This window comes from Rana temporaria, chromosome 12, assembly GCF_905171775.1.
Source record: "Rana temporaria chromosome 12, aRanTem1.1, whole genome shotgun sequence".
NCBI lineage: Eukaryota > Metazoa > Chordata > Amphibia > Anura > Ranidae > Rana > Rana temporaria.
The window spans coordinates 42692895-42764983 of record NC_053500.1 but is presented as its reverse complement, the minus strand read 5'-3'; the positions used below and the strand labels follow the sequence as shown (position 1 = coordinate 42764983).

The 72089-nt window shown below is 42.9% G+C and overlaps 1 protein-coding gene across 1 annotated transcript; it reads right to left on the bottom strand.

The window, feature by feature from the left end:
- Positions 1–19693: 19693 nt before the first annotated feature.
- Positions 19694–53668, bottom strand: TNS4 (tensin 4). The gene is made up of 13 exons (XM_040331323.1): positions 53437–53668; positions 44841–45401; positions 39098–39485; positions 38052–38443; positions 37805–37891; positions 37282–37395; positions 33793–33885; positions 33613–33690; positions 30011–30076; positions 26538–26706; positions 26383–26451; positions 24078–24104; positions 19694–22273 (listed from the first exon to the last, which is right to left on the bottom strand). Exons 2-13 carry the CDS (start codon positions 45364–45366, stop codon positions 22132–22134), a joined length of 2151 nt encoding a protein of 716 aa, XP_040187257.1. The 5' UTR covers positions 45367–45401; positions 53437–53668; the 3' UTR covers positions 19694–22131.
- Between the last annotated feature and the right edge of the window lie 18421 nt (positions 53669–72089).

The following is a 72089-nucleotide window of genomic DNA, read 5'->3' as shown; positions in this document are numbered from 1 at the left end:
CAACGTATGGGTGCACAAACTATTAGTAGGAGACTGTGTTAAAGTTTGGCCTGGGACGCCAGGTCATATTGATTAGCTATAGCTATAGTACCTAAAGGTTATCTATTTAGTGTTGTATATTGATGATATTCATTTCATTGCTTGCTGGTCAAGTAATTAGTTCTGTCACCTAATACAGTATTGTTAGAGAGGCAGAGAGCTGGGTGAGACTTGGCAGGAGGGTGTTTCAATATGTATGTTTTATTGAGGGGTCCCTCTTGCTGTGTGCTTACACAGGTCTATATGACACTGTAGCCTAGTTCACATTTAAGCCTTATTATTATTATTATTTATACTGCAGGGATCTGCAGATAGAGTGTCACTGTTTTGCTTATGTTCTTTGTTCTTCTCTAAGTAAAGTATAATTTGGTTATCTTGAAGTCTGTGTGCAGCCTATTTTTCATACTGCAAGATCCCCTTCATTTAAGATAACCCCTTTTATTTGCATATTCTGTTGTAGTGTAACGGGATATTGTGCTTTCTCACAAGCTACTGGGGTCCACAACTCCCAAATTACCAGGTGTGTCAATGGAGGGTTTTGAGCCACTTTAACCACTTAAGGACCGGACCAATATGCTGCTAAATGACCCAAGGGGTTTTTACAATTCTGCACTGCGTCGCTTTAACAGACAATTGCGCGGTCGTGCGACGTGGCTCCCAAACAAAATTGGCGTCCTTTTTTCCCCACAAATAGAGCTTTCTTTTGGTGGTATTTGATCACCTCTGCGGTTTTTATTTTTTGCGCTATAAACAAAAATAGAGCGACAATTTTGAAAAAAATTCAATATTTTTTACTTTTTGCTATAATAAATATCCCCCAAAAACATATATACAAATATTTTTTTTTCCTCAGTTTAGGCCGATACGTATTCTTCTACCTATTTTTGGTAAAAAAAATCGCAATAAGTGTTTATCGATTGGTTTGCGCAAAATTTATAGCGTTTACAAAATAGGGGATAGTTTTTTTTTTTTTTTACTACTAATGGCGGTGATCAGCGTTTTTTTTTGTGACTGCGACATTATGGCGGACACTTCGGACAATTTTTACACATTTTTGGGACCATTGTCATTTTCACAGCAAAAAATGCATTTAAATTGCATTGTTTATTGTGAAAATGACAGTTGAAGTTTGGGAGTTAACCACAGGGGGTGCTGTAGGAGTTAGGGTTCACCTAGTGTGTGTTTACAACTGTAGGGGGGTGTGGCTGTAGGTCTGACGTCATCGATTGAGTCTCCCTATAAAAGGGATCACTCGATCGATGCAGCCGCCACAGTGAAGCACGGGAAGCCGTGTTTACATACGGCTCTCCCCGTTCTTCAGCTTCGGGGAGCGATCGCGACGGAGCGGCTATAAATGAATAGCCGCGCTGTTGTCCCGGATCGCTCCCCGCGGGAATCCGACCGGCGCATGTAGCGGGGGGGGGGTCCCGATCGGACCCCCGACCCACGTCTAGACAGGGACGTACAGGTACGCCAATGTGCCTGTACGTGCCATTCTGCCGACGTATATGTACATGCGGCGGTCGGGAAGTGGTTAAGGGGTTACTCACGGAGCGTAGACCCAAAACAAACCAGCAGCTCCTTCGGGGGTAGTGCTACACAGCTTTAAAAAGAAACTCCACAACAAAATCTATCAATAGGCTGGTAATACGCTCAGACCTCATTCACACCTTGAAGCTTTAAAGCGCTCAGGGAGAAAAAAAAAATATTCTCCATGGAGGTAGTTCCTATTTTCACTCCAAGTCACCTGAAGCCCAAGGCTTGAAGCTCAAAAAAGGTTTTGGAGCTTCTTTTGTACCTTGATTTGGGCAGATTGGTGCATTTTTTAAGTGTTTATTTCTCCAGAGAAATGCATTGAAACGTGCGATTTGCATGTTTTTGAGCCTTTTTCCACATTTTGTTGCACATTTTCCTGCTGGTTGTTAGGAGCGGGCACCCACCAGTATCCTAACAACCAGCGACTCATTCCTGCTGTCAGCCAAAGAAATCTCTTAGTGTTGAAAATTAATTTATATGAGGCTTTCTGTATGTGAGTGATCGCAAGAGGAGATGTGTTTGGGTGTGTTGAGGAATAGCCCTCCTGTACCATAAGCAGGGGTTGTCACATAACCACAATACTGAAAAATGGTGTAGGTAGACGGATGCATTACAGCAATGCCTGGACAGAAATCTAAAGCACTTAAACGGGTTGTAAAGGATTTTTTTTTTTTTTTTCCTAAATAGCTTTCTTAACCTTAGTGCAGTCCTCCTTCACTTACCTCATCCTTCGATTTTGCTTTTAAATGTCCTTATTTCTTCTGAGAAATGCTCACTTCCTGTTCTTCTGTCTGTAACTACACACTGTAATGCAAGGCTTTCTCCCTGGTGTGGAGAAAGCCTCTTGAGGGGGAAGGGGACAAGCAGGCAAGTCTCTACTTTGCAGATAGAGAAAGGAGCTGTGTGTTAGTGGGCGTCCTGACACTCCTACTCGCCCCCTCCCCCCTCAAGAGGCTTTCTCCACACCAGGGAGAAAGCCTCGCATTACGGTGTGTAGTTACAGACAGAAGAACAGGAAGTGAGGATTTCTCAGAAGAAATAAGGACATTTAAAAGCAAAATCGAAGGAGGACTGCAGGAGGTAAGTGAAGGAGGACTGCACTATGGTAAAGGAAACTAGGGAAAAAAATTCCTTTACAACTCCTTTAACCATGTTCCCTGTGTTCTTTTTAAATTTTACTTTTTTTACTGGAATGTACCCTTTTATTTGTCCACAGAACTCCATTATGTACAGTTTTTTAAATAGAAAAAAAGCCTTCATAATATTGCACAATTTCTCTTTTAGAACATCTAAAACCATCTCTTTATGATGTTTCTGCATACTACAGTAAATATAACTCATTGTGTATTGCCATCAGGTTCTACAGAAAATCTGAATATTGACATCACTAACTACAGAACACCCGTCTATTGACATTTAGTATTGCAGAATGCTGGTACAATAACATCAGTGCCAGAGAACACTGGTATATTGACATCAGGTACTGAAGAAGATTGGCCTATTGACATTAGACTACAGAACATATTGACATTCGGACTTTCTGACACATTGACATTTGGGGATCTAGAACCTTGTTTACTAACTAGAGTACTTGCACCCTATAGAGTACATCTGAGGTCCAAGGCTAGTACTTTAACCTGTCAATTTGTCTGTAAAAGTTATATTTCATCCAGGTCAAAATATATGTACACCGGGGATGGGATTATGTATCTAGAACAGGAGTTGAAGCTGTTATAGCTGCAAAGGGTGGGCCAATTCAATATTGAACCCTACTGACTAAGATTAGGATGCCATTAAAGTTCATGTGCATGTCAAGGCAGGTGTCCCAATACTTTTATATATAGATTCGACTAAAATGAGGGACAAATGAGGCGGGACAGTAGGGAGCTATGCTTGAACACATGTGAGTAGAGGGATGAGGGTGCACACAGGGACATTAGAGGACAGATTCTCAAGCAAAGTCCTTCAGTAGGAGCCTTAAGTAATTCTGGAGGTAAAGAGGACAGCCAACTATCCTGAGACTCTGTAAGATCAATCACGGTCCTTGTAGCAACCTCTGGCCTTTAACCCTCAAAGCAAAGACACACCTGAAGCTCTAGACCAGTGATCTCCAAACTGCAGCCCTCTGGCCAGATGCGGCCCTTTGCCTAATTCCTCTCACTGAATTGGTAGAATCCCTCCCAATGACTGCAGCAATGAGGCCCATTGACACCAATGATGGGGCACAATTCCTTCCAACGACATTAGCTATTGGGTGCTTTTCCTCCCATTGACACCAAAGATGGGGCATTGTTTATTCCCACTGACATCAGGACCTTTTCTATTCCCAATGGCCACAGTTCAGCTCCCATTAGGTCTAAAGGGGAGTAAACTTGCCCTTTGTTTAGAAAGTTTGGAGACCCCTGCTCTAGAGAAAAAGCTCCTATACAAAATGTCCAGAGACATCTCCTCAACCAGCTTCCCTGCAACCAGTGGCGGTGCAGGAGCGCCGCTCCCTCTCTTCTGCGTCCATCAATCAACAATACATAGATTCATGCATTGCATGAATCTATGTGTTGTTGCCGCTGCCGCCCACTATTCAGATGTCCGGCCCCCTGTTGAGAGCCGACCATCTGAATAACAGTGGTGGGCATGTTTTGGAAGTGCCTGATTAGAGCGAGATGCTCTAATAGGCTTCCCGATTAGAGCCTGCGGGTTCTAATCGGCTCCCAAATGCTTAACCAGAGGGAGCACATGCTGTACATTCCCTGGTTAAACAGTGCTGTGTTAGGGAATCGCTTCCCTAAGACTGACACGCCTCTCAGCCAATCAGGTGTGCCGGGTCTGGTTACCGGTCACCTGATTGGCTGAAGCGACATTGAGAGTGGGAGAAGACATTGAGGGAGCGTGGAGAGGATGGCGCTGACCCGAGGAAGGTAAGTGCTGGGCTGGGGGCAAACTGGCTGCATTTGGGGGCACAAACTGGCGGCAATTCAGGGACAAACTGGCGGCAATTGGGGGGACAAACTGGCCACAATTGGGGGCACAAACTGGCTGCAATTGGAGACACAAACTGGCGGCAATTGGGGGGACAAACTGGCTGCAATTGGGGGGACAAACTGGCTGCAATTGGGGGGACAAACTGGCTGCATTTGAGGGGAAAAACTGGCGGCAATTGGGGGCACAAAACTGGGCTGCAATTGGGGGGGAAAAACTGGCTGCAATTGGGGGGACAAACTGGCTGCATTTGAGGGGACAAACTGGCTGCATTTGAGGGGGCAAACTGACTGCATTTGGGGGCACAAACTGGCTGCAATTAGGGGGGACAAACTGGCTGCATTTGGGGGCACAAACTGGCTGCAATTGGGGGGACAAAATGGCTGCATTTGAGGGGACAAACTGGCTGCATTTAAGGGGACAAACTGGCTGCATTTAGGGGCACAAACTGGCTACAATTGGGGGGACAAACTGGCTGCATTTGAGGGGACAAAACTGGCTGCAATTGCGGGGACAAACTGGCTGCATTTGAGGGGACAAACTGGCTCCATTTAAGGAGGGAAAATGACTGCATTTGGGGGCACAAACTGGCTGCAATTGGGGGGACAAACTGGCTACAATTGAGGACAAAAACTGGCGGCAATTGGAGGCACAAAATGGCTGCAATTGGGGGGACAAACTGGCTGCAATTGGGGGGACAAACTGGCTACATTAGAGGGGACAAAGTGGCGGCAATTGGGGGCACAAAACTGGCTGCAATTAGGGGGAACAAACTGGCTGCAACTGGGGGGACAAACTGGCTGCATTTGAGGGGACAAACTGGCTGCATTTGAGGGGACAAACTGGCTGCATTTGAGGGGGCAAACTGACTGCATTTGGGGGCACAAACTGGCTGCAATCGGGGGGACAAACTGGCTGCATTTGAGGGGACAAACTGTCTGCATTAGGGGCACAAACTGGCTACAATTGGGGGGACAAACTGGCTGCATTTGAGGGGACAAACTGGCTGCATTTAAGGGGACAAACTGGCAGCATTTGATGGGCACATTGGCTGCGTTTAATGGGCACAGAGGCGGCAATTGATGTTGTTGTTTTTTTTTTCCAGTTTGTTTGCGCCCCCCAAAAGTGCCTACAACACTCTTCAGACAAAGGTCTCCTTCTCCAGCCCAGCTTTCTAAGGAAGTGTTCTTCAGCAAATTCTGCTCAATGCTTCAGGCCCTCAGACAAGCACATGCTGGTGCCTAACAGCAACAACTCTTCAGTAACAAAGGTTGCCATAAAGGGGCAAAGACCCGAGGAGACAGAAATCTGAACAGGCCCTCACAAACTTCTATCTTGGTCTACTTTCCAGGAATTGACTGAGGTCAGATAAATATTCATAACCCAGTGGCCGACCTTTCTACTTTATTTCTGAAAGCTTCTTCCAGAGACAGGAAGTAATTGACCACCATGTTTTGCGGGACCTAACCAGACCTAGAAGATAAATTGCTCCCCCTTAGATGTGCACAACAGAGCCAAAAACAAAATTTATTCAGGCTAAGGCAGATTTTAATGCTGGGGAATCTTCCTGACACTTACCAGAAGCGAAGAAATGGCTTGGCCAAGTTACAAAACATCTTCAACATTGCAAAACAAGGCCAGCTGAATGTTTCTAACTACTACTAGATTGATTCTGCCTGTCAAAGTAAATGGATTCTACCATTTTTTTACAGATAATTAATATGTCACAGATCACACTGAATATGTTTCGTTTTTTAGGACTATAATGGATTGTTCTAAAAATATTTAGGATCCTCGCACAATAGCAAAAAAGAAATGTCCTGTAGTCAGGGCCGTCTTAATAGCATCATGGGCCCCTGGGCAAAGTAATGCACTAGGGCCCCTACCAGCTTGCCCCAATTTACACACATAGGCCCAGATTCTTAAAGACTTATGACGGCGTATCCCCAGATACGCCGTCGTAAGTCCGAATGGCCGCCGTCGTATCTATGCGCCTGATTCATAGAATCAGTTACGCATATATTTGGCCAAGATACGAGCGGCGTAAGTCTCCTACGCCGTCGTATCTTGGGGTACATATTTATGCTGGCCGCTAGGTGGCGCTCCCGTTGATTTCCGCGTTGAATATGTAAATGTAAATGTAAATGAGCAAGATACGCCGATTCACGAACGTACGTACGCCCGTCGCAATTAGTTACGCCGTTTACGTAAGACATACGCCAGCGTAAAGTTAAAGCTGGTCTCTAGGTGGCGCAGCCCATGCAAGGTATGGACGTCGGAACAAGCGTATCTTTTTACGTTGTTTACGTAAGTCGTACGTGAATAGGGCTGTGCGTAAGTTACGTTCACGTCGTAGGCAGTGTTCGACGTATCTTAGGCATTTTTTACTGACGCATGCGCACTGGGATACGTCCACGGACGCCGTTCGTTCGAAGCGTCATTTACGTGGGGTCATGTTTAATTTACATAAAACACGCCCACCTCTTCATCATTTGAATTACGCGCGCTTACGCCGGCACATTTACGCTACACAGCCGTAACTTAGGACGCAAGTGCTTTGTGAATACAGCACTTGCCTCTCTAAGTTGCGGCTGCGTAGCGTAGATACGATACGCTACGCCCACTCAATGTAACGCCGCCCTACGTGAATCTGGGCCATACTTTTAAGAAATAAAGTATAAATAGTTGATAGAATTAAACATATATTCACTAGTTCTTTCAATCAAATAGATTTTACAAAAGGAAAACGTTCCATAAATCAAAGATTAGTCAACACAAAGGGCACAGTACAGGGGGGAATGCATAAGAGCACAGTACAGGGGTGGTCAGAGGGGCTCAACACTGTGAGAACAGGAGGGCACAGTATAGATTCTGGGACGCTTCCCGGGACACGACCCTGCCGGGACAGTTTAGTAAAAAGCATGACTGTTCCAGAAAATCCGGGACAGTTGGCCAGTATGATGTAATGCAAGATTATTGTGGGGCCCCCCCATGTAATGGGGGCCCTGGGCATTGCCCAGGAGTGCCCTTGCATTAAGATGGCCCTGCCTATAGTTTCCTATTGCAATTGCAGTAAAAAGGGACAACTTTTGCTGCATACAATGAGAAGACCCTGCTCTGCAGCGTACATAACCTTGCTGCAAACAATGGTTGGTAATTCCAATGGATTTTTCAAAGAATAAAAATACTAAGATATGGAAAAGATCATTTACGCAATTAAGAAACACTGCAGAGCAAATAAACATATCAAGACGTAGTAGGAATAAACTGATTGGCAGCAAGTAATCTGCAGTACACACAGTACAACGCTCACTAATCAATATGCATTATACTAGCTTGGTTTGTTATTTCTCATGATCATTTTCTAATAAAAATATTCAGTTCCAAGCCATAGGATTGGAATGTTTTTTTAATTTTTTTTTGCATTAATTGGATATTTAAATATTAGAAACGTTATTTATTGTCAAAATATCTACAAAAATCAATAAAACAATATTTGTGCAGTACATTCTGCTGATCTGTACATGTCTTTTGTGAATTAAATGATTTAGTTAATTAAAAAATCCCATTTCTGTCATAAAAAAAGCAGATAAAGCCTGATAATTACAATGCTGCATATGTCATGCCATTGTAAATGAAAGTGGCTGTAAACCCTTCAATATACCTAATGAAGTGAATGGCCTCAGGTCACATACAGAAATGAAACCAATCCTCCTACATACGTTGTACCTGTTTATCTGCAGTCTGTTCAAAGTGCAGAATTTATAAAGCTTGTCGGAGATGTAAAATTAAAGGGGGTGGAGAGCTGAAGTTACATAGGTAGTTTCACAAAGAGTTAGGCCGGCTTATCAGTAGATAAGCCGACCTAACTCAGAATCTACGCCGACTTATGTTTAAGCGTATGCTCAAACAGAGATACGCTTAAACATATCTAAGATACGACGGCTTGCGCCGTCCTATCTTAGATTGCAATATTTCGGATGGCCGCTAGGTGGCGCTTCCATTGCGGTCGGCGTAGAGTATGTAAATGAGTAGATACGCCGATTCACGAACGTACGCCCGGCCGACGCAGTACTTTTACGCCATTTACGTTAGAGATAGGCCGCCTAAAGTTAGAGCTTAGCCCTACATGGAATAGTAATGTTAAGTATGGCCGATGTTCCCGCGTCGAAATTCGAAATTTTTACGTCGTTTGCGTAAGTCGTCCGTGACTCGGGATTTACGTCGTTTACGTCCACGTCGAAATCAATAGGCCCGTGCGGCGTACTTAGCCGCAATGCACACTGGGAAATGTAAGCGCCCGGCGCATGCGCAGTTCGAAAAAAACGTAAAAAAATGGAAGGTCAAGCACTATTAACATAAAACACGCCCCCCTCAAACACATTTGAATTAGGCGCCCTTACGCCCGCCGCTTTAGGCTACGCCGCCGTAACTTAGCAGGCAAGTACATTGTGAATCATGTACTTGCCTCGCTAACTTACGGCAGCGTAGCTTAAATTCCTTAAGCTACGCCGCCGCAAAGTTGCGGCATTCTACCTGAATCTACCTAACACTCTGCAGAGCTCAGTGAAGAGAGATCTTAGTGCTGATTAGAGGGAAGGGGACCCCCCCCCTTTCAACCAGCACACAGGAACAGAGCTGAGGCTGTCAATCAGCTGGTGCTCCCTCTCAGGTCCCACTTGGTGTCAGGAAAACCTGTCAGAAGCAACTCATGCAGATAGCAGAGGAAGGAGACAGCAGACAGAAATTACATTTAAGCCTTATACACATGCGCTAAATGTTGGGCGACATCAGCCGGTTCAATAAAAAACACCCAACATTCGGCCGGTGTGTATGGCAGCTGGTCTGGCTTCTGTAGGACGAGCATGCTGGAAAACCAGCAGCCAACCGGCTCCTGATAAGCACTCTCAACCAATGGCTGAGAGTGCTGATCAGAGTATTCTGGCGGAGGAGCGCCCCCCCCCCTGTCAGAACACAACAGCTCAGCAGGGATGATCGCTGTACTAACGTCAGATCGTTAGTACAGTGGCTCCTGTACCAGGCTTTAGTGCTCATGATAGAGACAAGAACTGTACTCACTATAGAGGGATATGCTTTGTTCATATGTTATGTCTGAGGTTTACAATTACTTTAAGCCTATACATATTAGAAAAGGGGTACATATTAGCATGCATGCATATACTCGAATGCCCCGTACACACAATCTGAATATCGTACGACGGATCGTATGACTTTTTTCGCTTAATAGTCGCAAGTAAAATGAAATAGGTTATTAAAGCGGTGGTTCTGCGGGAATACGATTTTTTTTTTTTAATAATATTCTTCCGCTGTTAATATAACTAATGTTGTACTCACCAGTCCTATATATGCAGCCGCGATCATTCCGATTTCCCGAAAAAGGATACTTTATAAAACCGATCGACGTTTCCATCTTGTTTGTGGGCACTCCTGAAGCCCACCACTGTTTATTTTCCGGGATGCGGTGAATGCTGGGGCTCTATCCCGCGCATGTGCAATGTGCAGTGTACAGTGAAATGGAGATTTCGTTGCTACCCAGCTTGCCGAGTCACATGACCGGCGAGATATTGCGGGATTAAAGCACAGCACGTCTCCTGGGATTGTCATGAGACACAGCGCTGGTCCGGGAAAAGGAACAGCACAGTAACGGCAGCATTAAAAAGGTAAGGATCGAGATGAAAAAAAAAAAACACAATGGATTATTTACTGTCTATGGCTAGCAGTTTGATTGAGCAAAAGTGAAAATTTAGGGTGAACCTCCACTTTAAAGTCATGAAAATTCTCGTACGACAGAAAAAAAAAATCAGAAGTGATGTCATGTGTTGTAATGTATTTGTATTGTATTTTCGGACGACAACTGTACTGACTAAATGAAAATCGTACGATCTGGTATCGTACGAGGAAAATTTTCATGCATGTCCGATAAAATAATATCAGATGAGCTGTCATGATCGGCTCTCGAAAGCTTTGTACTAATGATCCGATTTTCGTACGATTCTTCCTCGGACGACATTTTTCGTACGATATTCGGATTGTGTGTACGGGCCATTACAAAACAATGACATTGACATTTAAAATGTATCAAAAGTACAAAGATGTATTTTTTTTGCAGTTTACCAGTCCTGATATGGTTGCTGCATTAGTTTACCTTTTTACATTTTTGTAATCTTTATTTTCACTTGGTGATCCTGCAGATAACACACTTTCTATCCTAGGCTGACAACCAGGGGTCAAGTCCTGGGGAAAAAAGTGTGGGAACTCCCACCCAAGATCCACTCCCCCACTTACTAAACCGAATGTTTTTTTTTTTTTTTCCGATCCACTGTACCTTAGTAATCCTTTATGTTACTGGCCACTTCCTGTATATGGATTCATCGGATAGCGTAAGTTCGGTAGAAGCAAGTTCTTTCTAAATCCCGCTATAACTCGCGACAGACCTCCGCAATGTCTCCTGGGAACAATGACAAAAGCTCCCAGGAGACATTGCGGCATCGAGGAAGTGACGGAACTACCTGATGAATCCATATATAGGAAGCAGCCAGTAACATAAAGGATTACTAAGGTTCGCCTGTCCCTGACAGTGACTCGAACTGGGCATCGCCGCTTAGTGAAGGATTGGCTCGGGCGGCTCGGCTGCTCTCGGCTGCTCTAGTCCTGCAAAGGGAACTGAGTTCCTGCTGTGAAAAAAGTGCAGGAACTCCATTTCCACGCGTTCCCGCAGGACTTGAGCCCTGCTGACAACGCTCACTCAACGAACTGACTCCATGGAGGAGCAGAAGGGTCACCCTAGGACAGGGCTACAGAACATCTACCCCTCTACTCTTCTGCATAACACAGAGAGAACTCAGACAGGGATGATTTATTGTTTCAGATTTCCATGTAGCATTGTGGGTTCACAGCATGACGCTCACTAGACTTCTAAAAACACCAGCAGTTTTTTTTTTTCACTTATTAGATATAACAAAACACTTGTATAAGTCCTATATACAGTATATCAGACTGAAATGGTAAAAATAAGCAAAGCTTATTGTTAAGGTTAACATACACCCCTAAAGTTGATAAACACTGGCATGCTGACATTGTGAATTTTCAGTTAAAAAATAAAGTTGATGACTTGAAACCTGCCCATGAAACCTCTAAATCTGAAAAGTCATGATCTTGAGCAGCACTGCCCAGAATGCTGATTCAGACACGTTGAATCACAGAGCAGCTGACCTCTGCGTTACTCATTAATTAATATAAAACCAAGAGGCACGCACTGGCACCCATGTGTATCTAGACCTTTTCTATTTTAGCAGAGCTGATGAACGATCTGTGCCAGGCATGGCTTGGGTTCAACTGATGCCACATTCCACTCTGTCTGCTGGATTCAACTGACTGGTGGTAGCAGCTTGAAATGGACCAAGTGACCCGCAGAAAGTAATGCCAAGCACCCATGAATGGTTCTGCCCTATTTAGGAGCATTTAATTTGTTGACATTGTACTACAGTGAATAAACAATGCTTATTTGTTGATGCATTACGAATTGCATCAAGAAAATCAAGCAAGACCACTATGAACCTATATTTTAGCTTTTGGTAGGTGCTGGAGGGTTAAACCACCTGACAGTTTCTTACATCTCCCAGGGTCTCTGCACTGAGTTTTTGGGTCTGCATGCCCGCTATGGCCATTATGAATGGATCCCACCATGTTTGCTGGTTTTGTTTCTTTATATTATATTATGGAGAATACAACAGGAGATGCTGGAAAACACCAAGGTGGATGGGGGCACCCAAAACTCACAGGTATGTTAGAACAGAATCAGGAATTATGACCTGGAGATCTTGCTGTTGGAGTGTTTAAAGTGGTTTAAATCTTTACAACCACTTTATGCTACAGGTAAGCTTATAATAAGGCTTGCCTGTAGCTACCCAGGATATCTCCTAAACCTGCACAGAGATATCCCCTGTCCCCTGCATGTGCTGATGTCATCGGCACATGCGCACTAAAGCAAACTGAAGCAATGGCACATATGTGCCATTGCTTCAGTCTGTGTGCCGTTACCGGCGGCTCCTGCGCGCACGCGTGGGAGTGACGTCATTGCGGCTCCGGCCAATCACAGTGCCGGAGCCGCGATACCCGGAAGTAACCCCCGGGAGAGATGTTGACAGCTGGAGGGGGGTACGAGGACCGATGTGGGGGCTTCGATCTAAGGTAAGTAATTCATAATGAGCTAGTATGCTGTGCATACTAGCTTACTATGCCTTTGTCTTGCAGGTTTTTTTTTTTATACAAGGGTTTACAACCACTTTAAGTTATGTAAGAAACCAGGTGTTGGCTGAGCCTGCTAGGCTTCAACTGTATCTAAACCCCTTAATGGTTGTAAATGTGAGATATATCCCAAAAAATGACAACAAATATGTACTATGTCTTATGTCCTGTTTCTCCTCCCATCCTCCCCGCTTCTATTACCAGCAATTACCGGCTGTCAGAATGACAGCTGGGAATTGCTTTGTATTACACAGCAGGAGCGGCTTTCAATAAGTACAACTCCTGTATAAAATGTCACTTGCAGATAATCTGAAGGTGTCAGTGAGAAAATACAGTGTAACATATATATTGTTATATTGAATTTATTTCATTCATGTGTAGATTAAAGGTGACCTTTGAACTGCATATCACCGTAAAGAAACCTTACAAGTAAAAAATGTAATATTGTAATCCCTTGACTACCAACATGTTAAGAAAAATACAAATCGCGCTACCTCAACCACCCTTCTTGCCAGACACAAACGTATGCAAGTGGGTGATCTATAGTGATATAAGTGAAAGGCTGGCTGCTATGTCAGAAGCGACCTATAATGGCCACTAAGGTGCAGCATACAGCCACCTCAAGATGGTGATTTGCAAGTAAAATAAACAAAAACCAAAAACCAAAAAAACACTTGGATCAAAAGACATCAACTAAATATAAATTTTGACTCTGAATGAGTTACTACACAGTCCAAAATGTTGACAGCAGAAAGTCCATTAGATAGCAGGTAGTATGTCAAACACCCGTGCATCTGTGCCACATTACAGATTAGTTATAAACGTGTCCAAAAGAAAAACGTGATATCTCCTCCACCAGACTTATAGATTGGCCTCTTACCGGATTCCCACGATCCCTTATGACAGGGGATCAGAAACAGAATGTAATAGGTCCCAATCTCGCAGTTTCAGATGTGCAGTCCGGATGGATCTCGTTCTCCAAGAAGTTCCAGCAATATGAATGCCCACCATGTTAAAAACAGTGACAGCTCCACATAGTGCATTAAATGTGTATAAATTCATTTAAAAGATTAAAATTGCACTTACAGTTATGCAGTTTAATATTTGCCTTGAATCTAATGTGCCGGCCGGTACACAAAACTCTCAGGCACCCGTCCACTGGGGGAACGTCAGGAGCTTCTTGGGTGACGACAGCGCTGTCACTGTTTTTTACATGGTGGGCATTGATATTGCTGGAACTTCTTGGAGAACGAGATCCATCAGGACTGCACATCTGAAACTGCGAGATTGGGACCTATTATATGCTGTTTCTGATCCCCTGTCTTAAGGGTTCGTAAGAATTCGGTAAGAGGCCAATCTATAAGTCTGGTGGAGGATATATCACGTTTTTCTTTTGGACACGTTTATAACTAATCTGTAGCAGATGTAATGTGTGTTTTTGGTTTTTGTTTATTTTACTTTCAAATCACCATCACTATGATTGTTGAGGGATTTTGAGGTGGCTGTATGCTGCACCTTAGTGGCCATTATAGGTCGCTTCCGACATAGCAGCCAGCCTTTCACTTATATCACTATAGATCACCCACTTGCATACGTTTGTGTCTGGCAAGAAGGGTGGTTGAGGTAGCGAGATTTATATTTTTCTTATGTTTATTTCTTGTTTACATGGTAATCGCAGAACCTGGAGGGATTAGACTGTGACTACGTTGCAGGTCTCTTTTCCCTCGTTTCTCATCTTTTTTGGTAATTTTTAGCGCAGTTTCTTTCCATTTTACCAACATGTTAAACCTCCTTCCTTTTGGGGCAGTTACCAGTTTTCGGCACTGTGATACTTTGACTGACAATTTCTTAGTCAAATACTGTGCCCAAACAAATGTTATCACATTTTTTGAGACAGATAAAGCTTTCTTTTGGTGGTATTTATTCACCATTTGACCCCATACCTGGCACATTTACTGGGGACATGTTCAGCAATATAGATATTTTTTCGGGGGGGTAAAATATATTTCAGCAGAAAATTTGGATCCTATCATATGTAGGAGGGCACAAGGTAATGTCATTAGCATTAAAAAATTACGTTATAATTTTGTATTGGATCCTGGACATGGAATTCAGCCCGTGTGTACTACAGCTGGTCTGACAGAAGTCGGGCTTTCAGACGGGTTCTGTGGAAAGGGTCATGAACGAAAAAGGTCTGCCGGCGAGCTCCCAAACAGACCGGGCTGTTCTGGCAAAGAGGCCATCTCCCTGTCGGAACACAATAGCACAGCAGGGGAGATCGATGTACTAACATTGGGTTGTTAGTACAGCCGCTCCGACCCAAGCTGTCAGCGGGTTGAGCGAAAAAAAAACTGGTAGTGTTTGAGGCTTTAGCAAGAATCTCTTCATCTTCCTAATCAGAGATAAAACAACAGACCATGTTCATAACACAATCAGTGGAACAATACACTCGAGCAACAGGAAGGAGAGCAAGAGTATGAATCACAGGTGACATTTCCTTTTTCTTGTTGCCCAGAAACACCCACAACAACAACAACACTACACATATAAAACAACGCTAATGAGGCATAATTCTCTAACAATGCTAGCAAAATACTATAGAACAAGGTGCATTTTCTCGTGATTTCCTACCCTCACTGTATATACAGTATAATGGACAGCCAAATGTAGACAATCCAGATTTACTGTATATTTTTGAAGTGGTCCTGATATTATTTTGATATCATTTTAATCACTCACCTGATATAGGCAAACTTTTTGTGCACCAAATTGCATTTGTAGACAAGGGTTACTGCCCCTTGAACTGTTACTGCTCCCAGTGGGAGGGACTATGAAGTAGTCCTTAATTTTAAGTTGGGAGAGGAGCTAGTCTTTAGAGAGGTTGGTGTGGTTGGCAAGAAGAGAAAAAGAAACAGTTGAGTTGAGTTTGGTCTTTTCCCTTAAGGAGAGAGGCATATTAGCCAGACTTGGATGGCCTAATCATTTGCAAGTGGATTTGAGGACATGATCTAACATACTCAAATGAGGATGTGGACAAGCATACTATAAGTGTGAGTACTATGGCTCCCAGGTATTTGGTCAGACTCCTGGAGCTCTAATCTGGACCATAAGAATTGTAGACGTACAAAAGAAGTGCTTTGGGTGTATGACACCCTCTAGTGTCTGGCCCAGGGATAAACCTGAGTCACTGAATCTGGGTCAGGATTATTAGAGGCCAGGGGTGGATGAATCATTCTGGTAGCTCTCTGGTGCTTCCCCCCGTTTCTAGAAAATGGGAGAACGTTCTAGAAAATAGTGCGTGGAAGCTAGGGGGAGTTACTTTGAATATTTAGGGCCCTTAGCCAATCTCCAGGTTGGGGGCCTGGTAGGGAGCTAAAGAAGCCCTTAAATAGATGTGGGCAATGCCAGCAGGGGAGTCAGATGGAAGATGGAGAAGCAGTTCTGGGGGAGGCTGTCGGTGGCCCTTGAGGGACCCCCATCTGGGGGGTGAGGGTTTACCTCGAGCTTGAGAGGCTGGCCTGGAAGGATCCCACCACAAGAGGCAGTTGGAGGGATTCAAGCCAGAGAGGCACATCTGTGCACATGAGTGCACTCGCCTGCACAGCGTATTTTAGTGCTTGAGAATTCCCAGCATAGAGCTACTCATAGATATGATTGGGGAAAGGGCTGCTGTATGCAGCTATGCACTGATTCTTGCATGAAGTTGTGTATGTGCACTGAGGTGCACTTTCTCAACCTTTTTACCTCAGAAGAACCCTTAAAATAATTTTCAGGCATTGGAGAACCCCTGCTAAAATTTATTTATCAGAGGTTAGTTAGAAAAATGGCAGCCTTACAATGGTGGTCAGTGGGAGGAATGCCCCCCTTACAAACAGTCTAAAATATAGTTGGTGTCATGCATGCAGCTGGCTCTGCCAAGTAGTGTTGGCCCTGGAACAATGCAGTAACCAATAAATGGGAGATCAATAAGCCACAGCTCAAGGAACCCCTAGAAATCTCTGAAGGAACCCTAGTGTTCCATGGAACCCTGGCTGCTCTACATACATTAGTTGTTTGTGAATCTAAAGTAGACAGTTGTAATGTGTTTCTAGTCTTGGATATCAAAGTGTATATAGTGGTTGCTTACAGAGGAAACTTTGGTCATGGTTGTATTTAACCCTCTCGGCAGTAAGGGTGGAGCAAAATCGAATGATTCTGCTAGCACAGTATATTCCCGAAGTGGTCTTCAGATGTTTACATGAAGTGTCTATAAGGAGACTATTACACGCAGCAGACTATTCATGTCCATTAAGTAGAGTGCAGGTGGGAAAAGGCAATAAAGGGAACAGCTCAAAGGGTGCAATGATTTTTACTTTTTCTCCAGTACCAATATCCATTCCAGCAGCCATGTTGGCATCTTAACCTACTGAGTGGCTCAGAGAGGATTTTTTTCTTTCAAAGACGTTAACCCAGAGAGAATTTTTGAAGTGTTATAGTGAATCTGCACTACTGCATAAATTGCCTACAGGTAGTGGCCAATTAATTTCCCCTACTCCAGAGAAATTTGAGTAACATTTTATTGACACATAACCCTTCCCTCTAATCCCCAACTACTGTAATAACTTCACTGTGTTGTGGTCAATGGTGAAAGCTGTTCTTTTACAAATAAATGTATATACTGTCATTCCTGCCCACATAAGAGAATAAAACAGTTCATATTGTACATGGTCCAGATTGTACCATAGCTTGCCAAATTCCTACAAAACTATAACATCTTGCTCACAAATATTGAAAGACGCCAAACAAAGAAATCTATAAACCGCATAACCCAAAAAATATGCTGCATTGCTTCAGTCTATGTTTGACCCTGTTCCAGGTCTGACATTGTCAAGGATGATGTAGGGATTAATATACTTTTCTTGTTAAAGTGTGTGTAAACCTTAAAGCTGATGTTTAGGTATGGATAACTTTTTTAAGTCTAACATGACTGCGCACCACTGCACAAAGCAAAGTCCATAAAGAAATGGATGAGTGAGTTTGCGGTGGAGAAATTTGACTGGCCTGCACAAAGTCCTAACCTCCCCCCGATAGAACACCTTTGGGATGAATTAGAATGGAAACTGCAAGTCAGGTCTTCATCAGTGCCTGACCTTACAAATGTGCTTCTGGAAGAATGGTTAAACATTTTCATAGACTGAAGCCCTGTACACACGGGCCAGAATCTCGTCAGGAAAAAAACTTTGTTTTTCCTGACGAGATTCTTAGCAAGAATCTCTTGCCGCCCGAGTGTACAGGCACTCCACTCAAAAGAACTGCGGTTCTTTTGAATGGCAAGAACGCGGTGACGTTATCATGTACTACGTGCATGCGCTCGTCACATTCGATGCCATCGCCGCCATCTTGCTGCACCCTACCTATGCCTAGAAAGCTACCGTGCATGCGTCAAAGTCATTTCGAGCCTGCGCAGGTTTCCACGGCGACAGGTAAGTATACACACTCTCGGGTTTCTCGACAGGAAAACACTGGCGAGAATCACAACGAGAAAAGAGAGAGCAGGTTCTCTATTTTTCTCGTCGAGATTTTAGGCGGTTTTCTTGATGAGAAACCTGAAAGCCTCGCACACACGCATGGTATACTCGGCAAGAACCAGCAAGAAAACTGCTGGCAGAGCTTTCTTGCCGAGTAAACAGAGCGTGTGTACGAGGCTACACTCTTAAACCTTGTGGACAGCCTTCCCAGAAGAGTTGAAGTTCTTATAGTTGCAAATGGTGGGCCAACTCAATATTGAACCCTATGAACTAAGACTGGGATGCCATTAAAGTTTATGTGCGTGTAAAGGCAGGCATCCCCATACTTTTGACAATATTCTGTATTAGGTGTGCAGAAAATACCAGTTGGTTTTGCCAAAAATCTTGTGAACCGATAGCTTTCTGTGCTCTCTGCCTGTGCACAAGGAGGGGTTATGAAAATGAATTGGAAGGGGTGAAGCTGAGAGATCTGTGTGTTTTGTAATCCATTAGTAATTAAAGTGGTTGTATGGCTTTGTTTTTTTTTTTTAACTAACAAACATGTTATACTTACCTCCACTGTGCAGTTCGTTTTGCACAGAGTGGCCCCGATCCACGTCTTCTGGGGTCCCTCGGCTCCTACCTGCAAGATCTAACCCCCCATTTTGGGAAGTGCTCTCCCAAGGGGGTTAGCTTGCGAGCGCGCTCCCGTGTAATACAGTCGGCAGCCATAGCCGCCGATTGTATCACTCGGTCCCGCCCCCGGCGCGCCGCGTCATTGATTTCATTGACAGCACTGCAGCGGGAGCCAATGGCTGCGCTGCTATCAATCATCCAATGAAGAGCCGACTAGAGCTCGGCGAAAGCAACACGGAATCGTGCACAAGATGATTCGGGTCTCAGGTAAGTAAAACGGGGGGCTGGGGGGCCGGTGACTCCAAGGTGTTTTTTCACCTTAATGCAGTGGATGCATTAAGGTGAAAAAACACGAAGCTTTACAACCCTTTAAGTAGGTTGGCTGACACCACATGCTTAGGAATTTAGAGCTGCGTTGTCATGTGAAAGTAGAAGGAAGGCGCATACTAGGACAGAGGGGATTTATCAAAATGGGAGTAGGCAGAATCTGGAGCAGCTGTGCATGGTAACCAAACAGCTTCTATCTTCAGCTTGGTTTGGTATATTCTATATTTTTTACACAACAGTCACTTTCTGTTTTGCCTTGAGATACACTTTAACTTGATTAACATATGTCCTTTGGTTTGAAAGAAACACATTTAACAAGTAACAAGAAGACAATACTGGTAGAAGATAGGGATTTTTCTGTGGTCTGCATTATCTGAGATAAATAATAGAAAGTCTGCCATTACATTGAACAGATAACGACAATGTACATGGTCCACACAAATATTTATTTAGTAAATACAAAGCAATATTCTACACAGTATAAAAAAGAATAAATAGAATAAAAGACTATTAAACAAAACAAAGTCCAACATGGACAAAGTGCATCGAAGGAATGAGTTCAGGAAAATAGTGTGCCGGTTGATTTGTTCTCCGTATCTTTCGATCCATAAACAGGTAAATATAGATATGATGTTGAGAGGAGGAAATATATTCATATAAGTCCAGAACCTTATCCCACAAAGCTTGCAGTCAACTCTGTGCTTACGGGTTTAACACTGAGTGTTATTCCCTATATACAGGGGAATTTATGGAACACCTACGGCAACTGAAGAGGAGGGTGTCATCCATAGCAACCAATCAAATATGAACAAATTATAATGAAGAGGTCTAGAGCAACACAAAATCCTTGGATAAGAACCACCTATTCATTGCACACTTTTTCTTTGTATGCTTTCTATGTAGTACTATCTAGCTTCTCTGCTCCTGCCACAGTATTCCAAACACAGCTCCTATCAGTTAAAATGTAATTTATAAAGCAACCATTTATCTAGACAACCATGCAGAGAATAAACTGCCTCTTAGGTGGCCATAGGATGGCAATTGGACATATAGGCATGATGAGAGGGAGAGGCCTGTTCTGAAGTTTCATGCATAAACATGCACAATCTGCATAGATGGGCATGAGTTTATGCTCCAAAGATTAGCACAGAGAAACTATAACAACTGAGCAAAGTTTTTAATGTTGCCTAATATTCAAGATTGGTTGACTTGGGATGTTTGATGGTGCCCCAAAATATGAGATTGTTATAAGTATTTGCATTGATTTATACAATTTCAAAATCTTCCATGGTGATAGATGACAAGGGAAGGTTGTACAGGCAAAATAATACCTAAAATATTTAACTAACAAGCACAACCAGTAATAGGTAATAAAAAAATAGCAATAGCAGGAAACAATAAGAGAGATCCCTATAATCTAGATCAGCGGTTCTCAATCTTTCTATCATAGAGGAACCCTTGAAATAACTTTCAGCTCTTGGGGAACTCCTTCAACTAATTACTTTATTGTTAGCTCATGGTACCTTAACATGGGGGTCAGTGAGCACAATGCTCCCTACATAGGTGATCAGTGGGAACAATGCATCCTTACATTGGCAGCCAGGCAGAAGAATGTTCCTTACATTGGTGGACAGTGGCAAGAATGCCCCCTTACAGATAGCCAATAAAGGTAATTGGTGTCAGTGGCTACTTATCTCACATGAATTGTAAGTTCCTTATGGAAGCCCTAGCAACTTCTGGAGGAAATCTAGTGATCCATGTAACCCAGATTGAGAAAGGCTGATCTAGATCGACTGATCCAGCTGAAAATTGGCTAACGATCATCTTATGTTAGTTTGTCCTTCTCTCTGGTTGGTTCCAGCCATGATACAAAATTAACAGTCTCTTTAATTCTGTTCTCAACCATTGCATGCTTTGTCTGAATATGATTTCTTATCTTGATAATGTAATAAGGTTTTCCAGTCAACTGGACTGGGCACAAGACATTTTGCCTAGGTGGACAGGAAGTTTAAACTTGACCCTACCTAGTAATGGTAGATTCAGACCTGTCCTAGCTTCAAATGGATTGCTTTTAAGTGAATAACAAATGTATTTCTAATCTGCACCCCAATATGTTAAGCTGCAATATGATCTATTGTTTCATTATGATAATTTCTGCTAAGCATGGACACTTAAATATGAATAACTCATTTTTTTAACTTGTTCTACATTTTTTTGCATAACCATTGCGTTATTGCTAATTGTACTAGCTAGAGAAGCCATTCAAGTCTGTGTTGGATGCTGACTTCTTAACATGTTGCTAAAGTTGTGTAATACGATATATGAAAATTGAAATCCTTTCCCCGCCTTCTCCATTTGAGCAGCTGGAAACATCGACTTCAGATCCTGCAGTGCCACCTGCAGGTAAAGTCTCAGATTGTATTCAAAGTATTCAGTTGTAATTGAGTTTTATAGGAAAGTCTTATTTCCTGGAACATATTTAAATTCAATAACACTCTACATACAATTAACTCAGCCATTTGGAGTTAAATATTGGTTCATGTGCCACAACTACCCCTGCTGTGTGTGGCAGAGGACATAGAAGATGAATAGTTTCAATGCTCCTGAACCAGTTTGTCTCTTGAGGCCAAAACGACCAAATGTTCACAAGACGTTTAATGAAGAATAAATATCCCATTGCTCTTTAGTTGAAAGTATATGAAGGCATCCATAGGTAGTTTGCTGCCCTTGGAATCCAAGAAAAGTGATACAATGATGCTTGAGTCTAGAGTACGAAAGAGAATGGAGCGTGCGGCACTGCTGTCCCATACAATAAATAAGAATCCATATATAAAAACCACACTTGTAGCTGTGAAAACAGCAGCTAGACTCTTTCTTGCTGTTGAATCAAGTTTGTTAAGAAGCTAATGAGAGGAGAGGCAGGCTGAATAGCATCATATTCTGCAAAGACATGGCACACGTTGTTTGATGGATCTGTTGGATTCTTTGCCACAAAGCCAAATATCCTAAAATGAAACACAAAGAAATAAGTTATCTCACAGGACTATGAATTTTATTGACAATTATCAGGCATTAGTTATTTTTATGCTAAAATCTTCACTGCAAATGTGTAACTCCAAACTTCCTGAGATGCAAAAGACTGGTAAACCGCCAAGTGTTTTTTATTTATTTTTTTAAAACGCTACTGGGTTTTGAAAATAGCAAATAAATCTTCACTTTTTGGCCCAGATTCACAAAGGACTTACGACGGCGTAACTCCACGTACGCCGTCGTAAGTCCGAATGTGCGCCGTCGTATCTATGCGCCTGATTCTTAGAATAAGTTACGCATGAATTTTGCCTAGATACGAGTGGCGTAAGTCTCCTACGCCATCGTATCTTGGGGTGCATATTTACGCTGGCCCGTGAATGGGGCTGGGCGTAGGTTACGTTCACGTCGACTAAGCATTGAGCGGGCGTAATTTACTTTGAAAATTCGACGTGATACTGAGCATGCGCCGTTCGTTAAGCGCGTCATTTACGTGGGGTCACAAATCATTTACATACAACACGCCCCCTACCAGCCAAGTTTGAATTAGGCGGGCTTACGCTGGCCCATTTACACTACGCCGCCGTAATTTAGAGCGCAAGTTCTTTCTAAATACGGGACCTGCCGCTCTAAGTTACGGCGGCGTAGTGTATCTGAGATACGCTACGCCCACCTAAAGATAGGCGCTTCTTTGGGAATCTGGCCCTTTGAGTTCAGATTCACTTTAATTGATATTTTTGGGGAAAATAAGCCATCCCCTATGTGAATCATTAGGTGAAGACTTTTCTTCAGTACACATGGGACTATATTTAATCCCTTTTAAAGAAAATATTCGATTACACAGCCTTACTCAAACATTTGAAGATCACTTGTTTCAGATTTATGAAATATAATTTTTTTTAACACGATCATCCCTCCAACAAAGAATCATTTACTATCTGCCTGGAGCAGCCATTACTAGGGTTCTTCCAAGAGTTGCTAGTAATTTTTTTGAACTGTCGTTGATAACCTAGCATTGGATGGTTCTTATATATTTCCAGGCCCAAAACTACTTATCAAAGCCAGCAGCATGACACCAATGATCTTTTCAGCTTTAGGGGAACATTCTGATGACCACTGTACGGTTTGCATTCACCACCCATTAACCACCGATGTAAGGGGAGTTTTTGCTAATGACCTCTGATGAATTGGCTTCAGTAAGGGCTCCCTGAGGCCAGAAAATATTTAAGGGGTTCCTCTAAGGCCCCGTACACACGACCGGAACTATCCGCTGGGATTGATCCGCGGATCAGTTCCAGCGGATAAATCCGGTCGTCTGTACGGCCTAGCGGATATTTATCCGCGGAGATTTCTCGGGCCGATCGATTTCAAGCGGATATAAATTTCTTAGCATGCTAAGAAATCTATCCGCTTGAATCGGGTCCAGCGGATTGATCCGGTGGTCTGTACAGACTCACCGGATCAATCCGTCCGCTCCCCTCCCTCGCATGCGTCGTAATGATTCGACGCATGCGTGGAAGTACTTACCTTCCAGCGTCGCGCACGTTGCCGCCTCATCATCGCGGCAACGGCGTCACACGTCACCGCGGATGAATTACGCTCGGATTTTGATCCGATGGTGAGTACAAGCCATCGGATCCAAATCCGGAGGAGGAATCTCCGCTGGAAGCGGTCCGCCGGACCGTTTCCAGCGGAGATCCCCTCGTGTGTATGGGGCCTTAGATAAAAAGGTTGAAAAAGGCTGGCCTAAAGTGAGCAAGGTAATTCTATAGAATATCTTACCTTGAAGATTTACATTGTCTCTGCCACCTGAAAAAAACAAAACATGTTTAAGTTTCATACAGTGAACATCTTGGCGTTTTGTACCCATGCATTGTTCTAAATTGATTACTCACATTTTATGGAACATAATATATATATAGGAAAATGATCAAATCTTAGAGGTGGAAATGTTTTATACACAAGTTCCATTCTTTATATGAAACATATTTACATGAAGCATATCTATAACCCAAATTTTTATTTCACCATTGGATAGGGAGGGGATAGAAACTCTGTCAAGTTTTTATTTCGGTCTTTGTTCACATTGCAAAAATTCACCATATTTACCCTGGTAACCATTGGTACAAGGAGAGGGACTGATGGGAATACAAATTTTTACAGTTGTCATTGAAACTGGAACATAGAGGGAATATTTCATTGAGGACACTGGTTTGCATGACAACGGCCAAAAGGGGGATTTCTCATCCCTTTGGAGAGATTACTACTCACGCCCTGTGATGCCGCCAGTACAGAAAGTAGAGAAAATTCTTCAGAAAAAGGACCTGACCATGGGCTTTTAACTCTTCTCTACACTATCCAACACTCTAACAACATTTTTAGCGAGCTATAAATGAATATATATATATATATATATATATATATATATATATATATATATACACACACACACACAGTATATCACAAAAGTGAGTTAACCCTCACATTTTTGTAAATATTTTATTATATATTTTCATATAACACTGAAGAAATTGCACTTTGATAACATGTAAAGTAGTGAGTGTACAGCTTATATAACAGTGTAAATTTGCTGTCCCCTCAAAATAACATGAAAAAATATGATAAAATATTTACAAATATGTGAGGGGTGTACTCACTTTGGTGAGATGCTGTGTGTATATATATATATATATATATATATATATATATATATACACACACACACCTATATATATATATACACACACACATACAGTATATATATATATATATATATATATATATATATATATATATATATATATATATATATATATTATTTTTTCCTCATATATATATTTATTATTCTTTTCTTTTACAGGGGAATGCATTAGAGCACCACAACAATTCAGGGTCCTTTTTATTATACCAGCTTGTTTTAATTATTATGCTTTGACGTAGATTCTAACCTCACTCGAGAATCACGATTGGTAGGAGCTACAAGTGCGCAGTTGAGAATCCCTAGACTGCATCCAGACCGTAGGTGTTATTACTCACACTTTGTTCACATTGCCTAGAGCTATTCACTTTGTGTAATAGGGTGGGGATCCGGACTCCACCCTTACCAAGTCCCAACAAGATCTCCACATTATAACCACCAAATTCTTATAGCATTATACTGCTGCTTTCATATATATATATATATATATATATATATATATATATATACACACACACACACACGTGTATTTATATATACAGTATATCAATGCTTTTATTTGCATAAGTATATGTTCCCCCTTTTTATTGGGTTACATTCTTTAGACAATGTACCTAATTTACTGAGATTTCAAAATCCTAAACTTTAATGTTGTGAACTTTTAATTTTAATTTAGCTCAGCTAATCTCGTAATCTAGGCACGTCTTCCAGATAACCCAGATTTATCCTGGACCTCCCCACAGACTACACTGTAGGTTGGTCATGCAGACTGGACTGGGATTTACACCAGCCTCTGAAAAATTAAGGAGTAACACAATGATGAGGTCATTTGTAAACTCTCTGCTACTGTAAGTATGATTGGCAAAATAAGCTCAGATTGGCTGACAGTGTGGACTCTCCCAGTTTGAGTGCTGCAGTGCAGAGGATTGCAGGGGGTTAATATCAAGGCCAACTGGGGTATTGATAATGCCTCTATAGAAATACATGTAATAAAAAAAATAAAAAAAAAGGTAACCTTAGGATCTGCCCCGTGGATTAAGCTTTAAACTGGTGTGTCAAATCTGTTTTGTTTTTGACTTATACACCAATATTCCTAATAACTGTTGTCATCATTGAATCTGATGTATGAGCATTCAGAGCCCCTCTGTCACATCGAAATGTATGGAGAGTTGTACAAGGCTGGTGTTGTGGAGGCAATCTTGCTTTTGCTTTTATTTATTTTTAAATGGTATATTAGCTGTTTACTCAATGTTGAATAGTCACATGCAATAATAGCTTCCACCAGCAGGTAGCGCTGTAGTTAATATCTGCAAGAGCAGTATCGGTGAGAAAGGGCTCCCTTCTATCTTACATTTTCCATACTATGACCAAGAAAACTACTCTACTCACTTTCTGAGGTCAGGGTCCACACTGCAGAAACTGAGGGTCGACACAGGGTAATGACGTCTGAAAAACACTCTGTGGAATATAAAATACAAAGGTCAATCCCTGGGCAAGCAGAAAGTGACTTTATTACAGCAACATCACCAGTGAAAAATTCTTACTTGCGCTGGATGTCGGTCAGGGTCACTCCCTGTTCAGTGGCTTTAAAGTTTACGATAGTGGGCACCTGAAGGTCGGCCTTCGCTAAAGTGACGCTCGCTGCCTTCTGGATGGCACTGGATCCAGTCAGGGTTTCAGTATTGATGGAGTTCAGATACAAGACATTGCATGCTGTGTGGAAATAAAAAGCACAACACATTGTTTACAGGATGACATTTTGAAGCCATGTTGTAGATTTGAATTTGCTGGCAAGAAGCACATAAAGCACAAAAGCCCAAATAGCTCTAGATTCCATGGACCCATACTGTTCATTTCTATTGACTTTCTCGCACTTCCTTGCTTTGATGGAGCTTGACCGTCCACTCCGCACTCTCATACAGTTTGTTGTTGAATGTGGATGCCCGAGGATCCACATCCAGAGTGCTCCATCTGCGGCAAAGGGCTTGAAATACCTCCGGTTGGAGAGCAGATTTCCCTGGATCTAGATGTTGGTAGCTGAGAAAGTCCTGCCAATCTGCCAATTTTCCACACCTGGGTTGTGGACGTCATACAGGGCTGCCCAAGAGAGGATCAAGTCTGCTTCCCTTTGTATCTCTCTGTGTGAGAGTGGGAAGTGGGCAGCCATATTTGGCCAGTGAGGCAGTCCTTTATAGCATTTTCCCAATAGAAAGCAGGGTATCGGCAAGATCTGACACTACCCCGAAATGTAGGGGATTTGGCCATGAAGGAAGCTATTTAAATAGTTGTAGGCAAGGAAATGGAAATACGTTAGCACACCAACTTCAGTTCTTATGCAAAAATACCTAAGGCACTATAAAAATGTAATTGGGGTATACAAATGGTATAATAGTGAACAATATAGTTGCAATATAATGTACAGTATAATTGAGTAACAAAATAAGTAGAAAGTATCTAGTAACGAAAGGATACTCTTACCTGACAATAGTGGCCAAAAGTGACAGAAAGGGAGAATGTGATCTGATTTATCAGGGTGCTCACACCCATGAGAAAGTATCTCCATATTTTGTTACTTGATATACATTCTATTGCCAACATACATGTTAACCATTTAATATACCTTTGTGTATCTTCACTTTACTATAGTTGGCATGCTAATTTCATTTATTTTTATTGGTTTACCATAGTTGATGGGAGGCTGAATGATGGCCCACTAAAATTAGTTAAGTACCCCTGTGTAAGAGACACTGGGGCAGATCCACAAAAGAATTACGCCGGCGTATCTATTAATACGCCGGCGTAATTTAAAATTTCCGGCGTCGTATCTTTGTTTTGTATCTACAAAACAAGATACGACTGCATCTGGGATCGATCCGACAGGTGTACGTCTTAGGACCCGTACAGACAACCGAACATGTCTGCTGAAACAGGTCCGCGGACCAGTTTCAGCAGACATGTTCGGTCGTCTGTACAGCCGAGCGGACAGGATTCCAGCAAACATTTGCCCGCCGGGCCTTTTTCGAGCGGGCAAATATTTCTAAACATGTTTAGAAACAGCCCGCTGGAATCCTGTCCGTCGGACATGTTCGGTCGTCTGTACAGACCTACCGTACATGTCCGAGCGGCCGCCATCCCTCGCATGCGTCGAATGACTTTGACGCATGCGTGGAAGCATTGAACTGGCAGGGCCGCGCACGTCGCCGCGTCATCGTCGCCACGACGGCGCGGCCTCGTCGCCGCGTATCGAGTACGTGCGGATTTCTGTATGATGGTGTGTACAGCCATCATACAGAAATCTCCGGGCAGACATGTACGCTGAAAACGGTCCAGCGGACCGTTTTCATCGTACATGTTTGCACGTGTGTACAAGGCATTAGTACGCCGTCGGATCTTAGATGCAATTTTTCGGCGGCCGCTAGGTGGCATTTCCGTCGAATTCCGCGTCGAGTATGCAAATTAGCTAGTTACGGCGATCCATGAACGTACGTCCGGACGGTGCATTTTTTTACATCGTTTGCGTTCGGCTTTTTCCGGCGTATAGTTAAAGCTACTGTTATGAGGCGTACTCAATGTTAAGTATGGCCGTCGTTCCCGCCTCGCATCTTGAATTTTTTACGTCGTTTGCGTAAGTAGTTCGCGAGTAGTGATTTGCGTAGAATGACATCACCGTCTTAAACATTGGCTTGTTCTGGTTTCATTTCAAGCATGCGCACTGGGATACCCCCACGGGCGGCGCATGCGCAGTTAAAAGTAAACGTTGTTTACGCCGTATCCAGACGTATTTACATAAAACACGCCTCCATCACAGAGATTTGAATGCCGGGCAATTACACCGCCAAAGATACACTACGCCGCCGTAACTTACGGCGTGGATTCTTTGTGGAATTGAAAAAAAAAAGAAGTAAGTTACGGCGGCGTAGTGTATCTTAGATACGCTACACCCGGCGGATAAATGCGCCGCTCTACGTGGATCTGCCCCACTATCCCTAAAGCTAGCCATATACTAGTAGAATTTCCTTAAAAATGTTGGTTCTGATGCAGCGTACACACTTTTTTAATGGTTTAGAAAAAACAACGTTTTTTTCAACCCGATTATTGTTAAACCTGCCTTGCCTACACACGATCGTGAAAAAAAAAATGCTCTAGCAAAGCGCGGTGACGTACAACACGTACGGCGGCACTTTAAAGAGGAAGTTCCATTCGGATGGCGCCACCCTTGGGGCTGCTTTTGCTGATTCGTGCTTTTCAGTCTTTGTGCTTTTCAGTCTGTTACAGCGTGATGAATGTGCTATCTCCATTACGAACGCTAGTTTTACCAGAACGAGCGCTCCCGTCTCATAACTTGCTTCTGAGCACGTGCGTTATTTTCACGTCGCTAAAACCCACACACGCCCATTTTTTACGATGTTAAAAAACGACAACATTAAAAACAACGCCAAAATTTAGAGCATGTTCTAAATTTTTAATGCCCATTTTTAACGTCACAAAAAATGCTCTGGAGCCCACACAAGACCGTTTTTAATGACATTAAAAAACGAAAAATTTTCACAGTCGTGTGTACGCGGCATAAGAATGTTCACTAAATTTCCAATGGTTAGTGGTGTCAATTTGATATTCATTTTTGACCGCAGCGATGAGACAATTTGAAGGAGAAGGATGACATTTTTTTTCCAAAGTACAAAATTTATAACGTTGAATGTGGTTTTACTTGTTTCATAATCGAATGTTAAAAGCAAACAAAATTTTGAAGAACTTTTCACCAACATTTGTCAGGTCATCGAATGTACTAAGTATTTTCATACACATTTTCGTAAGAGTATTTGCACAAGTATTCCTACATTTTTTTCTAGTGTCTTGCAAGCTTTACTCGATGCAGGTAGATAAAAACACCTCCAGCACTTAATACTTGTTGAAGCACATAAAAAAGAATAAAAGGTTTATGAAAAAATAAAAAGACTAAAACGATAACACAGACATTATATATAGATTAGCTATACATTTGGAATTTTTGTCTTACCGGCTGAAGTCTTGAGCTCTGATGTAGCATCTGGAAGAGATTCTGGGCTGCTGTCTCCATCGCTCCCTGTAAATAATCAAGATAAAGTTTTACTGTAATGACTTTCTTCCATGAAACCCAAAGAGTTTGTAAAATCGAAACAAAAAAGATTTGGTCGTTTTTTTTTTTAGTTATTAGTGTTTGGTATTACATATTGTTGCTACAGTGTAGGAGATATTTAATTTAAAGTACCAACTTAGCACCAGTTTTAAAATTTTGGGTTTTCTAAAAAGAAAGACCAGCAATAGCGTCTCCTTTTCAGACTGTCTCTCTTTAAACCATGTACAGTGCTATACACAGCAGGAAAAGACAAGGGGAGCCTAGCCACTCTTCTGGCTCACTCGGGTGTGCATGTGCAAAAACAAAAAAATTAATAATAATAAAACGTTTAACATGCATTTTGAATGTGGTTCATCCCTGTGGAAGATGCACTTTCTGAACCAACGCCAAAAATACAGAAAACAGAATTAAAACAGCAACACCCTAAAATGCTTAAATGTAAACTGGGCCTTAGAAGAAGACGTAGTATTGCCTCTATTTCTATTTTAAAGGACAATAGTGATATCTAGAAGTCACAGTGAGCTGATCAACTACAGTGTGGTGAAGAAGACTTCATCTACAAATCGTTGCCATGGTCACAAGAAATAGAGAACGGGAAAGAATTCCCCTGGGTAGGTCCACTAGTTAAATTGATTAAAAAATATACAAGATATTGAAATTAATACGTTTTTATTCATAATTAAGCACAATTAGCAAAAAATGAAATATAAAAGTTAAAAATACATACAAATCCAATGAATATCATCATACAAATAGGTACATGAAAAACCTTCTTAACACCGGACGCGTTTCGAAAAAATACTTCTTCAGGGGTATGTAGAAGAAGGAGAATGGTTCATCTAAGTATAAAAATACATATGGTTTATTACAAGCATTTGAATAGTTATCAGAACATATAGAGAAACAATATAATACATATGTATACAATGTGTTATAATTATTCACTTACGTATTGTAAATGTAGCAAGAGAGTTGTCAATATTATAACACATTGTATACATATGTATTATATTGTTTTTCTATATGTTCTGATAACTATTCAAATGCATGTAATTGACCATATGTATTTTTATACTTAGATGAACTATTCTCCTTCTTCTACACACCCCTGAAGAAGTATTTTCTCAAAACGCGTCGGGTGTTAAGAAGGTTTTTCATGTACCTATTTGTATGATGATATACATTGGATTTGTATATATTTTTTACTTTTATATTTCATTTTTTGATAATTGTGTTTAATTATGAATAAAAATGTCTTTATTTCAATATCTTGTATATTTTTTAATCAATTTAACTAGTGCCTAAAAAGTCCACCCAGGGGATTTCTTTTCCATTCTCTATTACAAATACTGGATGTGGCACAGCATATATTTGCCATTCGCCCCTTTTTCTCATGGTCAAAAGAAAGGTACGGTATATTTTTTGTTTTTTTTAATCCACAAAATCGCAAAATGTGACTTTATTGTAACCACAAGTGGTGATACCAGCATTGCCAATAAGCATCTGGTGCAAATAGGGTAATTGACAGTGATATGCCACGTGCAGGGAATAGTTTTCAAGGTCAACTGAGGTCTGGAAAACTAGACCTTTAATAATACAGTAACAGAACTTCCAAGATAGAAATAACCATTTCTGGGATATAATTAGCACAATGAAACAGCCTTGGTCCACTAAGTGAACAATTTGGAAGAAGTGCATATTGAAGTACTGTTGTCTTCTAAACATTAACCTAACAGCAGTGAGGGAAAGTAGGGGGAGAAGAAGCTGAATTGAGAGAAGAGTAGGGAAGAAGAGAGGGTCGTAGGCATCCAGGAATATGGTTTAACTTTTGGCTCAGGATGGATATATGCAAGTGAAGTCCTCGGAGGTAAGTAATCATTTATAGACCCCTGACATCTAAAACAAGGACCAGCATGTCCATGTCATGAGGAAGGAATCCATTCTGTCATGCTCTTCTGCTATCAGGTTCTTCTTAAGCCTCAAATCATTCATAATTGTGGTTCAAGAGTGTCTGGAATCTTCCAGTATCTGGAAATAGTGGACCAGGTGGCCACTAGGAATAGTTCTACAATGTCCTTCATAGAGCCATAGGGAGACTAGGAGCATATCTGTCACCTCTGTCACTTGGATATGTTTTTAAATCTGGAAGACTTTTCTATAAAACGTTACATTTTTGTGCACCAAATTCCCCCATTGGCTTTGGTAAAACCATAGAAATTAAAAGTAAACCTGTACTCTGATGCCCCGTACACACGGCTGTGATTTTCGACAGAATTATTATTTTTTTGCCGCCTGTTTTTGGCAGTTTTCCCGTCAGAAAAACTGCGATGGAGCATACACACAGTGGGGATTCCCGGCCAAAAGCTCTCATCGCAATTTTCCCCTCAGAAATCCCGACTGTGTGTACGGGGCATTAGAATATAGAGATTCTCCTAGATTGTAAGTTCTAACAAGCAGGGTCCTCTGATTTCTCCTGTATTGAATTGTATTGTGACTGTATTGTCTACCCTCATGTTGTAAAATGCTGCGCAAACTGTTGGCGCCATATAAATCCTGTATAATAATAATAATAATAATAATATAGAGGATTTTCGGAAAATACCAGTAGCCTGGCCATCATGCTGTTCTAGTGGTTTTAGGAATTTTAGATGCATAGAGAGGAGACGGTGCCAACACCCATCAAGCTGGGTGTTGGCACACCGGTCTGTTGGACATCATGGGGGATAGGGATAATCAAGAAAGGCTTAAACTGATTAATGAAAAGTCCATTCAAAAGCACCTGGAGAGGCAGCCCAGTGAAAAGTAAGAAGCAACTTCTGGAGCAGCTGTGGATAAAGCACAGGCGCCTTTCTAAGTGTATAATTAGAGTAAATTTATTACACATGTAGATGTGTTTACTCACAAAAGTTAAGTGACACTAGGCATTGGGCACAAAGTGTAGGGCATCCACAGAGAGGGTACATCCGGAAGACTTCTGTGGTAAACGCTCAGAGAGTGCCGGTGGTAGCCAACACTTCCTGGAGTCTGGAACGCACAGGGAGCCAGGGATGATGTCACTTCCGTGACTTGGTGAACCATTAGGGCAATGTGTTTATGGCGAATGTGCTCCTTCTTCAGGCCTGAAGAAGTCACTTCCGGGATGTCACTTCCGGGACGTGGTGAACCAATAGCGACACGTTTGTGGAGCATGCATTCCTTCAGTGGCGTCATCCCCGGCTCCCTGTGCGTTCCAGACTCCAGGAAGTTTGGGCTACCACCGGTGCGGCCCGCTCTGAGTATTCACCGCAGAAGCCTTCCGAATGTACCCTCGCTGCGGACGCCCTGCACTTTGTGCCCAATGCCTATTGTCACTTCACTTTTGTGCGTACACACATCTACATGTGTAATAAATTTACTCTAATACTACAATTAGATTGGTGCCTGTGCTTAGGAATTTTAGAGCCACTGGCTCATAGCTATGTTGATACATTCTACCTAAATGTGAACATGAATGACATACATACCTTTGTCAGCAATGCGCAGTTTGCAGGGTAAAGATATTGGGGTAATTGTGTGCTGGTATACCAATGCAGAGAGGCTCCCTAGAATAAAGTATCAGAACAAAATACGTAAGACTTGAACTGATACATGAAATGCATCAATCTGCCTATATATGACAAGAAAACTCAGGTCAAAAAACGTACCAAAGTAAGGCTCCTCTGCGGCACCTTTCAGATGGACTCCTTTTGCAGACGATTCAATCAGGAAATGTCGGACTTCCTCATTTGTTGTGTTATCTGTTGTTACAGTAGAAATTGTGTTATGACCCCACTGAGTGATGTCTAAATGTTAAAAACTGTAAATGCGGGTGTCCTTTTATTCATCTCTCTCTCCCCTTGCTTGTCTATGTCCTTCTTTCTTTAGTCTATTTTTCTGTGCACGCTATTGTAAGCTACGGGCATAAATTTAACATTATAACTTCTGTACAATTATCACTGAATAAAATTACCTAGAAGGAACTTATTATCAAATCTACAGATTTTCATCAGTATTTGAGACGTTAATCATTTGGCAAGTCGTAGTGACGTGAGTCATTGTGAATCATACAGTGAGCTACAGTGAAGGTTTGGCATCATTCATCTCAAATTACTCCATTTCAGATTTCCAGTGACTAATGTTGTCTTACATTACTGCCTATGATTACAAGTCACCTCTGTTTTCTAGGCCACTTAACAGACAAAACCCCATTTGTTCTAGAATGTGCCAAGCCCTTAGTAGGAATGCCAAAACATAACACAAGAGACTCGTATCAAATGCTCCCACTGAAATTCTGCAATACAGTGTCCTCTTATGCTGCATACACACGATCAGTTCGTCTGATGAAAATGGTCTGATGGACCGTTTTCATCAGACGAACCGATCGTGTGTGGGCCCCATCGTTTTTTTTCCCATTGGTGAAAAAACTTAGAACATGTTTTAAAATTATCTGATGGTTGAAAAACCGATAGAAAAAACGATCGTCTGTGGGGAAATCCATCGATTAAAAATCAACGCATGCTCAGAATCAAGTCGACGCATTGAACTTAATTTCTCTCAGCACGTTGTTGTATTTTACATCACCGCGTTCTGACACGATCGTTTTTTTTAACTGATGGTGTGTAGGCAAGACTGATATATGTCAGCTTCATGGGATATCTGATGAAAAAATCCATCAGACCGCTTTCATCGGATGAACCGATCGTGTGTACAGGGCATTAGACATTAGTAACAAAAGTTGACTTCAATAAAAGATACAATATGGCACACTGGTTTATTTTACTATATCACACAATTTAGAAAAAGTAGTGAACTTTTACATTTGAAACCTTAAAATTTACCTAACCTGAGCAAAAACATTTCCAACATAGCCAACCATGCCCTAAACCAGTGGTTCTCAACCTGGGGGTCGGGACCCCCTCGGGGGTCGAATGATGATTTGCCAGGGGTCCCCGAATCCTTGGCTGTTCCTGAAGCCCACATCGCTCTACCAGCCATTTTGTGGCCGCCCAGCAGGGCTGTCCCTGAAGCCTGTGGCTGCCCAGCTGGGCTGTTCCTAGAGCCCGCGGCCGCCCCCTCAGCCTCTTCGCAGCCATCCATTTAGTTCACTGCATAGCTGGGGGGCCAGAGACTAGAGCTCAGCTGACTGGTGAGGAATGTGAAGTGGTAGGGGCTGGAGGAGACCCTATCTCCTGATTTCGGCATAGGTGTCACTGCTACTAGACACCACAAAGTCGGTGACACTGTGAGTAACACTACCTGTGATTATAGTTGCCATTAAAAGTCCCTACTACAGTTCTCAGATTCGCAGATGACCTTGATCAAGAGCGCCTAAGTTGGCTGATCAGAACTCCCCCCAACATTGCTACTCATCCCAATTATATATGGAAGGAAGAGGAAAAGAGGGGGAGGAACTAAGAAAAAGGGAGAGAAAGAACAAGAAAGACGGCTGGAGAGGGATGGGGGAAACAAAAATAAATACATTTTTTTAAAGACAGGGACAAAAAGGGAAAGAAAGGAGAACAAAGAAAGAGTTGTACATCCTAAAATGTACCTTAAGGGGTTTTAATACTGTACGAGTGGAAGGGATTCAGGGAGCGCAAAATGTCCGTGGGTTTTGGGGCGCAAATTACTTGTCTTGCCTTGGGAGCTGACAACCCACGCTACAAAAATAATTTTACTGTTAGGGGTCCCCACAACTTGGGAAATTTTATCAAGGGGTCACAGGACTAGAAGGGTTGAGAACCACTGCCCTAAACAGACATGGCTCTTTAAATTTAGTGTTGCTTAGCTGCAGTCCGCCTAAGCTGAATTGATAGTTTGGTATTTTCTTGGTCTTCCCTAAGCCCAATGTTATAGATTTTTTCTGACTGCTGTCGGGAAGTGTCCCTATAATAGTGAAAAAGGTTCCAATAATGCTGGGTTATGAATAATTATGCTCCCCCTGGCCAACCACTAGGTAGTTTTTTGTCAACGGTGCAAACTGGCATAGGATATAAATATTTGGTTATGACTTGGTGAAGCTCTCTTCCCCTCAGCCCCTGCCTGTGTGCTGGATGTTAAGTCTTCCTAGGCCTGCTGTCTGAGGGAACCCTTGTTCTTGTGAGGCTAGGCCTAAGTCTGGGGAGGCTGACTAGAATTGGCTTTTCCCAGCAGGGGTGGAACCAATCCTGAGAAGGAGAACCAAGGAGGAACTTCGTGTAGAGGTGCCTGAAAGCTGGAATTAGGCTTGAACCCAACAGGAAGTCTGGTGTCTTGCCCAGGAAAGTTATGCAACATCAACGTGAAACTTGAATGCTCGTTAGAGCATACAATCTAGAAGGGAGGGTCAAGTGGAACAAAGGGTAGTAGCTGTGGGGGATGATCAGATGGACAAAATGAAAATACAATTGTTAGGTGTGGGTAGGATAGGCTTCTCTGAAGAGGAGGGTTTTCAGGGATCCTCTAAAAGCTAATAGAGAAGGAGATAGATGGGCAGATTGGGGTAAGGAGTTCCATAGGCTTGGAGAGGCTCTGGAAAAGTCCTGGAGGCAAGCGTGGGAGGACGTGATGAGAGAGCTAGAGAGCAGGAGTTCTTGAGAAGAACGAAGAGAACGATTATGTTGGTATTTAGAGACTAGGTAAGTGATGTAGCTGGAAACAGAGTTATGGATGGCTTTGTAGGTAGTTGTTAGTATTTTGAATTTAATTTGTTGGGTGAACTGAAGCCAGTGGAAGGATTGAAAGAGAGGAGTAGCGGAGACAGTGCGGTTAGTAAGGTTGATGAGTCTGGCAGCAGCATTTATGATGGACTGAAGGGGGATCACAGGATCTCAGGCTGATATAAAGGTCCTTACCTAGAAACACATTACCTGTTATCTAAAAATGTTTTAGGCAAGGTCAGGTTCTTCTCTACTATTTTTTTATTTCCAGAATTTATATAGCACAAAATTAGCATGCAGATCTTAGCGCATATGGCTATTAACCTAAAAGCAGCTTACAATGTAATTTCCCTACAAACTCAAACACTTGCTTAGCGTAGTTTAGGAGGTAGCCATTTAGCCTACTAGTATGCTTCTGTTTTTTGAGAGGAAGGGGGAGCACTTGGAGTAAACCAGCACAAACACAAGGAAAATGTACCCCCTCAGATGGGGTCTTTTATTGCACAGCATACCAACCTGTTTTGAAGGGTGTTCCTGGAACCTTCATGGCAAGCCCAAAAGATCCACGGTAGGATGTGCTATCGCGGATAATGAAAGTTCCTGGCTCCTTGTCCTTTAAATACTCGATAGCTGCAATCAAACCAATAGATAGTTTTAGCTATTGTGTCAACAAGAATGCACCGAGGAAGGTAGCTATGTCAGCACCCTGTAGGGCTAGCGTAACCACCCCGTAAATGAGGATCTAATAATATTTAGAAATACAGGAGCAACCATGGATAATCACATATAGATAGAGGTAATTGTTTTTTTTTTTCAATTTGGGTTTAGTTAAACATTACATTTAGTGTTAATTTCCTAACAGTAGGGCTGTAACTACAGTATGTGTTATAGGGTCCCATGGCAAGTCCATTAAGAGGCCCTTGTATCTTTATCTCAAAGACAATTCCTCTCATGATAAAGAATACAAAATGCTTTTATGGCAATCTTGTAAAAGTTCCTAAATTAAACGTACTTTCATTTTTTGGATAGATGTCCTTACCTTGGTCACGATTGATGCTAGGCCTAAACCAAAGCTTGGACTTGTCCATAATAAATTTCATGCCAGGCTGACCATCTTTTACAGTGCCTGAGAAAACAATAGAAAATATTGTGCTTATTTGCAATGTAATACGCACAGGCAAAGAGTGACTTCAATTATACTGCCTTTAGTGAGGTTATTATTTACTGTATAATTATCAGTAAGCATTTGGCATATAAACAGAATATAGAATTTGTAAGGCACTTACTGTCTGAACATGTTGGGATGGAAGACTCGGAGTATGTTTTATTGAAACTTGAGGAGACTCTTCTTTTGGGTCCATTCATTAGGTTTCTGGAGGATTTTGTGGAGAGGTCTTCATTCTCTAAACAACCATTGACCAGAAGGATGGGGATGTCCATACTGGAATTATTGACAGATGGGGGGCAGCTGTTGGCATGACCTTTTGTAGAAGCATGAGAAGACATTTTGGAGTGATAAAAACTGCCATGGTGGTCAAAGCGATGAATGGGAGTGGTAGGTGACATTATTGCTGGACTGTTTAAATTGGAAAACGACCCCACTGACCCAACTGGGCTTTCTGACATTCTTGAAGAATATTGGTGGCCATCTGTGTCATCGTATGGAAGAGAATGGGTGCTGTTGTAAATTAAAATTAAAAAAGTTACATGAGATTTTTATGGACTTGTTTTAAGTAACTAAAAATAAGACAAGAGACAATTTACAAACTAATGCCGCGTACACACGATCGGACATTCCGACATCAAAACCGTGGATTTTTTCAGATGGATTGTTTGCTCAAACTTGTCTTGCGTACACATGGTCACACAAATGTTGTCGGAAATTCCGAACGTCAAGAATACAGTCACGTAAAACACTGCGACGAGCCTAGAAAAATTAAGTTCAATGATTCTGCGCATACGTCAAATTGATTCTGAGCATGCATAGGATTTTTGTGCGTCGGAATTGGCTGCAGACGATCAGAATTTCAGACAAGAACTTTTGTTGTCGGAAAAATTGAGAACCAGCTCTCAAACATTTGTTGTCAGAAATTCCGAGAGCAAATGTCCGATGGAGCATGCACACGGTCGGATTTTCCGACAACAAGCTCACATCGAACATTTGTTGGTGGAAATTTAGACCGTGCGTACGCGGCATTAATGTTAAATATCTACTTAAAAGCCAAAGCTGGTTACGAGTGCTGTCTGCAGTGTAAAGTACCTGAATTAGTACTATTAGCAGTACCAGTATTGCTACTCCTCTAATTTGTTGTCAAGGTTTTAAGTAACTTACCTTCCCATAATATAGCTGGTGTCTGATCCTGGACTTGTGGACAAGACTGACATATCACTGGTGTGGAATGAGGGCCTTGTGTAGAATGAACTGTCCGAGCCAAGTGATGAGGACAAAACAGAATTTGGTTGACGTGACCTTGTACTTGGGACAGCGATGGTTTCCGCGGCTTGGCGGTAAACTCCAGTAGATGAACCCTGATGCTGATCTTGGCGCCTGCTGGCATGGGATTGAGGTTCACAGAAGATGAGACTACAATTTGGGGTGCAGTTATTATCTGTTCCCCGTGAAATTAGTATGCCCTCAAACTTTGGTGTGGGACTTGCAGATCGTTGTATGTTCTCATGAGCAACTCCTCTGGTAGGATTCATCTCCACGCATTTTATTGCTGAGAAAAGAGCAACAATGTATTTATTAAAGTTATTTCATTTTATTTGAAGATGTATTAATGAATACAGAGCAGAATTAATTTGTGTCTTTTATGTCTGTCTAGAGTTAAGCTTTAAATATAGAACAGATGAGATTAAAATTCTAATATTAAAATCACTATAACCTCATTTACCTTATACTGAGTTGTCATCATACAAATATTTTTATTGCCCTCTCCCCAGAACCGAATATCTGTTTTCGGAAAAAACTCTAGAGCTGTCTGTTTTGGCCATATGTGTGTATGATCAGGTCTGTATATGGTCAAACTGCCCAAACCCATGAATGGGTAGCTTAAGCTTTGCATGCCTTGCTATATAATGTGACAACTCTGTGGACTGAAGTTGATGACAGATGAAAATGATGATGATCACTGGATTGATTTCTTTGGTTTGTTACACAATAGTTCCTAAACATGTGGTTCTAATTTACATTTTCAGCCATCACACAATTTTTTTTGACATATAGCAGAAGAGGATTTGTCCATTTTTTTTTTTTAAATACTACAACGAATCGTTTGCTGCCTCAATCAAAAATTGTCGTGATAAGTTCAAATGAAAAGTGCAGTCAAATGTCTAAAAAGATTCATTCTTTTCAGTATACTGAGTATTTCAGGTGTGCCGTTACCTGTGCAATCATGTCTAAGAAACAAAGCAAAGTTAAACCAGGCTAGACTAGACACATGTACTTCCCTTAAAATCAGACATAACCTACATACAGAGACAGGAGCTATTTGCCTTTTCTTACTACTAAGAGGTCTCCTTTTAGTACTGAGTCAAGGACCTCTGGAACTCAAGGAACGGATGGCAAGATGCCTACCCCCTACCTACTCTAAGAAGCTAGCATATCGTGCTTGAATTTCTGCATGCATAGTGATTGGGCTAGTGCAGGACTAAACAATGATAGCCACCGGTTTGGTCCATGGAAGACTGAACAAGATTGGGGGATGGAGGGGGGTTCTCGGGGTAGAGAGAATAGAGAAAAGAGTGGTGCCGTGTGGTTAAACCAATCTAACTTTAAGCTGGCTGTACATCAGTAGAATTGTGTTTGTTTTCAACTGTAGTGATGAGAACATTTGAAGGAGCAAGATAAAAAAAAAATCACAAACTAATGATATTCTAACTGAGGATTTGATTTTTATTCAGGGGGAAAAAAAACTGTACATAATGTAATGGCCATGATCTATGCAAACAAACATTTGATATATCAGGGCTTTTGAACAAAAATAATTCAACTCAATGATAGCAAGATTGAAGGCTCTGGTAAGTAACTTTTCAGAATTTCTGTGCAATTGTTCGAACTCAATTCTACTGGCCAGCCTTATGCCCTGTACACACGATCGGAATTTCCAATGGAAAAAGTCAGACAGACTTTTTCCTTCGGAAATTCCAACCGTGTGTATGCCCCATCTGACTTTTTTCACCGGAAATTCCGAGGAGTTTACTTTGATGGAATTCTGTCGGAATTCCGATGTGATTTTGGCCGGTCAAAAGTCTGACCGTGTGTACGGTGCATAAGTCATAAGAGCATTGTGAAACAGAGCTACGTTTTGATTAGCGATATGATAACCAAACTATTTTTCTTCCATCTGGGTGCTAAGGTAGCTTATAACTCATCAAAATGGCCCATTTTTTCTGTGCTAAAAAGACACTAATTGTAGGTTTTGGGAAAACTAAATACGTTGGGCCAGATTCTCGTACCTGCGGCGCAGCGTAACGTAACCCGTTTACGTTACACCGCCGCAATTTTTCAGTCTAAGTGCTCGATCCACAAAGCACTTACCTGTAAACTTGCAGCGGTGTATCGTAAACACGTCCGGCGCAAGGTGGCCCAATTCAAATGGGGCGGGTACCATTTAAATTAGGCGCGCTCCCGCGCCGGACGTACTGCGCATGCTCCTTTCGCAAATTTCCCGACGTTCTTTGCGCGAAATTACGACGCGCCGACGTGTTGAGAATCGCGACGTGCGTAACGTACTTACGCCGGGAAAACAAAAAAATTCAAAAGCGATGCGGGAAAGACAGGCATACTTTAACATGGTGGGATAATTTTACACCATGTTAAAGTACCCCTATCTTTGCGACGGGAATCTAAAACTTGCAATGACGGGAAAAACGTTCGTGGATCGGCGTAACTGCTAATTTGCATACCAGATGCTGGTTTACGACGCGAACTCCCCCCAGCGGCGGCCGAAGTATTACATCCTAGGATCCGACGGTGTAATTCAATTACACCTGTCGGATCTTAGGGCTAGCTATGCGTAACTGATTCTATGAATTAGTCGCATAGTTAGAACGGCCCTAAAACAGAGAAACAACGGCGTATCAGGAGATACGCCTTCGTATCTCTTTTGTGAATCTGGCCCATAGTTTTTAATGCAGTGCTGCAAACAAAATCAATGAAAGCTAAAACTGTGCTCATACAAATGCAAATTAACTTAGCTAAATGAATAAGGGGAATAAGGAGTTAATAAAAAAGGGTTAACTATTGTTTACTGGTGGTATATTAGGAACAACTGGTAATTTAAAAAAAAAAATAATGCTTTTTAAGCAAAGTAGGGAAGGGTCACATCCTCCATCACGTGTTTTTTTCCCCATCTGTCTCCCTGTTGGGCAATTCAGGCATACCGAGTGACCATGATCTTATGTTATACAGTTATTACTGGCAGAAGAGTCATTCTCCAAGTGGGGGACACATGTTCTTGTGACAACTATAAAAAGTGGATTTCTCTTTACTTTGTGAAGATTTCCTCTCACTTTCTGATAAGTCTCTGGGACAGAAAATTAGTGCAAATATCTCCAGTGGGATACATTATTATGAAGTTGGCTTCTCAAAAAATTGGTATTGGTGCCAGTTGCCCTATTTAAAACTCAGTAAAGCCTAGAGACTTTGCTGAGTCATTGTTAGCCTTTGTGACTTATGACCTGACCTGTGCTTCCTAACTCTCTTGTACCTGTATCTCTCTGCTACTGACCTTGCCTTGTGTCTCAACTGTCTGTTCTTTTAGTCCATCTTCTGCCCATTTAATTTAAATCTCAGTCTGAATTGTGACTTCATTCCTGCTTGCCAAATTTGTACCTCTGCTGCTCATTAGTTGCTGACTCTTGCTTTCCAGACCATGGTTTTGCTTCTTGCTCCTGCATGCTCCTGATCATGATCTACAAACTAACATTCTACACAGATCCAGTCCGAACCTTCCCAGTATCTCAGCAGTATCCAGACAGTCTCCATATCATCTGCTGGACTCTGACCCACCACAGGCACTCATGCCATGCCAGGTCCTGCTATGCCCTGTCACCAAATCCAGGAGAGAGCATTGGGCAGGAGGTGTAAGCAAAGCTCTTTCGTCAACTCAGCCTCCACCAGGTATGTGACACACAGAGTAATACACACCCAACATGGGTTCTCATACTTCCCCCACTTTAGCCAAATCTACAAAAAAAGTTTGGGCTGAAGTTTCAATTTAACAGAGGTTACAATTCAGGTAGATTTTAAGTTGGAAAAATTATCAGTGCTGTCCCTTGCAATTATTGTGTAAAATGATGATTAGAATTGTTTCTTGTCTAGTTGGTTGCCATGGGCCAGTATAGATGACCTATTTCAAAATGTGACATTTTTTTCATTATTTAAACGCAATCTATACTTTTCTTTTTCTTAAATATTTGTACTATGATGAGTTTAAAGTAGATTAGTTTATGTACTTGTCATTTTAACCTTTTTATGTATTGTAATATCCATTTCATCATCTACTGGAGATGTAGATGCTATACAATAAATATGGTATGTACAAGGACTATGCCTATCAGGTTCTAATTAATTTGATAAATTAGTAGATGTTCAAGCAATAAGTACCCCCATACAATTTGGCCCTCTGAAAATCCCAAGTTGAACATGGCTTGGCTATGCCCATGAGTCCACATCCTACACTAATACGCAGCTCTCCCGCTCACATCACAGGCCAATCCTACCCCTGCAGGCATAATTTAGGAATATGATGGCTCTGTTATACACCTTACCAAAAGAAAAATATTTTATATTTAATAGCATGCGCTGCCTCACTGGGCAGGGCTGACTTAATGAGGACAAGAAAGCCTTCCAGGCATTATATTATGTAATAATCACAGACTTATAACAAGTCAGTACTGTGCCTATACTTTCCTAAATTGCCAAGCCCTCAGGTTGTTGAATATTTTGTTTGCTGTATTACACTCCTTAAATACGTCAGGGGTGGCATCTTGCTAGTAACAAGGAGGTTTTTTCTTTTTATATGTCGTCTGTGTCCCTGGTGGGGAGATCCACCCCACTGTATTTGCCCTGGTGGCCATTGTCACCAGAACTGAAAGAGAGTCTAAAAAGATCTACAGGCACTTAAAAAAGTAACTCCTTATGCACATAGGTGGCTGAACCTATACAATGTAAATTCCAATGTATCCCCATCCCTGAAAGTCAAAGGTGCTATATAGGGCCTTCCATAGAAGCCAACGGTTGTACGCAGATATATGCCATTACATGTCTACAGTCACATAGGATGTTTGAAGATAGATCCTTGGGTGATGGAAAATTCCATTTACTTTTATGGGAGTCTGTACAAAGCACCCGTGGCTCACTGATGACCGCAAATATGCCAGAAATTATCTTGTATGGGCTATCTGTGGGCCTTTTTGGGTATTTATGATGTTTAAATACTGCTATTGGGATTATGAAATGTCATATTCACATTCGTTGGCAGTATTTTTTTCTTTGGCACTTTAAAACCATGAAAACAGGGGAGAGCTGTTATTTTTAGGAGGTATCACCCCTTAAAATGTTAGGAGGTATCACCCCTTAAAATGTTTACTGCTCACAAGTCCCCGAAAAATATGTTTTGGCTTGAGTTAGACCTTTTGGGATAATTAAATCCAAGAACATAAATGTAAGATACTGAAGATTAGGAGCCCTTAGATGTGGTGTACCAGTTGATATTTCAAGAAATCTAGTTTCCTAGTCACTTCCTGTGAGCTGAAGTTTAAGCACAAGCAATGTTGGCATCCTTCTGCAAAATAATTACCCACCTTCAATGGAGGAAGACATATTTGAAATACAATCTAGGTGACAACCATGGCTCCTGCCACAAATACAGAGGAAGAGTGACTGTACCCACCCAGGGACAGGAAGTGTGTTATTCCCAGGATAACCAGGTAAAAAATAAGTGAAAAAACTTTTGTAAGGACTGGTAGCATCAATATATTACATTTTTGGAGGTTTAGCTAGCTATGCATTAGGAATCAGAATCAGTACATTAAAAAAGACTTTTCATTTAGTCTAGGACTTTCCTTACCTGGAGGGCTTGTGGTTTTGGCTGTAACTGGTCTACAGGGTGAAGGTTCCCGTTTTTTCCTTATTAGATCGGTGTTAACAGGCAATGGTTGGAAGGTGGGATCCAACTGTAAGATAAGCTGGTTGAGATTGTCTATAGATATATCCAGTGATGGAGACATTGCCTCTTCCTCATTGACTTCTACTTCTGATCCATTCATAGCCTTCTGTTGGTTAGTGCTATTGTTCCATGATAATGTTTGCTGACCATCCTTGACAATGTGAGGCCCTTTCTCGGCAGCCTTGTTAAAGGAACCAGAGTTTGAGTTCATTGGTCCACAGTAAAGAGCTGTGTCAGCCAACCTGTGGCCACTGACCTGTGTTGTCATCTGCCCAACAGACCGCTCTGAGGTGTAATAGGAGCATTTGGTAGTCATCGATAGACCTCTTGGGTGTGCCACTTGTCTGAACCCACCTCCGTCTTCTTTGGGTGCCATGCCAACCGTCTGTCCCACTCGCAACACATGGTTAGGTATTACTTGGGACATGGTAGCTTCCACTTTTAAATATGAACTTGAGATTCCTAAAAAAAAAAAAAAAAAAGGTCTTATACTGAAGCTAATGATACTGACCCTTCCTAAGTGTGTGCTGACGCCTTCTAAATTCTTACATACATACATTTCACTATTTGCATATATTGTGGCAGATCCTCAAAGAAATGACACGGTGTATCTCTTGATACGCCGCGTAATTTCAAATTTTGCGCGTCGTATCTTTGTTTTGGTATTCCCAAAACAAGATACGACGGCATCTGTGTTAGATCCGACAGGCGTACGTCTTCATACACCGTCGGATCTTAGATGCAATTTTTAGGCGTCCGCTAGGTGGCGTTCACTTCACGTCGTAATCCGCGTCGAGTATGCAAATTAGCTATTTCCGACGATCCACAAACGTATGAGCGGCCGTCGCATAAAACTGCTATATGGTGGCGTACTCAATGTTAAGTATGGCCATCGTTCCCGCGTCTAATTTTGAAAATTTTACGTTGTTTGCGTAAGTCGTCCGTGAATGGGGCTGGACGCCATTTACGCAATGCACCCTGGGAGTTTTTAAGGACGGCGCATGCGCAGTTTGTTCGGCGCGGGGACGCGCTTCATTTAAATGAAACACACCCCCTACCTGCCCAATTTGAAATCCGCCGCGAGAGATACACTACGCCGCCGTAACTTACGGCGCAAATTCATTGAGGATTCAAACCAAAGCCAGGTAAGTTACAGAGGCGTAGCGTATCTCACATCTGGGCGGGCGCAACGGAGGTATGTGGATCTGCCCCATTATATTATTTATATGATTTGCAACTACTTTTTTACATGCTGGCCTAGTCTAGAAATTACAAGCTATCTGTAAGACAACATATTTGAGATGAGGGTTGACTTTTTTTGAAATGTGGAGTTTTGCTTGTTTACTTTTTGCAAGCTCATGACAGGCAATAAAGCAATAAAAGTAAATATAATAAAAAAACAATAAAAATATAAAATAAAGTATTATAGTCCATCTGTACTTTCCACAAAAAAGTACTAAAATACATCTGCAAAGTATTCATTTTTCTATGGTTAAATAAATGTAAGTGCCTGTTGCAAATCTGTGGCCAGATAATAGGCTGGAAAAAAGGCCACTGCTATCTATGCAAGAGTAGCAGCCTCTCTGCAGAAGCCCAACACCCTCATAGCTAAAGCTAGGCAATCAGCAAAACTCACACTCCCTACCAATTGGAGAGCACACGTTCTGACTCAGCAAGGGGGGCATGTTGAGCCATTCATGTTGAACAATTGCAGAGAGACCTCTGCTTACACAGATAGCAGTAGCACGTGACTTTATTCTGACTTTTTACTGCCATTGAAATACAAGTCATAAAAAAGAAAGACTTTGCAGGATTGATTTTATTCAGCAGCCTGAGTTAACCATTTAGGGGTAGATCCACAGAGAATTTGATCCGCGCAGCGTATCAGAGATACGCTACGCCGCCGTACCTTACCTGGCGGAATTTAGAATCCTCAAAGAATTTGCGCCGTAAGTTACGGCGGCGTAGTGTATTTCTGGCGGCGGAATTCAAATCGGCGATTAGGGGGCGGGTTTCATTTAAATGAAGCGCGTCCCCACGCCGAATGAACTGCGCATGCGTCGTCCCGAAATTTCCCACCGTGCATTGCGCTAAATGACGTCGCTAGGACGCGAACACCACCCAGCGGACGCCAAAGTATTGCATCTACGATCCGAAGGCGTACGAAGCCGTACGCCTGTCGGATCGAACCCAGATGCCGTCGTATCTTGGTTTGAGGATTCAAACTAAAGATACGACGCAGGTAATTTGAAAGTATGCCGGCGTATCAGTAGATACGCCGGCGTACTCGCTCTGTGGATCTACCCCTTAATTTTTGTGGAAGGTATTTGAGCTTCAAGATGTAAAGGCAATCCTAGGTCTTAAAAGTATGAAAGGCAACTGAATTTATATTTTATTTTTCCAAAATCTTTAGGGAGCCCCAGATATCAGACCACCCAGTATGCAAATATGCATTACCAGGTCCAGAGCTCTAAATGCATCCCTCAATGCAACAGGCAAAGTCTTTCTAAACAACAGAGATGCTCACGTTTTGGGCGATGTACCATAGCTCCAACTTTGGGGGGTTCTTGGGGCTCTCAAGGGAAGACAGCAGTGAGTGGGGAAGAGGGGCCATATGCTGTCATTATGGAGGAAGTTATCTATTGGAAAAGGCTTTTTAGCCCATTTGTTTAGTATTTCCTAAAAAAGTGCAGATCAACGATTGTCAACTGATCAGCACAACACATGGTTGAATCAAGTAACTATTATCTCACGTGTGAGGGTATCTGAGTTGGCCATGGCTATGAGGAGGGAGTTGGAATGTGCATACACTACACATTGAAATGGCAAATCCTTTAAAAAAATGTTAACTGAACAATTGTGAGTGGCAATTGGGATAATCTCACCAAGTCTACTGTGATCCCCTAGAGCAGGTGTAGGCAATCTCAGCCCTCCAGCTGTTTTGAAACTACAAGTCCCATGAGACATTGCAAGATCCTGACAATCACAGGTGTTCCGTCAGATATGACGACCTCTCAGAATTGGTAACCAAAATTATGTTCCGTCGCTGCCATCTTGCTACACCCTGCACTCCTCCATAGAAACGATACACCGAGAAGGGGGCAAGCGGACATCTTGTTACACCCACCGGAGTTTTGCATTTCACACTTATTTTTAACACAAACTGGAGCTTATATGCTTAAATACAGTATTTTGAAATCCCCACAGACTGTTTAGATGTTAAATTTTAAAAGCAGTGGCCAACCTGCTGACCTCACAGGTTTGCTAATGTGACATAACACCTCTGATTTAAAAATTCAACATCTAAACAGTACGTGGGATTTCAAAATGCTGTATTTAAAGCGGGGGTTCACCCGTACATAACACTTTTTCCCCCTAGATGGATGCTCGTTTTGTCTAGGGGAATCGGCTAGTTTTAAAATATGAGCTGTACTTACCGTTTCCGAGATGCATCTTCTCCGCCGCTTCCGGGTATGGGCTGCGGGACTGGGCGTTCCTATTTTGATTGACAGTCTTCCGAGATGCTTCCGACGGTCGCATCCATCGCATAACGATTTTCCGAAAGAAGCCGAACGTCGTGTGCAGGCGCAGTATAGAGCCGCACCGACGTTCGGCTTCTTTCGGCTACTAGTGACGCGATGGATGCGACTGTCGGAAGCCTCTCGGAAGACTGTCAATCAAGAAGGAACTAAAAAGTTATCAAATAAAAGTGAACTGATGTTCAAAGTGATAAAACAGCGCTATAAACAGATATACTCTGTTCAGATGGATATCCTGAATAAGTGATGGTGAGGGAGGTGGTCAATCAATGGTATATAAGCACCTTATACCAAACAAAATTTGATTTGTGAATGCACCAAAATTGTGGATAAGTCGCCCAAAAAGGAGGAAATAGGCTTACCACAGCAAATCTAAGCAAGATTTGCTAACAAACCATCTGTGTATTCAGGTACTGTGCGGGTTAAACCAACTCAGGCGGGGGTACATAGGAGGCAAAGAAACACAGAAATAATAGTGTAATATGACTAAACAATGACCCCTCCTAAGCATGGAAAAAACCTTTTGATTAATGCCCGTACAATATTGTAAACATAGGTATGCATATATTGAAAAGGTTTCACCCATCAGCTTCTGTCCCCGGGAGCCGCGCGAGTGCTGTAGATCAGCTGGTCTCGTTCTCCTGCTGTGTTGGACAAAAGGTGAAGCGCGGTGGAACGCTCTTTCGACTTCCGTGTAGCGTCTAACTGTAGCCACGCCCTGGCGTGGCTACAGTTAGACGCTACACGGAAGTCGAAAGAGCGTTCCACCGCGCTTCACCTTTTGTCCAACACAGCAGGAGAACGAGACCAGCTGATCTACAGCACTCGCGCGGCTCCCGGGGACAGAAGCTGATGGGTGAAACCTTTTCAATATATGCATACCTATGTTTACAATATTGTACGGGCATTAATCAAAAGGTTTTTTCCATGCTTAGGAGGGGTCATTGTTTAGTCATATTACACTATTATTTCTGTGTTTCTTTGCCTCCTATGTACCCCCGCCTGAGTTGGTTTAACCCGCACAGTACCTGAATACACAGATGGTTTGTTAGCAAATCTTGCTTAGATTTGCTGTGGTAAGCCTATTTCCTCCTTTTTGGGCGACTTATCCACAATTTTGGTGCATTCACAAATCAAATTTTGTTTGGTATAAGGTGCTTATATACCATTGATTGACCACCTCCCTCACCATCACTTATTCAGGATATCCATCTGAACAGAGTATATCTGTTTATAGCGCTGTTTTATCACTTTGAACATCAGTTCACTTTTATTTGATAACTTTTTAGTTTACACTTTATAGATGGGTCACCATTTATTTTAAATAGCTGCTTTTAGAAACAACACCTTACATTACTGGTATTGTATCTACACCTATAGATAGTGTGTCACCACTTCACTATCACTTTGGTTGAAAGATCGATTCGCTTCCTGGCGCCGGAAGTGCAGCAGTAGGCCTTGTTGTACTGCACCTTCTTTTAATCAAGAAGGAACGCCCGCTCCCGAAGACCCATACCCGGAAGCGACGGAGAGGATGCATCTCGAAAACGGTAAGTACAGCTCATATTTTAAAACAACTAGCCGATTCCCCTAGACAAAACGAGCATCCATCTAGCATCCATCTAAGGGGAAAAATTGTTTTATGGGTGAACTCCCGCTTTAAGCATAAAAGCTCTGTTTTGTGTTAAAAATAACTGTGAAATGCAAATCTCCGGTGGGTGCAACACGATGTCTGCTTGCCCCCTTCTCGGTGTATCGTTACTGTGGAGGAGTGCGGCGTTTAGCAAGATAGCTAAAACGTCACTTCCGTTACCAATTCTGATGGGTCACCATATCTGATGGAACAACATGACTCCCAGAGGCAGAGGCATGATGGGATTTGTAGTTTTACCACAGCTGGAGAGCCGAGGTTGCCTACCCCTGCCCTAGAGAACAACAGACCTTCATGTCTGCTATGATCAAGAAATATTTTTTTCAGTTCCTTCAGTTTTACAGCCTTGATGTCCATATACTGACCACTACTTAACAATTGAAAGAAGATATTATGCAAACAATATTTTATGGTTTTATATCCATTCACCACTTTTTACAGAACATAACTATTCATGGACTCCTAGAAAATGCTTTTTGCCTGGCAGTCATGCTGATCCTCTGGCTTCACTACTTATTCACTGACCAGGAACAAGTATATGGTCTGTGAAGCTGAACTCCAGGCTGGTACACTTGTTTTATGTTAGTGACTCAGTAAAGCTGGCCACCAAATGGAGTGAATTTTGACCAGTTCCTAATGAACCAAGGTAAATTCAAGCAGTAGATGGCAACCTCCTGCCTGATATTTTTCGAACTGACAATCAAAGGAGCTAGGTGGAAAAATTGTAGGCGGAATGGAGCCTACATCCAGTGAGATGCATCCACTGTTCAGGTATTCTGACAGCCGCAGGTGCTGGCTGTCAGAATACAATAACCGGCATGGTGGATTCTTTTAGGGTGGATGGAGGAATCAAAACATTTCAGTTGATCAGCTTATGAAACTGAACAAGAAAACTCTTAATCTGGCCCTAAACTAGTCGATTTTTGAACAAGCTTTTGTATGAAAATTGTCAATACATTCAACTACGTCATTCAAATGTATTTTCAAAATTGAATTTGCATGTAACATTTGATTTTGAAACAAATGAACATTACGGAGCGAAAAACCACACTAAGTGCCATTTCACACCCGAATGCAATGCTGGAAACCCACGTTCTGTGTGCGTTTTCCACACTGCATTCAAAACGCACTGCAATCTGCAACAGGTGATAATATTAAACTAATGGCACCTCAAACGCAGGCTGTGCCTTTGCCCACACCAGATTGCATGGTACCGAAACTACAATGCGATCCAGTGGCAGTGAGTTTCCAAAAGCAGTGCGTGCTCAAAATGAATGGGCTGAAATCACACTGCATGTAAATCGCACATTGAACGGCATGTGAAACAAAACCAGAGAATATTCCCAGTTCAACTCACCGACCAGTCTGCACCCAACCAAATTATCCTGTCTAATGCCACGTACACACGATCGGAAATTCCGACATGAAAATCGTGGATTTTTTTCAGACGGAATTTTGGCTCAAACTTGTGCTGCATACACACGGTCACACAAAATTCCGACCGTCAAGAACGCGGTGACGTACAACACTACAACAAGCCGAGAAAAATAAAGTTCAATGATCCAGAGCATGCGTCAAATTGATTCCGAGCATGCTTTTTTTTTTGCACGTTGGATTCACATACAGACGATCGGAATTTCCGAGAAGAACTTTTCCTGTCGGAAAATTTGAGAACCAGCTCTCAAATTTTTGCTGTCGGAAATTCCGACAGAAAAAGTCCAATGGGGCCTACACACGTCGGAATTTCCGCTTAAAAGCTCACATCAAACTTTTCTCGTCGAAAATTCTGACCGTGTGTACGCGGCATAATAGTATGGTTAACAACAGGGGTTTAGTTTGCACACATTTACAACGATGCGTAAGCTGTGGTCGAAAACAAATGTCAATTTGACCACACTAACAATTAGAAAATCTAACAAATGTTTTTAAAATGAAAATTTTTACGAAATTGTACAGCTTTACAGTGTATGGCCAGTGTTAGTCACAAAGCTGGTTGAATAGCAATGACCTCAAGGAACTACCGTAGCATTTTCAAAAAGAAATTGAAAATGTGCAAGTATCCCACTTTTTGAGGACAATGCTGGTCCGCTTTACTTCTCCTAAATATTTAAAGCCTTAAATATGTATTTAAATGTATAATTGCCATTAAAAATTATTTAATATCAATGGGGAAAGGATGGTAATGTGGTATGGTGACAAAATCAAGGCAAGCACCAGCATCCCTGAGTAAACAATATATATATATATATATATATATAAGGATTTTTGATGGGGATTTTTTGGGTGCTAAGGTATTAAAACACAAATTGTTTGAAAAGGGTAATAATTTTATATTACAAATAGAAAACAATTTAAAAGGTTTGTTCATAGAGGACAATTATTAAAATCAATACAGCTTGTGTTTTAATATTATTAATATTATTAATACTATACTAATATAAAAAAACATATATATATATATATATATATATATATATATATATATATATATATACACAGTAAAACCTTGGTTTGAGAGTAACTTGGTTTGAGAGCGTTTTGAAAGACAAGCAAAATGTTTTAATAAATTTTGCCTTGATATACAAGCGATGTCTTGATATAAGAGTAGCGTCATGTCACAACTGAGTATAAAAAAGAAGAGAGGAGCCTCCAAGTGTAGCAATATGGTTACATTTAATGAAGGTACAACATTTAGCAACTTATTGCTACACTTAGAGGTGCCTCTCTTCTCTTTTATACCCTGTAAAAAAAATGCTTTGATATACAAGTGCTTTGGATTACCAGCATGTTTCTGGAACAAATTATGCTCGCAAACCAAGGTTTTACTGTTATATATATATATATATATATATATATATATATATATATATATATATATATATATATATATATATATATATATATTAAAATATATGTGTGTTTATTATAATATTAAAATATTAGCGATATATAATATATTCTAACATATATATATATATATATATAATATAATAATATAGCTAATATTTTAATAATAATATAATAAACACACACACATATAATATAATATGTTACATATATCCTTAATATATTAATTAAATTAATATTATATTAAACACAATAATATATATATATATATATATATATATATATATATATATACCGTATATATTAAAATAGAAAAATTATATAAATATTTCAGTGTTTTGGAAATATTCCTGTAGTTTTGCTGTATTATTGCAATTTTCTTCTTTTCGACTACAAGAGTAATCTGTGTATAAATGGTATTCCAGAAAGGCAGATATAGGTTTTAAAGAATATAACGTACCTGCTGTGTTATCCTGATGGTTGTCTACTGTTCAGAAGTTTTCTTAATCTGAGTTGAGAACTCTTTGCCTTGTAGGTTGGTTATATATAGAGGAAGAAGTTCCACCCTTATCCTAACCCTTGCCTTGCCTATGCACACACAGAGGCAGGCTTGGTGACTGCGGCTGTGACACAGCTGGGCTGGATAGAGCGCTGTTAATGCAGCTGCCTCCCACACTGTCTGAGCCTTTCCTGTGCCTGGAGGCAAGTCAGACCGCATCCACCCCTCTGGAGAGTGCAGGTGTGAGGCAGCCCCAATGCTTCGTGACGTCAGGGAGGACTGTTTAGTGGAGATTCCCTACACATCCAGCATGGAAACCAACACAACGAAGAAATAAACAGTAACGCCCAGTACTGTCACTGAACTGATCCTATTCATTTCAAAGCAAAGGTTAGGAACAGTTGTAAAGGAATTCAACTTTTAAATCAGGGAGCCCCATAGCATTATTATACCAGCGTAACAGCATAGCATCATTATTTTCTTGTTCATGAAAGGGAAAACCATTCATTTTAAAGCACATTTGAAGAGTGTATTATATATACCGTATTTATCGGCGTATATCGCGCACTTTTTTCCCCTTAAAATAAGGGGAAAATCGTGGGTGCACGATATACGCCGATAGCCGCTTCCCGCGCTCAGTTTGAATTCCTGCGCCGACATATACCGAGTGCAGTACACTCGGGGACATTCGGCTAGGCTTGGCTTCGCTCGTGCTCACGCATAAACGTCAAAGAGCGTGAGCGCGAGAGCGAAGCCGAGCCTTGCCGAATGTACCCGAGTGTACTGCACTCGGTATATGTCGGCGGAGGCGTTCGAACTGAGCGCGGGAAGCGGGGACTCGACTTGAGGCGCGCGCTGGAGAAGCCGGGAGGACACCACCGAGGCCGCAGACGGACGCCGGACCGGACGATGGACGCTGGGAAGACACCAAAACTGTAAGTAATAAAATCATATAACATTTTTTTTTACAGGAATTTCGGGGGCAACTTTAGGGGTGCGCGGTATACGCGGGAGCGCGTTATACCGCGATAAATACGGTACATAAGACAGATATTAAAGCACACAGGGCTTTATATCTATAAACGCAAATTCCAGGTAAAAGTGCTCAATCGTCAAGGGGTACCCCAGCAACTCAGAATATGGGGGGGGACCACCTTCCGCAGAAAGAATACGGTAAGGGGGGTGGGTTACTGATATAAGGGGGAAACCTTTATATCAGTGCCCCCTTACATTATCGTATTCACTTCCCCCTTACATAAGTGACCCCCCCCTCAGACTGACCTAGCGGTGCTGTCACCGACCTCCTCTCAGGTGCACCATGCAGGGCTCAGTCAGTCGGCTCCAGCTTGGTGGCTCTAGTTTTATCCTATATAGCCTCCTCTCCACAGTCCACAGACATCTGACTTCTCCCATGACCCCCATCCCGGCGGTGCTTCCACTCTTGACTCCTCTCCAGACTCCCTCAGATACTGCAGACATGATACAGGAGATGATCAGAGACTGCAGACATGATACAAGAGCTCAATGCAGCCTCAATGTGCCCATCAAATGCAGCCTCAATGTGCCCATCAAATGCAGCCTCACTGTGCCCATCAAAAGTAGCCTCGCTGTGCTCATCAAATGCAGTCTCACTGTGCTCATCAAATGCAGCCTCACTGTGCTCATCAAATGCAGCTTTACTGTGCCCATCAAATGCAGTCTCACTGTGCCCACGAATGCAGCCTCACGGTGCCCATCATTGCAGCCCCTCCTGTGCCCCATGTACCAGTCTGCAGTCCCTGTCTGTGGGAAGGTGTGTTGTTGATGCTCGGTACGGTACCTTCCATGCCAGCAGGATATCCATGATCGCCATCAGCATGCAGGGTCTGTTCTCGTTTTGGATGGGGACAGTGCATCTTCCAGGGGATCTGTTTGTTGTGAGATAGAGTGGTCCCTGGACACCTGCACCTTCAGAACAGGGGTGAAGAGCATGGGGGCTGGAGAGCACTGGGGGATACAAAGAGCAGGGGGGAGTGGAGAGCAATGGGGGGAGCTTGAGAGCACCAGTGGAGGCCAGAAAAAACAGGGGCGGAAAGTACGGGAGCTGGAGTGCACTATGGGGGGCGGAGAGCACTGGCGGGTTGGAGAGCACATAGGTGGTGGCAAAATGCAGGGGGAGCGGAGAGCACTGGCGGGGTTAGAAAGCACATGGGTGGGGGCAAAATGCAGACGGAAGTGGAGAGTACAGGGGCGGGGAGCGGAGAGTTCTGGGGGGGAGCTTGAGAGCACAGGAGGGGGAGCCAAAAAGAACAGTGGGGAGAGCACTGGGGGGCTGAAGAGCGATGGGTGGAGCTTGAGAGCACTGGGGGGGGGACAGGGGTGGAGAGCACTGGGGGGTGAGGAGAACAGGAGTGGAGAGCAGAACAGGGGTGGAGAGCACTGGGGCCAGGGGGAGAACAGGGGTGGAGAGCACTGGGGGGGGGGGGGATAACAGGGGTGAAGAGCACTGGAGGGGGAGAACAGGGGTGGAGAGCAGTGGGGGGGCAGGGGTGGAGAGCACTGGGGGGAGAACAGGGGTGGAGAGCACTTGGCAGGAACAGGGTTGGGCAGCACTGGAGGGGGGGGGGCAGGGGTGGAGAGCACTGGGGGGAACAGGGGTGGAGAGCACTGGGGGGGGAGAACAGTGGCGGAGAGCACTGGGGGGGGGACAGGGGCGGAGAACAGGGGTGGAGAGCACTGGGGGGAGTGGAGAGCACTGGGATGGTGGCTGGAAAAGGATGGGGGGAGCAGGGGGGGCAGAAAGAACAGGGGTGGAGAGAACTGTGGGGGGGCTGGAGAGTGTGGTGGGGGAGGAGAACACTGGGGGGGGGGCTTCAAGGAGAACCTGATAGGAGGAGAAGCAGGGGGGCTGCATATAGAGGAATTGAGCTTTCTATATTCCTCCATACAGCCGCGGAATGCTTGATTCTCCCCCTCTCCCTCCTGCAAGCATTCAGCGGCTATATGGAGGAATATAGAAAGCTCAATTCCTTTATATGCAGCCACCCTGCCGAATCCGATCCTCCTATTAGGCCCATAGGGCGGGCTGTACGGCGGTCATGACATCTCCTGGTGTATCATCACTGAGCTGGCTGGCCTGGCTGGGTCTGTGTTCGGCGATGACTCTGTAACACGGTCCCGCCCTCCTAGACCGGCTTGTGTGATAGGCTGAACACTAATTCTATCTACTATCACATGAGCCGGTCTAGGGGGGTGGGACCGTGTTACAGCGTCATCGCCGAACACAGACCCAGCCAGCCAGCTCCGTGATGATACACAGGAGAGAGGGGACAGGGAGCACTACAGCCCCGCAACTGAAACCGGCCACAGGACAGGCAGCCTACCGGGAAATCTCCCGATATCCCGGTAGGCCAGTCCGGCCCTGTCTAAAGCAAACCTTTTTGAGATAGGAATGAGGGACACCTATTAGCAAAAGTATGTAGGCATAGGACACACCCCTACCACGCCCCCATAAAGGAGCATTAACCGCTTGCCGACCGCCGCACAAACATTTACGTCGGCAGAATGGCCTGTACGTCCCTTTGAATCTGCCGCAAGCTCCTTGACCGTGCATGTGGGACCCGCGGACTTGATGTCCGATCGTGTCACAGGGCTGCAGAACAAGGGGATGCCTGTGTAAACAAGGCATATCTCTGCTCTGCCTAGTGACAGGACACTGATCATCTGCTCCCTGTCATCGGGAGCAGTAATCAATGTCGTGTCACTGGTAGCCCAGTCCCCCTACAGTTAGAATCACTCCCTAGGACACACTTAACCCCTTCCTCTCCCCCTAGTGGTTAACCCCTTCCCTGCCAGTGTCATTTACACAGTAATCAGTGCATTTTTTTAGCACTGATCATTGTATAAATGACAATGGTCCCAAAATAGCGTCAAAAGTGTCCGATGTGTCTACCATAGTCACGGTAAAAATCGATGATCGCCGTCCATACTAGTAAAAAAAAAATATTAATAAAAATGCCATAAAACTATCCCCTATTTTGTAGACGCTATGGCCCGGATTCAGATACAATAGTGTATCTATCGGCGGGCGTAATGTATCTCAGATACGTTACGCAGCCGTAAATTAGGGTGCAAGTTCCGTATTCAGAAAGAACTTGCGCCCTAAGTTAAGGCGGCGTAACGTATGTGGTCCGGCGTAAGCCCGCGGAATTCAAATGTGGTTGATGTGGGCGTGTTTTATTTAAATAAATTGTGACCCCACGTATGCGCCGTCCGTGAAAGAATCCCAGTGCGCATGCTCCAAATTAACCCACAAAAAGCCAATGCTTTCAACGTGAACTTAAATTACGCACAGCCCTATTCGCGAACGACTTACGCAAACGACATAATCGACGGAAAATTCGACACTGGCCCGATGTCCATACTTAACATAGGATACGCCTCATATAGCAGTGGTAACTTGACGCCGGAAAAATCCTAACGTAAACGGCGTAAAAAAATTCACCAGGCGGACGTACGTTTCTGAATCGGCGTATCTACCTAATTTGCATATTCCTCGCGTAAATCTACGGAAGCGCCACCTAGCGGCCAGCGTAAATATGCAGCCTAAGATACGACTGTATAAGAGACTTACGTCAGTCGTATCTAAGCAAAAATCCGGCGTATCTTGCTTTCTGGATACAGAAAAAAGATACGCCGGCGCATCCTAGAAGTTACGCGGTGTATCAATAGATACGCCGACGTAACTTTTTTGTGGATCTGGCCCTATGTTTTTTATATATATTTTGGGGGGACATTTATTATAGCAAAAAGTTAAAAATATTGTATTTTTTTCAAAATTGTCGCTCTATTTTTTTTTTATAGCGCAAAAAAACCCCGCATCAAATACCACCAAAAGAAAGCGCTATTTGTGGGGAAAAAAATGAAGTCAATTTTGTTTGGGAGCCACGTCACATGTCCGCGCAATTGTCAGTTAAAGCGTCGCAGTGCCGATTCGCAAAACATGGGCCCGTCATTTGGCAGCCAAATCCTCTGGGGCTGAAGTGGTTAAACAAAAATAAAATGTTACCACTACTATTCCTTTATATTGCCTTTTCACATTTAGAAATGCAGCAATTTAGAAACTGGATAAAAGGTTTAGCACTGGGAAACACTTTTTGAAAGATAAAAAAACGCATTTTATATAGAACTATAGAGATCAGGTCAAAATTAGGGACAAACTAGGAGGAAAAAAGGACAGAGGGACTTTGTTCCAAATCAGGGACAGTCCCTCAAAGTCAGGGACAGTTGGGAGCTATGAGTCAGTGTCAACAGCAACCTCTGCATTCCTAAAAATCAAGTGTTACTAAACCCACAACAGTAAAATCAGTCTGTATATGCAGTAAAGCATGCTTGTCATACTTACCTGTAACCTAAGGGGTTAATCCCCTGCATTGTGTAAAAAGGCTGTTTGATCCTGTCTCCTCTGATCCTTCCCTCCTTTCACTGTCCCCAATATATTTCCTGATAATACAGAGCCAGGGTACGGGCTGCACTTTAGGGGGCAGATTCTTGTACATCCGCGTAAAATTGTGCGGGCGTAACGTATCTGAAAGTGCTGTATTCTCAAAGCACTTGCTCCGTAAGTTGCGGCGGCGTAGCGTAAATCGGCCCGGCGTAAGCCCGCCTAATACAAATTTGGATCAGGGGGGCGTGTTTTATGCAAAACTACTGTTACCCGACGTGATTGACGTTTTTGCCGAACGGCGCATGCGACGTCCGTGGAATTTCCCAGTGTGCATTGCTCCAAAGTACGCCGCAAGGACGTCATTGGTTTTGACGTGAACGTAAATGACATCCAGCCCCATTCACGGACGACTTACGCAAACGACGTAACTTTTTCAAATTTCGACGTGGGAACGACGGCCATACTTAACATTGGTACGCCGCACTTATGACTCATATAGCAGGGGCAACTATACGCCGGGAAAAGCCTAACGTAAACATCGTAACTTTACTGCGTCGGCCGCGCGTACGTTCGGGAATTCGCGTATCTAGCTAATTTGCATACTCAATGCAGAATTCGACGGAAGCGTCACCTAGCGGTCAGAAAAAATATGCAGTTACGATCTGAAGGTGTAAGACTTACGCCTGTCGGATCTAATGGATATCTATGCGTAACTGATTCTATGAATCAGGCGCATAGATACAACGGGTCGGATAAGGACTTACGACGGCGTACATGATGCTGCGCCGTCGTAAGTCCTTTCTGAATCTGGGCCTAGGTTTTTTAGCCAAAATTTATCGAGCCAGGTGACGCCAATAGAAGTATAATTACAGACAAAATTAATTTTGCATAAAAGCACCCCACTCATGCCTACTGGCAGAAGAGCTAGCTAAAGATGGTCATAACTGGACCAAATTTGGCTAGTTTAGCAGGCACCAGCTGAATTTCGATCTATGGAAGGGCTAGCTGGTTATTGATCGACTTGTGTACAACCAGCCTGTTTTTTTCTCGAACGATAAGAGCCGCCGGATATAGCTGACAGCACTGATGAATGTATTCTGATGGCGGGAAAGGTTCCCCACCCATAGAATACAATAGCACAGCTTGAGGATTACCCCATTCACATTGAGTGTGTGGATGGGGGAATCATCTGATTTGTTTCCTTCAACAGGCTTTTTGAAAAAATAAATAAAAAAAGAATCCTGTATGGCCAGCCTTGTACACATGGGTCTCATGTAACAGCTGAAAAAAGAAATGTCTGTGTTCCCATACCCATCACTGAGAACTATTCTTGCATTTTTCTATGACAGGTTCATAATAATGAACAAACAAAATTTCCAGTTTCTTCGAATGACATGCCTGATCATGCGTGGTCTCTTTTTTGCAGATCAAAATCTCCCATACTGAATAATAGTTTGTGTTGGAGTACCGCAGGATACACGTACATTTTAGATACCGGCATTGGATTAGGGTGTGCACCCCAAAACTTAAACTCACATGTCTTTCTCTGCAGCCTCAGCCTCATTATTAACAGGATAGTGTTCTATGCTGAGTGGCTTTCTGTTCATTTACAAACTGAAGCACAGTAAACACTGTGCTTCAGTTTGTAAACACCATATGTTCCTGACACCATATCAACCAGCCAATTTTCTGGTAGTGCCCCTCCCGAGACTAGACTCTGGATCTGCCCCTGTGTTAAACAGAGCTGGCTGGGTTTTATTTATTCAGTCACTAGACCAGTGGTTCCCAAACTGTGGCCTTTTGCTTGCCCTTACACACAACAATGGGGCATTAAGCCTTCCAGTGATAACAACGATGGTACATTATTCCTCCCAGAGATACCATAGATGGGGCACTATTCCTCCCACTGATAACAATGATAGGGCACTGTACCTTCCTGTGATACCAACGAATGGGCATTATTCCTCCCAGTGATATTAAAGATGGCACTATTCCTCCCAGTGATACCAGGAATGGGGTACTATTCCTCCCAGTGATACCAAGAATGGGATACTATTCCTCCCAGTGATATCATGTAATGAAAAGCACATATGCTTGTTTTTGATTATTTTATTGAGGGAATTTAACTTGGATGGGGTGAGGGAAATATGGGATGCCCATTGACATGTGTATCAATCAATTGGTAGATTGTATATCAATCAATTGGTGGACTGTATATCAATCAATTGGGACAACTATATACACTTCTCTGCACTTCAGTCTCCTCCAGCACCATCCTTGCTTGCAGACTATTCCTCTTCCTTCCTCCTGCACAACTCTTGATCCTCAGGACCAGCTAGCACATGTAAGGTTAGGCCTGACATGTCCAAAGAAAAGTGATGTATCCTCCACCGAAATATTGATTGGCTCCATACCAAATCGCCATGATCCCTTATGACAGGGGATCATGAACAGCATATAATAGGTAGTCACTCCCAGTCTTGCAGTTCAGACAGATACGATCCTTAACATTGGGTCTCATCCAAAAGTGATTAAACTTCACCAACATCAATGCCCACCATGTAAAAAACAATAACAGCTCCACATAGCGCATTAAATGAGTAAAAAAATAATTATTAAAAGTTGTATTGCACTTAAAAACATGCAGTAAAAAAATGCCTCGAATCTGATGTGCCGGCCGGTACACAAATTCCCAGACAACCGTCCACTGGGGGAACGTTTGGAGCTCTTGGGTGACGACAGCGTGCCGCTCCGCCCTACGTCCGTTTCGTAAAATATTACTTCTTCCAGGGGCACTATCTCCACTTCCCATTAAATTGTGGTCCTCACTGCTGACTCTGCACCCATCTCTGACTGCTTCCTCTCAGTCCTCTAAGGCGTGCCTCCCCAGTCCTCCCGACTGCACATGTCACTTACCAACCCTCCTGGCTGCAACCAGTGGTTCCCTCCTGAAGACTTGCCCGGCAGTACTAGCTCCTGCTGTCCTCTCTTGCTCCTCCTGTGCCTCCTGTCCAGACCCTTCACGCTTTTTGGAAGGGCTTCATCCTGCATCAGAGCCCCAGGCTCAAGGTCACCCCCCAGACTGGGGAGCTCCCTCAAAGGCCCCGACAGCCTAGTACTCCATCTCCAGTTCTTACACCTGACCCAGAGCTGTGCTGACTGAGTTTTTAAGGAGGCCTGTCCCTGCCAATCCAGGTTGGGGATGGGTCAGGGCTCTTAGAACACCCAAGGCAGCTCCACTTCTCCTCTCCTCCTCTCCTTCTAGAATCCTCTAGAAGAAAGAGGGAGGTCCCAGTGAGGCTGCCTGAGAGTCACCAGCTGCTAAACTCTGAGTCACTCCCGGCCCACATAAACCAAAACAAGCAGGCCTGACTGCCAGCCAGGCCTGTCTAAATTTACCTTCACAAAAGAATCCTAATTTAGCACCTACCTATTTAGAGGGTGCTACACAATGACGGGGCACTATTCCTCCTAGTCACAGCAATGATGGAGCACTTTACCACCTAGTGAGGGAGGAAGGGAAAACACAGGAAGCACCACCTCAATGTAGTATTTAAGCAAAGTTTTAATCGCAAAGTAAATGTAACACTCACAAGAAGTAAATGAATGTCAAGCTCAACTGTGTGATCAAAGTGGTAACTCTCCAGGCATCCGGGACCATTATCCAGACAGTGGAATGGCAAAGGATCCGTTATGCAGTCCTGTGGCCACCAGGAAGTCGGCCGGAACCAGCGGGAAACGCAAGGATATGACGTCACCGTAAGTGATCAGGCACCATGGAGAGACAGTTCAAGATGGTCAGGAAATAGAAGGCTACGCGCTCGGAGCTCAGCTCCTTCTACAGGCCTGATCATTTCTTGTGAGTGTTACATTTACTTGCGATTAAAACTTTGCTTAAATACTATACTGAGGTGGCGCTTCCTGTGTTTTCTCTTCCTCCTTATCTGTTCACAGAGCTGGCTTTCTCTGAGGATAGTTGCCACAATTCATTTTGAAGACTGATCATTTAAAGTGGTTGTAAACCCAACCACACAACTTGCATCTACACTTAAGCCTAGATTAAAGGGGTTGTAAAGGATTTTTTTTTCCCCCTAAATAGCTTCCTTTACCTTAGTGCAGTCCTCCTTCACTTACCTCATTCTTCGATTTTGCTTTTAAATGTCCTTATTTCTTCTGAGAAATCCTCACTTCCTGTTCTTCTGTCTGTAACTACACACCGTAATGCAAGGCTTTCTTCCTGGTGTGGAGAAAGCCTCATGAGGGGGGAGGTGGCAAGCAGGAGTGTCAGGACACCCACTAACACACAGCTCCTTTCTCTCTACAAAGTAGAGAGTGTCCTGACTTGCCTGCTCGCCCCCTCCCCCCGCAAGAGGCTTTCTCCACACGAGGGAGAAAGCCTTGCATTACGGTGTGTAGTTACAGACAGAGGAACGGGAAGTGAGGATTTCTCAGAAGAAATAAGGACATTTAAAAGCAAAATGGAAGGATGAGGTAAGTGAAGAAGGACTGCACTAAGGTAAAGGAAGCTATTAAGGGAAAACAAATTCCTTTACAACCCCTTTAAGGCTTACCTGTAGGTGCAAGAAAAATCTCCTAAACCTGCACGGTTTAGGAGATATTTACAATAATGACAGGCGTCGATGTCTACCGTAGACAACGGCGCAGGCGCACTGAGCGTGCCGTTTTTGTGAATGGCATAATTGGGGTTAATGCAGTATTCCCGCGCATTCGCGGGGCTCTGCCGCTCCCGCGAGCATACGCGGGAGTGACGTCATCGCCACTCCGGCCAATCACAGCGCCGGAGCGGCGATAATAGGAAGAAGCTGCGAGGGGACATGGCGGTGGTGGCAGCGGGGAACGAGGAGGACTTCTGGGGCTTCGATTTCAGGTAAGCAGGGCTGTGGAGTCGGAGTCGGAGTCGAGGAGTCGGAGTCGGGGGAAATTTTGGGTACCTGGAGTCGGAGTCGGTAAACAATGCACCGACTCCGACTCCTACTAAATTTAGATTGGAATTAAAAAAAAAAAAAAGCAAGTTTAAATGTCCCAATTCACAAAAAGTTATAATTAATGACTTCTCTACTGTAATGCCCCGTACACACCATCACTTTATGTGATGAAAAAAAATGACGTTTTTAAAAACGTCACTTTAATTGACAGTGTGTGGGGGAAAACGTCGTTTTATGTCTTCTAAAAAACGACCAAAAAAAATTGAAGCATGCTTCAATTTTATGTGTCGTTTTTCAAAACGTCAACTTTTACTTCACAGAAATTGACCGTGTGTAGCAAAAACGTCGTTTAAAACGACGTTTTTTCACCCACGCATGCCCAGAAGCTACTTATGAAGCGAGCTTCAATGGAAAAACGTGGTGGAACGTAACCTCGCTTTGCTAGAACATTGTGAGAAAAACGATGGTGTGTAGGCAACTTCGTCTTTGAAAATTGAAGTTTCAAAAACGTAATTTTTTACTTCACAGAAAATGTCGTTTTTTTTCATCACATAAAGTGATGGTGTGTACGGGGCATAAGAATAAAGACCAATGCATGCAGTGCCTCACATAACCGCAAAACGAACACGTTAAGTGACCGTGAAGAAGCATGCTTTTCATGTGCTTCACTATATGGCATGCAACGTACAATTAGGAGCTGCAATACTTATACTTTCCATAGTGTTGTGTTCTGCTTTTACAGGGAACGCAGCGTCCATGTGTAACCTAGCCTCTCACTGATAAGGGATTAAATAAATATGTTTTTTGCAGGACTAGAGAGTGAGACACTTTTATAAGTGAAGGGAATGGAGGGCCAATAGTTCAAGACTGAAGCTGTAAACCATTGGAAAAACTGCTGTCATTTAGCTAAGGCTATAAAATCTTGTAAACTCCGATTGTTAGCTTAAACTTTAAACATGACTATGGGATTCTCCTAGGAAAATCATGTTTTAGAATAAATGCCCCTTCCTGGATCCTCCCACTGCCCTATCTTCAGCAGCAGATTTGTTTTCATTGTGTTTGTCTTTTGCTTAAACTGTGCAATACAGTAGACTGTTGGCTTCCCAGCCAGTAGTCCTGTGGTAGGTTGCGTTTCTTTCCCTCAAGGAATCTATAAAATACATTCGCATATTAATACAGAGGAGTCGGAGTCGGGGAGTCGGAGTCGGAAGTACATAAAACTGAGGAGTCGGAGTCAGAACATTTATCTACCGACTCCACAGCCCTGCAGGTAAGTGCCACATAATGAGCTAGTATGCTATGCATACTAGCTCATTATGCCTTTCTCTTGCAGGTGTTTTTTTTTCTGGCATTATTTGAAGAGGGTTTACTTCCTCTTTAAAGGTTTTTATTGTTATTTTTCAATTGGTTCATTGCTATATGCTTACAGTTACTCCCTCCCTGCACTTACAGTTTCCTTTCTTATGTTTATACCTCCTGGTGAAACCATCGATGGGGCACTATTCCTCCTAGTGATAACAATGGGGCATTGTTCCACCCAGCAATACCAACAATGGGGAACTATTCGTTCTGGTCATAACAATGATGGAGCACTATACTTCCTAGTGAAACCATTGATACCCAGTGATACCAACGAGTAAGTATTATTCCTCCTAGTGATTCAAACAATGTGGCACTGATCCTCCCAGTGATTGGGCACTCATGGATACTAACGTTGAGATTTTATTCCTCCCAGTGATAACAATAATGGGTCATTATTCCTCCCAGTGATACCAATGAGAGCCATTATTTCTCCCATTGATACCAATAGCAGGGCACTTTACCTCACAGTGATACCAATGATGGGGCACTATTCTTCCCAGTGATACCAATGATGGGGCACTATTCTTCCCAGTGATACTAATGATGGAGCACTATTCTTCCCCATGATACCAATGATGCAGCATTATTCCTCCCAGTGATACCAACGGTAGGAGACTATACCTCCCAGTAAAACCAGTGATGGGTCATTATTCCTTCCAGTGATACCAATGATGGGACACTATTTCTTCCACAAATATCAACAATGAAGCATTATTGTTCCTTCCACTTACCACAGGTATTTTGTAATTTTGTACTCTAACTGGCCACCAACCATGGGGTATTTTATACTCCCACCAACCACTAACGCCAGGGCAATTTTTTATTCCCACTAACCACTGTCTGTACCCCTCTAACCTCCAAACATAGAGTGCTGGCCCTATGTTTATAAGGTTTCAAGATCCCATTACTAGACCATGGCCAACACACAAAAGCCAGGTACCCATACATATTACAGATGCAGTAACTTGCTCTCCCTTTCAGTAAAAGTAAAATGTCATCATAAAGGAGAATTGCAGCCTGGGTGATAAGGCTGTAGATCACAGCTGTCAAACTATTCACTTTTACAAACAAGTGTGAGGAAATATAGCACAACATTGTGACAATGTCAGCTACAGAAATCGACCTCTGCAGTATTACATTACACCTTGGCATTGCGGTCATTTACCGAAAGAAAGTCCTGGCACTGTCTTATAATATAGCATAGTATTGTGACTGTCGCATACACTGAGCCTGTGATAGCAATATAATTTCACATATTAATGCAACTTTTTCAAACATGAGACCAAGGATTATGGTATAATAAAATATTGTTTTATAAACTCATGTGAAGAGATCAGATAAGGACCATACTATAAAAAGAAGAAGAAAAAGGAAAAAGTTTACATACCCTTGAGGTTGTGTAGTTCAAGGCTGCATGGAAAAGCAAGATTTATTTTAATGAGGAGCCATTGATATAAAAACAAGGGGGTAGATTCATAAAAACGTACGATGGGCGTATCAGTAGATACGCCGTCGTAAGTCCGAATCCCCGCCGTCGTATATTTAAGCGTATTCTCAAACTGAGATATGCTTAAATATTGCTAAGATACGACCGGCGTAAGTCTCCTACGCCGTCATATCTTAACTGCATATTTACGCTGGCCGCTAGGGGCGTGTACGCTGATTTAGGCCTAGAATATGTAAATCAGCTAGCTACGCCTATTCACGAACGTACGCCCGGCCTTTGCAGTAAAGATACAGGCGTAAAGATAAACCACCAAAAACATGGCGCAGCCAATGTTAAGTATGGACGTCGGAACCATGTCGAATTTTTCAAATTTTACGACGTTTGCGTAACTCGTCCGTGAATGGGGCTGGCCGTAATTTACGTTCACGTCGAAAGCATGACGATTTGCCGACGTCATATGGATCGATCAAAACTTCTTTTACGTGGGGTCACAGTTAATATACATAAAACACACCCACAGCTTCAACATAACTTCGGCGGCAAAATCTTTGAAAATACCAAACTAGCCTCTCAAAAGTACGGCGGCGTAGCGTATAGGAGATACACTACGCCCGCCTAAAGGTACGTGAATCTACCCCAATACTTTTACCTTCCCTACAATGTGAATTAAAGCAGGCCAAACCCTCGTAGAATTGCAATAAAAAATGTTCGCTTTTAGTCTCCATTCACAAACAGGCGTTTTGTCACCCTGTAGTGTGACGCCGCAGCAGCCCCGAGACGCTGGAAGGAAGATTACACATTGCCCTCTATGGAGATGGTTCACATCTCCACGCCGAACGCCGAACGCCGTACGCCTGAAAAAAAGTCCCGGACCTTTTTTTTAGGCGGCTTTCGGCGTTCGCCATAGGAGATGTGAACCATCTCCATAGAGGGGCTAAGGCTGCATTCACAATCGCGGTGTTTTGTCGCCGCAAATCGCGGTACAAAATGCCGCAATTTGTCGCCGCAATTCGTGGGACAAAACGCCGCGATTTTGTACGCCAAGGTGTGAATGCAGCCTAAGAATGCTCATTCTATTTTCTAATTGTAGGGGTCAAATGGATGCTCATTTTCTACCACAGTAACAAGAAAATTCAAAGAGGCAGGATGGAAAAATTTCTAATTTCTACTTTCTAACAAAATTTATCTTCGAATGTGCTGATGAGAATTTTTTATACGAATGTTTGTATGGACATTTGTTTGAAAATCTACTATTATGGCCAGTTTAGTTTAATATGCAGCTCAGGACCCAACAAAAGATTCATTTTGTATCTCTGCCCTTTTTCCCTCGATTAGATTATGCTGACTATATCACAATTTTAGGAGTTGGTTGTTGGTTGTGCATGCAGCCTCTGGACACTATACAATCATTATGAACAATCGTACAAACAAGCAAGTTTGCATTTGGGTCACTTGCATGTTTTTGCTTAAGGGAAAGGCATGGACATTACTAGAGCTGGGCATTTGGAGCACATGCCCTAGGTTTCTAGAATGGTGCCCTGGGTCTATTGACACTCAGCTATGAATAAGCGGTGGGAGTAGGGATGAGCTTCGTATTCGAGTCAAACTCATGTTTGACTCGAACATCGTATGTCGAAATACGAACAAAACGGGTTGTTTGCGCCAAATTCGAGTTACGTTTCACAGACCATAATTCACCGCGGCATCGCTGGCTGATGATTGGCCAAGCATGCAGTAGGTCCCTTCGAAGGGGGGGGTGTTCGGCTCATCCCTAGGTGGGAGTAGTAGCATCCTGTCCAATGATACCTGCATACCTTCAATGCCAGTATCACATAGCAGAGTGGGCAGCAGCTGTGGGTGGCCTATGGGGCTTCTTTTATCTCAGGTAAATAACCCCTCACACGAATGATCTGTAGCTAAACTACTACTGACCAGCAATGTAGGACACATTTCACAAATGACCACCAATGTAAGGGACACTGCACCACTGAGCAAGAATGAAATAGGGCACTTCTCCACTGACCACTTCACAAGTGACCACCACATTTAGGAGGCGCTTCACTACTGGCCACCAATGTAATGGGCACTGCACCCATGACAACCAACATAAGGGGAACTTCTCCATGAACTCCAAACATAAAGGAGAACTTCTTTCCTGACCACCGATGTAAAGGGTACTGCACCCATGACAACCAACACAAGGGGAACTTCACCATGAACTCCAAACATAAAGGAGAACTTCTTTCCTGACCACCGATGTAAAGGGTACTGCACCCATGACAACCAACATAAGGGGAACTTCTCCATCAACTCCAAACATAAAGAGGACTTCACTACTTATCACCAATATAAGTGGGCACTTCACTGCTGATAATCCAATATAAGTGGTCATTTCTCTACCTGCTGCTTGTTCCTGTGCTTGATCTCCCATTGCGGTTCTGCTTTCCATCTGACCACACTTGAACGCTGCCTGAACTGACCCCTGGCTTACTCTTCCACCACGTCCTTGCCTTTACCTTCTGCATATATGCTTATTGTTGCCAACTTCTGCCTGAGCCTGACTACTCTTCTGCCAGCTGCTCTGTTCCTGACGTGCCTGCTAGTTACCGACCCGGCTTGCCTTAGGCTGCATTCACACCTGAGCGTAGCTTGTTTGGTCGTTTTTTCTGGCGTTTTTATGCGTATTTGCGCGTTTGCATACAGCGTCGTCCAACATTTTTGTATTTTGACGTTTTTTATTTTAGCCAATAGGATAAATTATCATCTTTTCATCACTTGTTGCTATGTTGGTAGATTTTATTTATCTTTATCTTCTGCCTGGGTGAAATGTTCTATTGATTAAAGTGACAAAACGCCCGTAGCAAACGCTCGTTGTCGCGCTAGACGATTGAATCAAGCGTTTTCATTACTTTCTATGGGAAATACAAACGCTCAAAAACGCCCAAACCGCCCGATTCGCGTGACAAAAAAGGGTCCGGAACTTGTTTGAGCTTCAGGCGTTCGGCGTCAGGCGTTTTGGAGTGGAGATGTGAACCATCTCCATTGAGAATAATGTATTTTTTCCCCTCTAGCGTTTTGGAGCGTCGCGCTTCAGGCGACAAAATGCTCAGGTGTGAATGCAGCCTTATTCTACTCCTGCAGCCTGCCAAGTACCTGCTGTCTGCCACTGCCAGCCTGTCAAGTGCTTGCTGCTTGTGACCTGCCAGCTGCCAAGAGCCTGTTGACTGTCTTCCAGTCTACTGTGCTTGCTGCCCTGTGTCACGATTCAGCCAGCATCCAACTGTGCACAGACCTCATCTGCAACCGTCATCACCAGAACCGTCAGGCTTTCGTGCCACTTTGGGCTCTTGTGCCTCCTGTTACTTCACCAGGGGTACCGAACCACAGGTGTAAGAGATCGCCTTCCTCTCCATGTCAGGCTCCATCACCAGGTATGTGACAACAACATTTTGTGAATGGGCAAGATTAAGAACCCACTATCTGACCCATTATCATCACTATACTTAAGTTGAAACTGTAGGTGTGAGCGGCCAAAGCTCACAGGTGATGGTAATATTTGGCAGAATAAAACTAAAATGTTTAGTATCCTACAGCCACCATCTGGATGTATTTTGCAAAGTATTAAACATAATTTCTTTGGACCAAAAAGTATGTTTCTTCCTGGAGTTCCACTTAAACTTGAAACTATGACTAAGCATCTATCCATGATGTGAAACATGTTAGCTTTTTTGTCCCCTATGTCCACTTTCTACCAATGATTGCAGTGTTGCATGAATTTTTGGATGTTATACAGCTTTGGATTTTATCCTTTGTTCATTTTGTTTCAATAAATCGCCTATCAGAGTGCGGCAGTCCAGGAACATTTCTTTTTTCCACGGATTAGCGCATAGTCTGCACCTGTCAGTACTACAGGGCGGGAGCACAGCATAGGTAGCAGGGCTTGGAGCGGTACTCTTTTCCATCCTAAACTTGATAAAGGTTACAATCTTAAAAAAAAAAAAAAAAAAATGGTAACAAGAGTACACCAGGATAAAATGATAAAATATGTAACTATTTGACCCCAAATATCTTCATAATCTACTTTTTACAATGTGGCAGAGGCCCCGTAGAGTGATGCTTGTCCTGAGTCCATGTCTTCAAGATGCCAAATAAAGAACAAAAGTGAAGCTTCATAAAAGCAATGTATTGTTATGAGACACGTATACACCAAAACTACAGATAATAAGGGAGTACTATATCAGATACACGCCATGGTGGTAACCTGGAAACACTGATCAACATAACAATGTGACACACAAAGCCGCTATAACACAATAAAGATTGTGAGAAAATATACATTACTTCTTACTATAAAGATAAGAGCCGCCCACATGGTCACCCTTGTGCATGATGAGGACGGCGTTTCATAATGTAAGGGAGTTTCTTGTACTGGACTTATTTTGACTTCTCTTTTCCTATTTATAGCATTTTCACTATGAACAGTCTGTAGTGGTTATAATGAATATTGTATATATAAGGTTCACCTAAAGGTTAAAAATTCTCTTGCAGTAATAGTCACAGGCGCAGTTCCTTGGGCTGGGCCTTTGTATTCTCATATGTTGATAGAGAAGTACATTGATACATTCCCCAATTGCAACACACTGATCATGCATTGAAAATGGGGAACTGGGAATAGAAAACTAAACCCATGCTCCTCAATTAACAAAAAAACTTGGATGTAGCATATGTAGTGTAGCGCCGGGCTTCCAATGACTGGGGCGCTATTATAAATTTAGGGGGCGTCTAAGCCATAGTTGGGCTCAGACTTCACTAATTCTATGTAAATTTGCCTCTGTTTTGGCTGTGGTTGTGCTCGGTAGAAGTTGTTGCCTGTTGCCTGTAGGTGGCGTTACCACCTTAGGCCCATGTTGGAAGCAGCAGCCCAGTGGGAGTGGTGCCCCGTTGTGCATGCTGGGGAGGGATACTTAAGGGGCAGATGCATGTTTTTGGGGTCCTTTGCCTCGTGATCATCCTGGCGCGAGGTGCGCGTGTGTGATTCCAGCCCTGGGACCACGTTGGTCCGAGGCTGTATTCCTATCAGGTAGGCCCAGCTATGCTGGCTGGGGCCTATGGTTCTGAAGGGAATCCCAAGCTGTCCATCCAAGCAGGGGAAGCTTCTCAGCGAAGGAAACCAGGAGAGGACCTGCCCTGGAGGAGACCAAGCAAGGCAAGCTGATGTCTCGGGATAGGCCTGGTGACCTCGCTAAGGAAAGGGAGCCACTATGCAATTTGTCTTACAGTCCGCTGGATCGGCTTAACCACTTAAGCCCCGGACCATATTGCTGCCTAAAGACCCAAGGGGTTTTTACAGTTCGGGACTGCGTCGCTTTAACAGACAATTGCGCGGTCGTGCGACGTGGCTCCCAAACAAAATTGGCGTTTTTTTTTCCCCACA

Bases quoted from the DNA above. Each gene is read 5' to 3' on its own strand.
- TNS4 (XM_040331323.1), bottom strand. From the start codon at position 45,366: ATGTCCCAAGTAATACCTAACCATGTGTTGCGAGTGGGACAGACGGTT. The intron at 26,707-30,010 runs GTAAGACAAAAA...ATTTCCACACAG, and splicing joins AGAGCTCAAGACTTCAGCCG to CATGCAATGTCTTGTATCTG. The intron at 22,274-24,077 runs GTAAGATATTCT...GTTTCATTTTAG, and splicing joins AGACAATGTAAATCTTCAAG to GATATTTGGCTTTGTGGCAA.